General features: G+C 64.9%; 4 protein-coding genes across 4 annotated transcripts in view; 1 reads left to right on the top strand and 3 right to left on the bottom strand.

Moving 5' to 3' along the window:
- The first annotated feature begins 3,576 nt into the window (after positions 1-3,576).
- Positions 3,577-9,449, top strand: TEX261 (testis expressed 261). The gene is made up of 6 exons (XM_075148318.1): positions 3,577-3,727; positions 4,396-4,475; positions 4,958-5,111; positions 7,120-7,187; positions 8,354-8,456; positions 8,885-9,449. The coding sequence occupies exons 1-6, from the start codon at positions 3,658-3,660 to the stop codon at positions 8,998-9,000; spliced, it is 591 nt and encodes a 196-aa protein (XP_075004419.1). The 5' UTR covers positions 3,577-3,657; the 3' UTR covers positions 9,001-9,449.
- Positions 9,450-15,098: 5,649 nt separating this feature from the next.
- LOC142081594 (shootin-1-like) lies at positions 15,099-22,669 on the bottom strand. The gene is made up of 16 exons (XM_075148317.1): positions 22,559-22,669; positions 21,109-21,188; positions 20,617-20,677; positions 20,224-20,318; positions 19,942-20,068; positions 19,155-19,252; positions 18,807-18,888; positions 18,432-18,526; positions 17,942-18,088; positions 17,358-17,511; positions 17,119-17,236; positions 16,720-16,769; positions 16,204-16,313; positions 15,994-16,053; positions 15,632-15,812; positions 15,099-15,370 (listed from the first exon to the last, which is right to left on the bottom strand). Exons 1-16 carry the CDS (start codon positions 22,593-22,595, stop codon positions 15,228-15,230), a joined length of 1,638 nt encoding a protein of 545 aa, XP_075004418.1. The 5' UTR covers positions 22,596-22,669; the 3' UTR covers positions 15,099-15,227.
- A 406-nt stretch (positions 22,670-23,075) lies between these two features.
- Positions 23,076-34,975, bottom strand: ATP6V1B1 (ATPase H+ transporting V1 subunit B1). The gene is made up of 13 exons (XM_075150499.1): positions 34,926-34,975; positions 32,441-32,539; positions 30,889-30,982; positions 28,773-28,850; positions 28,262-28,401; positions 27,283-27,384; positions 26,994-27,091; positions 25,934-26,057; positions 24,903-25,053; positions 24,604-24,686; positions 24,265-24,369; positions 23,538-23,667; positions 23,076-23,440 (listed from the first exon to the last, which is right to left on the bottom strand). The coding sequence occupies exons 2-13, from the start codon at positions 32,507-32,509 to the stop codon at positions 23,274-23,276; spliced, it is 1,341 nt and encodes a 446-aa protein (XP_075006600.1). The 5' UTR covers positions 32,510-32,539; positions 34,926-34,975; the 3' UTR covers positions 23,076-23,273.
- A 15,588-nt stretch (positions 34,976-50,563) lies between these two features.
- VAX2 (ventral anterior homeobox 2) overlaps positions 50,564-60,948 on the bottom strand; it is a 22,723-nt gene continuing 12,338 nt past the window's right edge. The window contains exon 3 of the mRNA XM_075150501.1: positions 50,564-51,049. Within this exon, the coding sequence (XP_075006602.1) occupies positions 50,564-51,049 (486 nt within the window). The remainder of the gene's footprint in view (positions 51,050-60,948) is intronic.

Genomic DNA, 60,948 nt, shown 5'->3' with positions numbered 1-60,948 from the left:
AGGTCGGGTAGGCAGCACGCTGCTCCTGCGACCCTACAATAACAGCTCAGGTACACAACCTGGAGCTTGTGCAACCCTACAATAACAGCTCATGTACACAGCACGATGCTCGTGCAACCCTACAATAACAAACAGGCCTCGTACGCAGCTCGATGCTTTGCAACCCTACAATAACAGCTCAGGGTACACAACCTGGTACTCAAGCAATAACAGGTCAAGTACGCAGCACGGGGCAACCCTACAATAACAGCTCGTGTACACAGCACGGTGCTTGTGCGACCCTACAATAACAGCTCTGGGAGTCCAGCCCACACCTCTCACAACCTATAACAACACTGTGGGTAAATAATCCATTTCTCTTGCAACCCTACAATAACAAACAGGTTATGTACACAGCTCAATGCTCATGCAACCCTACAATAACAGCTCGGGGTACACAACCTGTTGCTCGTGCAACCCTACAATAACAGCTCAGGGTACACAGCACGATACTCATGCAACCCTACAATAACAGCTCAGGGTACACAGCACGATACTCATGCAACCCTACAATAATAGGTTGAGCATGCAGCACAGTGCAACCCTACAATAACAGTTCAGGTACGCAGCACGGTGCTCGTGCAACCCTACAATAACAGCTCGGGGGGTACAACCCACTTCTCTCTCAACCTTCTAACGCCGCTGTGGGTAAATAACCCATTTCTCTTGCAACCCTACAATAACAGGCTGGGTACAGAGCTCGCTGCCCGCGCAACCCTACAATAACAGTGTGCTGCGGGCAAAAGCGGGAGCGGTTCCCTCCATCGCCCCCCGCCCCGCCCGGCCCCTCGCCCCCTCGCCCCGGGGGGCTGAGCTGCACCCGCTGTCCTGAGGGTGCTCGGGCACCCAGCCAGCTGCGGGGCCAGGGGAGAGGGGAGATCGGGGGTGCGGGGGGGAGGGAGGCAGGGGGGATGTGGGGGGGAGGCAGGGGCGTGCAGGGGGGTGCAGGGGGGATGCAGGAGGGTGCAGGGGGGTGCAGGGGGGTGCAGGAGGGTGCAGGGAGGCGCAGGGGGATGAAGAGGGGTGCAGGAGGGATGCAGGGGGGTGCAGGAGGGATGCACGAGGATGCAGGGGGGTGCAGGGGGGTGCAGGAGGGTGCAGAGGGGTGCAGGGGGGATGTGGGGGGTGCAGGAGGGATGCAGGAGGGATGCAGGGGGATGCAGAGCAGTGCAGGAGGGATGCAGGGGGATGCAGGGGGGTGCAGGAGGGATGCAGGAGGGTGCAGGGGGGTGCAGGGGGGGTGCAAGGGGAAGGCAGGGGAATGCAGGGGGGTGCCAGGGGGGTGCTAAGCATGCCCCAGAGCTGCAGACCCAGGGAGGTGGGTGCGAACCGGGCCGTGCCAGGCACAGGGTGGCAAGGTGCGGGGGCAAGGTGCGGGGACACCAGCTCTGCCCCCCTCTGCCCCCAGGGCTCTGCTGGGTGGAGGAACGCACGCGTGGGTGCGTGTGCGTGGGTGGGTGCACGCGTGACAGGTCCTGCCCGTGAGCTTGTCCCCTCTCCCCTCGGGATGGGACACTGAGCCCCCCAGCCCACCTGCAGCGAGCACCCCAGCACCCCACGGCGAGCACCCCAGCACCCTGCAGCGAGCACCCCAGCACCTAGCAGTGAGGGCTTCCACACCAGCACCCCAAAATCCTCCCCACAGTGGTTGTCCCCCCCGGGATCCAGCCGGGCGGGGGGCTGCTGGGTGCCCTGGCAGGGCTGGGGGGGTCCCAGGCACCCCCCAGGTGCGGGGGAAGGAGGGGATGCCTCCAGCCAGAGCCTTGGCCTGGATACACAGCCCAGTACCAGCCCAGTACAGCCCAGCGTATCCCAATGCAGCCCAGTGCAGGTCAGTGCCAGACAGTACCAACCCAGTACCAGCCCAGTGCATCCCAGTGCAGCCCCACCGCAGCTGCAGGGGAGGGAAGAGGCTAAGGGTGGCCCCCTCCGGGGGGTCCCCAAGCTTTGGGGTGGGGAGGGGTCGGTCCCAGACACACAGTGGGTCACGATTCGGCCCGGCGTGAGGGTGCTGGGGTGGGGTCCCTGCGAGGTCCCTGTGTGGGTGCAGGGGGTCCCAGCCCAGGGTCCCAGTATGGGGCAGGGGATGCCCATATGGATGCGGGGGTCCCAGCCTGGGGTCCCCATGTGGGTGCAAGGATCCCTATATGGGTGCAGGGAGTCCCTATATGGATGCAGAGGGTCCCCACATAGGTGGGAGGGGCCCTATATAGGTGCTGGGGTCCCAGCACAGGTGTAGGGGTCCCTATATGGATGGAGAGAGTCCCTATACAGGTGCAGAGAGTCTCTATACAGATACAGAGGTACCTATATGGGTGCTGGGGTCCCTGGCATCCCCACGTGGCTTCTGGGTCCCCTGGGGTCTCTATATGGGTGCAAGGGTTCCTATACAGGTGAAGGGAGTCTCTATATGGGTGCTGGGGTCCCTACGTGAGTTGCAGGGGGGTCCCTATATGCGTGCAGAGGAATCCCTGAATGGGTGCAGGGGTCCCTATACAGCGTCCGGGGTCCCTGCACGGGTGCAGAGGGGGTCCCTATGGCTGTGGGTGGGGGGAGCCTGTATGACTGGACAGGGGGTCCCTATTTAGGTGCAGGGGGTCCCTATACAGCTGCAGGTGGTGTCCCTATACACATGGAGGGGGACGTCTATATCGGGGTCCCTATATGGGTGCAAGGGGAGGTCTCTATATGGTTTCAGGGGGTCCCTGCACAGGTTTGGGGGGTTCTCTGTACAATTTGGGGGAGCCCCATGAAGTTTGGGGTCCCTGTACGGTTTGGGGGGTCTTTGTGTGGTTTGGGGCCCCCTGTGCGGTTTCGGGGCATCCCTGTACTGTTCGGGGTCCCCGCATGGTTTGGGGGGGGCTGTCCCTGTGCGGTTTAGGGCATCCCTGTGTGGCTGGGGGTCCCTCTGCGGTTTTGGGGACCCTGTATGGTTTTGGGGTATCCCTGTGTAAGTGGGGGGAGTTCCTGTGTGGGTCGGGGTCCCTATACGGTTTTGGGGGTCCCTATACAGTTGAAGGGGATTCCTGTGTGGTTTGAGGGGGTCCCTATAGGGTTCGGGGTCCGTGTACAGTATGGGGGGGTCACTGTATACTTCGGGATTCCTGTACGGTTTGGGGGTCCCTGTATCGTTGGGGGGGTCCCTGTATGGTTTGGAGGATCCCTGTATGGTTCGGGGTCCTGTACAGTTTGGGGGGTTCCCATACGGTTTGTGGGGGTCCCTGCATGTTTCGGGGTCCCCCCGCAGTTCGGGGCCCCCTGTACAGTTTTGGGGGTCCCTGCATGTTTCGGGGTCCCCCCGCAGTTCGGGGCCCCCTGTACAGTTTTGCGGGTCCCTGTGCGTTTCGGGGTCCCCTCGCAGTTCGGGGCCCCCTGTACAGTTTTGGGGGTCCTGTACGTTTCGGGGTCGCCCCCGCTGTTCCGCCCCCTCCGGCAGCGGAGCGCGGCGCGGGAGTCCTCCGCTCCTGCAGGGGCCGCTGTAGCGCCGGGCGGCGGCGGCCTGGCCGGACCGGGGGGGGGTCTCGCTTGTTCCGGCGCCGCGTGGTCAGCGCCGCGCGCCGCCGCCACAGCGGGAGCAGGAACCGGGAGCGGCGGGGCCCGGCCCGGCCCGGCCCCGCCATGTGGTTCATCTACGCGCTGAGCTGGCTGTCCCTGCTCATCCAGGTGGCCTTCGTCACCCTAGCGATCGGTGAGCCCGCCGCCGGGGGTCTGCGGGGACCGGGACGCTCGGGGGTACCGCCACGCAGGAGCGGTTGCAGGCTCCTCCCGGGGGCTGTCGCCATATGTCGGGCGTTTCTCGGCAGGGGGTTGGCTCCGGGGAGGGAGCAGCCTGGGCTCCTGCTGGCACTCGGTTCGGGGCCGCGGGTCCAGCACCTCCCGGGGGCCCGGGCCCGGCCGGGGTGTCCCGGGGCCCCCTGGGTGCTCCGGAGACTGGGGCTCCCCTGGGTGCCCCCGAGGTTCCCCGGGTGCCCCGGAGATCGAGGGTCCCCTGGGTGCCCCGAGATTCCCTGGGTGCCCCGGAGATCGAGGGTCCCCTGGGTGCCCCGAGGTTCCCAGCGTGCTCCGGAGATCGAGGGTCCCCTGAGTGCCCCCGAGGTTCCCTGGGTGCTCCGGAGATTGGGGCTCCCCTGGGTGCCCCTGAAGTTCCCTGGGTGCTGCAGAGGTTGGGGCTCCCCTGGGTGCCTCCGAGGTTCCCTGGGTGCCCCAGAGAGTTGGGGGGGGGGGGGGCCACCCCTGCCCTTCAGTCTCTCCCGGACGGGGTGAGCATGGACCCCCACGGCTGAAGGTGCCGGTGTTTGCCCCGGTCCCTCCCGTGCCCCCCGGCCCGTGGGGCTGAGCCAGGCGTTTCCCCCGCAGCTGCTGGGCTGTACTACCTGGCGGAGCTGATCGAGGAGTACACGGTTGTCACCAGGAGGATAATCAAATACATGATCTGCGTAAGTCCCTGCGCTTGCAGAAACGGGCGCCTCCTTGCCAAAATCACGCCTGGGGCAGCAGCGGGGCTGGCAGAGCGGCTGTGGCGTGGGACGTCGGCTCTGCACGGAGGGGACAAGTGCTCGGGAAGGTCCCGCTTCCCCTGGCCCCAGGGTGGCTCCGGCTCCCGAGGAGGGAGGTCGGCAGAGGCTGCTTCAATTGGCACCTCGCTTAACCAGGGAGGTGGTGATCCTGCCTAACCCGTCCCGGGCGACAGCTCTCCCTCCCTGGCTGGGGAAACTGAGGCCCAGCCACAGCAGCAAGGTGGGATTCCCGTTTGGACCTTTCCCAAGGGGCCAGTGCCGAGTGGGAGGTGGGTGGGGAGATGCGGTGCCATCAGAGCACGCTAAAAAATCCTCTTGCTCATGGCAGGATTCCTGCCTGCGCAGCTGCCCGATCTCTGCACCCCGTCTGTGCCCCAGGCAACCCCCCTTTTCTCTTCCAGTTCTCCTCGGCCGTGCTGGTCGGCCTCTACCTCTTCGAACACTTCCCCGGTTTCATGGTGGGCGTGGGGCTCTTCACCAACTTGGTCTACTTCGGTTTGCTGCAGACCTTCCCCTTCATCGTCCTGACGTCCTCCAATTTCATACTGTCCTGCGGTGAGTGGGGCCGTCGCCTTCCCGTGGGAGTGGGCGCCAGGGTGGGAGTGGGCGCTGGGGCGGAGGAAGCCTCGTTGCCCCCATCACTGGGTGGGCTCTGGGTGGCAGCGAAGGTTTGGGTTTTGCTGTTGCAGCCATCGTGGCTTTCGGAAGGACTTTGAGCTTTGTGCAGTACTTTTTAATTGCGTTTTATGATGTGGCTGCGATAATCGTGGGCTGGGTCTGGTGGCATGGGAAGCGCCTTCGGCTCTGTGCCCCGGTGCAGAGCCGGGGACACCGGGCTTTGCCGGGCACCCTCTGCCTCACCCTCCGGCCGGTTCCGCTCCAAACGCAGGCGGCAGCGCTGGGGAAACGAGATCCCCGCTGTCCCACAGCTCGGCGTCCTGCAGACCCCCTGTTCTGGGCCTTCACTGGGTCTTGGTAAAGAGCAGGAGGGATTTGAAGCAAACTAAAAAACCCGGCGTGTGTAATTACAGCCTGACGTCACGAGACGGTGCGTGTGTGTCATCGTAAGGAGCTGATCTTTAGAGACAGAAAAGCTTTGGGACAGGTGTCCACAATTAATGTGGAAATTTGTCAGGGTTACTGGAGAAAGTCCTGTTAGAAAAGCGCGTTGCCGAGCTTAAATCGGGGATTTTTATTTTTCATGTTTGCACCTTTCCTGTGGTATTTGCCGAGCCCGTGTCTGCGGCCGCCGGGGCTCCATCCCGGCTGGGCCGCGGGCTGCCTGGCCCTGCCTGGGCACGCCCTGCTGCGAGACGGGCCCGAGGGTCTCTCCTCTCTTCCGAGCGGCTGGCGCGGGTGCGGGGTTGTGCTGCGGGGGCGGGCAGGGGCTTAAATTAGCACTACCGATATTTTTGCCGAAGCGGGCAGCTTAGTCGTTTGTCTGCCACGCTTGGCTGATGAACATCCAGAGCCGTGTCGTGGGCTGAACCTGGGAGTAGCTCTGCCGCTGGGTCTGGGGTGGTGGGCCAGTAGCTCTGCCAATTAAACTGGTTTTTGGCTGCTTGAGTAGGTCAAATGGTTTCCTCCCACTGCGAGTTGCTGAGTCTCCTGCATGTTTTAGTGTCCTGTGCACGGATTTGACTTCAAACCTCTGCTCTGAGTGATTTGTAGCGACGCCTTAAGTAGCGAACGGGCAAAATTTCTTCCAGCGTGACTTTCTGGAGTCCTGATGCTTGTTTCAGGGTGCTGTCTGTGTCTGACTAAAGTACCTTTGCTCCTCAAAGCGTTCACGTAGGCAGGGTTTTATCCGCTGCCTGAAAAATGAGCGTGGCTCTCCCGTGGCACGTAGATCAGGAGCTGCATTTTCTGGCGGACCTGGACTCTCATCCTGATCTTCGGTGACGTCCGTAGGCTGGAGAGGACGATAAAGCAGGGCGGGACGCGGCATTTCGTGTCGGGGCTGTCTCCTGCTGGGGCTCTGCTGACCCGGTGCTCCTGGGCTGGGGCTGCTGTCTTGGCGTCCGGAATGAAAGGCAAAAGCAAGCTCCCCTTCCTGCCTCTTCAGAGCGAAGAGGTGTTTTTCTCCGCTGAGGACAGTGCTAACCCTACTGTCCTGGCCGCCTTTCAGCTTGACTTGGTTTACAGATGGCAGAAGAGCTTCTCTCCGCAGCAGCTGTCGGGGACGTGGGGTTTTTCGCTGCTTCTCTCAGCGCTGCGCAGCATTAGCAAGTGTCAGGCCGGGCTCTCCAGGCTGCCCTCGGGGACACGGAGAATAACGCACCGGAGGGACGAGGGACTTGACGGGGGCTGCGCACGGTAGCAGAATGGAGCTGGGGGGGACTCTGCCTGCTCACACCATTTCTCACTAGATGCGTGAAAATATTTTAGCGACAGCAGGATTCCAGGTGTAGAGGGGCGGCGGGGAAGGGGACGCGCGGCAGGGAGGAACTGCTCCTCGTGGAATCTGTGGCAGCGGAGGTGGATGTCCCCTTTCGGGGGCCTTGGAATACGCCGATGGTATTTTTTCCAGGCTGGAGACTGACTTTGTGTTTTCTTTTGGCAGTGCTGGTTATATTCAATCACTACTTAGCGTTCCAGTACTTCGCCGAGGAGTATTACCTGTTTTCTGAGGTGAGAGACCTTTGGGAAGGAGTCGATCCGTGTTCTTCCAGCCAGAGACCTTTGGGAAGGAGTCGATCCGTGTTTTTCCAGCCAGCGTGGAGCTGCTGGTGGGAGGAGGGAGAGGAAAACGCCATTTTTTCGGTCAGCAGTAAGGCACACTGAGGATATTTTTCGCAGCCCTTCCCTGGGGGTTCCTGTGCTTGTTCCCTCAGAAGTACCAGGGAAGCTGCAGCTTCTTTTTTCGGGTGTGGACTCAGGGCTTTCTCAGCCAGCTGAAGGACAGAAGAAATATTGAATTTTAAGCACAGATTTTTCTTCTGAAATGCTAAAAACTAGGAAAAATAGAAAATAATACTATTTTTCATTTTTTTTACAAACTAACCACAAATCACTTCCCTTTTGGCATAATTGCTCCTCATTATTTTTATGTCTCTGACGTGCTGATTCTTCTGTCTCACCACCCTCACACCTGCCAAGACGAAGGTCCAAATTCACAGAAGGGCTTGTTTGGGCCCGACGGTAGCTGCCACTTGGTGCAAATTTTAAAAACAAACCGAAAAACTCCACCAAAATGAAAAAAAACAACCACCTTTTTATGAAGTTTAACACTTCTCCAGCATTTGCGCGCACAAGGAGGCCGGTGCGGCAGCTCGGCACCTCTCGGCTCTCCCCAAACCACAGCGGCTGCTCCCCCAAGCGCCGACTCCTCGTGCTACGCCAGCATCCCACCCCGGGGCAGGAGGAGCAAGCCCAGGTCTTGACTCTTCCTTTTGGTCCCTGGAAGGTGTCAAGAGGATTTAATTAGTCATAACAGCACAGCCAATTTCCTGCTTGTTTATTTGTGCTCTTTAAAATTCTGGGTTTTGGGAGCAGTAAAGATCTCAGGCGCCTAGGACAGGAGCAAGGGCTTTTCCTGCGCGCCCTGTCCTTACGAGGAAGTTGCTGGGTGAATTTTATCCCCTTACCAGCTTCACAGCACCCGAGAGACTCGGGGGAGGTTGAGTTGCGGTTCTCCCCCTCGGTGCCCTTTCTCTCGAGGGGTTCAGGTGGAAACTGGGGGTGTATCCTAGGGAGGTGCAGCTGGGGCTGAGGCAGCCCGGACAGAAGTCGGCGTGTGGAAGGCCACGGAGCGCGTTGCGGCTCGGCTCTCACTGCCTCTCTTGCTCTGCCCGCAGGTTCTCGCCTACTTCACGTTCTGCCTGTGGTTAATTCCTTTTGCTTTTTTCGTCTCCTTGTCGGCCGGAGAGAACGTCCTGCCCTCCACGGTGCAGCCTGGAGGTGAGCGCTCCCGAGGCCCGGGCAGACACCGGTTTCTGACAGGGGCTCTGCTCAACACGCCCCGTTCCCGTTGCACGGAGGAGGGAAGGGGGGCAGCTGGTCGGGTAAAGCCTTCCCAAAGCTGAGGCAGGACAGGGTGAGGGTGAGCAGAGCGGAGGGCTGTTCCAGCTTTACATCCTGCACCTCTCCAGTTCCTGGGGCCCTGTCGCTTTCCCTGGACTCTCCCTACAGCTCAAGAAAGGGAGCTCGGGATTTGGGCTCCCTGGCAGCGGCTTACTGGAACACCCGGGTAGGCCAGGTGTGAGCAAACCAGAAACTTCCGTGCTTTACAGGCACCTCACGCGTCACCCTGAAATCAGACGACCCACCCCAGGACTCCCCTGGCCGTCAGCGGGTTTGTGTTAATTGTTCTTCCCTTCTCTCCGCAGACGACGTGGTCTCCAATTACTTCACCAAGGGGAAGAGGGGCAAGCGCTCCGGTATCCTCCTCATCTTCTCCTTCATCAAGGAGGCCATCCTGCCCAGCCGACAGAAGATTTACTGAGCCCCGGATGCAGCCGGCGTCGGCTGCGGTGAAGGAGCAGGACAGACCCAAACCGTGCAGAGGGCTGCGAGGCAGCGCTGTCCCCAGCGCTCGCTCGAACCTCGATGTCTCTCGAAGGGATTTTGCTAGGGACACGTAAACTGGGCGATGGCCGGAGGTGCCAGCAGCGCGGGGAGGGCTCGCACCTTTTTGTACAGCTCTGCTGATCCCCCGGGACTGTGTGCAAGAAGGATGTTTGGCTCCAGCCGAGCGTGAGGAGGGTCTGGCCCCCCGGCGCTGCCCACCCTGCTCGGGGACCTGGGAGACGTTGGTGTCTGCTGGGGTTTAAAGCCAGCGTGGTGTAGTTTGGCTGGGGGGGAACCGTTCCCTCGGTGTGGCAGCAGAACGCGCTTGACGTTTAACTGAGGTTTACACAGAGCCATTAATTAAAAAAAAAAAAAAAAAATAAAGTAACCAAACTGTCAAACTCCCACGTGTTCCCGCTGGGAGCGCCGGAGGATGCTGGCGTCCCCCCGCGCAGCACGCGTCGGGAGGGGAGCGCGAGGGCGGGCGCCTCTCCCTGCGCTCCGCAGCTGCGGGGAGCTGACCGGGAAGGACTCGACGTTGCTTTTTGTTTGACTTTAATGTTGGATATACCCACTTTTCCCTTCTCTGGCTTTGCCAGAAGCCTGCCTGAGTGGCCGGGATGCTGCGGCAGCACTGGCCGGCTGAGTGAGGCCCCGGGAAGCCGTTTCACAGAGCGATTCTCTCGCTCCAGGAGCGAGTCTCCTCGGCTCCCCGTGGGCGTCGTCTGCTTGGCCTTCCCAGAGCTGCTAAACTTGCCAGGTCTCCCTCCTGTCCTAAAGGGAAAAAAAAAAAGAGATGATTGTACTGAGAAGGAGGTGAAGCCTTTGTTCTTGTTCCTTGTAATCGTAAAAAAAAAACCTTTTTTCCCCCCTTTTTTGCTTCGTTGTTGGTCACCTTCAGCCTGGGCCAGAACTAGATCTCCCGGTGCTAGCCGGGAGCCAGGGCTGTGTGCGGCTGGAGCGCAGGAATGCCCCGGCTCGGCAGTGCGGTTTCACGGTTCGAGAAGGCTTTTTGAGGAGTTTCTGAGGAAAATGGCTCATTTTGTGGCCAGTTCTGAAGGTGAAGGTGAGGCACGCGGTCCCACCGCACCCCTCCCCGCCCCTGGGTCTTCAGGGCCCGCTGACGCTGGCCTGTTTTGATGCTGATTTAGTAGAAGTGTGGTTTCTGTTTGAGAGCTGCTCGTCTAATAAAGGCTAGAGATGAAGTTCGCCTTATTAGAGAGGCTGGATGCGGTGTCGTCCCTCCGGCTCGCGAGCATTCGGCTCCCGTGTTGAGTCGGTGTCGCGTGGGGAAATCGCCCTCTCTGCATGCTGATTATTTTTTATTTTATTAGAGAAATAGCGGAGGACGAGAGAGCTATCGAGAGGACCGGGGGGCTGCCGAAGGCACGTCGCAGAGGCCTTGGGAGACGCTAATCGCTGAGAGGCGTTAGCGGGAGGTGTGTATTTTCAGTGCAGATCTCTGGTATCAGAGAAATGGAGGTAAAAGCACGGAAAGCAAAGCGCGGTGATTAGTAGCAGGCAAAGCACGCGAGAAGATGCAAGGGTGGGAGAAAACCGCCGGCCTTGCCCGTAGCGCTGGGAAGCTCCCGGAAAAGCTGCTCCCCAGCCCGGGTGATGTGCTGTAATTTGGCTTCAAGGCCACAGGGTGGGGGGCGCCGGGCCCCTGCTCTGTCCCCTGCCCCGGCTCACTGCGGGCCTGGGCGAGCAGCGGGACAAGGCGGGTGTTTTTGCTCCCTTCCCTGATGGACAGGTTTAAGCTTGATCAAATTTAGGCTGAAAAATAGGTTTCCGGGCATGGAGGAGGGAGGTGAACGCCGGCAGCGCTGGGGGTGGCACGGGGGGGGCGGCAGGCTGCCGGGAACCTCCGGGATGCGTTCACAGCTCTGCTCCCAACTGCGTTTAACAGTTTCCATCGCCTCGGGCGCAGCCAGATGGCCGGGGCAGGCGAGATCCGCTGGCCGGGGGCGGCAGGCGAGGCGAAACCCCCCCGGGCGGGGGCCGCGTGACGCGCGGGGCACGGCCGCGGGCGGCAGGGCAAGCGCTGTGCCTCTCGCCAGCCTGGGGTCGGGTTTTACATTTAGTTCTGTCTCTCTGAAGGGAGGGAAAACTCCCTGGGAGCTGTCGCTGCCGCGACGGGGAGAGCAGGGCACGATGGAGGCTGGCCCCGGGGGCTGGACCCCTCTCGCCGTGGGGTACAACCCGAGACTCCTCTGCCGCGGAACCGGTGGATAGGGTGTAAATGGGGAAGATCAGTAGCTTTCATGTCCCTTCTACCGAGTCTTTTTAATCCTCGTTCTCCCGCTCACTTAGCCAGAAAGCGAGGGTGGATTACTTTGTATTTTTCCAGACAACTCCATTTTTCCCTGAGTGCTGCTTGTGATCATCGGGTGTTTAAGATGTTAATGACACACATTTCTTTGAGCTGAACCAGATTCAGATAAGTCGCGTAACTGGATTATAGCGAGCAAAAACCCTATAAATATTTAAAAGCCGAGCATCAGAAAAAGCCCCCCCGAAGGCTACGGCTGCGCGGGGAGAAGGTGAGGCTGCGGGGAGCGGCTGGGCTCTCGTCTCCGGCCGTAAGCAGAGAGGTTTGGGGCTGGCTCCTGAAAATGCAGCCTCTCACGGGAGCCCGGCTGGGGTCGAAACAGCCCCTTCCCTGCCCTGAAACATGGGGACCCCGGGAAATCTGGTGAATAAGACATAAAATCTCTCGTTACTCACAGGGATGAGGCAAGGATGCTCCGGAGTCCACCCGCAGCGGGTTTGCAAGGAGCTCCAGCTTAAAAAGAAGTGTGAATTACCACTTGGATTAAGTATTGAAAAGTCATGTATATTAATACGCAGCTGCCCTCCGAAGCATCTCTGCTCAGCAGCTCTTCCCCGCGGAGCTTGGGGACGGTGCAGCCGGCGGGGCACGGCTTTCCCATCCCGCGGGAGCGGAGCCGGGATTGATTTTCATGGGTGTTTGGAGGGTGTAATCAGGGGAGAGGAATTCACTCGATAGGGAGCGGGCAGAGCGCAGGCGGCGCGGCGGGGGGAAAGGGCAGGCTGCCGATGAGTAACCGCGCTCGGGGGCCGCGGCATTTCCCCCCCGACGGCGCCGGGCGGGTGAGGCCGAATGCAGCGGGGATCGAAACGCGTGAGCCAGGTGGTGCTGGGAATCACCCAAAAAGCTGGATTTAGAGAAATTTGGCCGGGGGCGGGGGCAGCCTGGCTCCAGCCTCCCTGGGCTTTCTGAACTGGTCGAGCCGGTCCCAGCACTGTGGTCCCTGCGGCTCTCACCCTCTTTTCCAGTAAGAGGATCTGTTCAACAAGCTGACATTCATCCTTTGGTGAGCTCCTACGTCTCGCGAGCAGCTTTTCCTTGTCCGCTTTACACATGGCAGCCCTCAGGTGTCTGGAGAATCGAAAGGCCAGGAGAAACACTTGGTAATTGGAAAGATAAGTTCCTTGCCTTAAATATTTTAGTTCAAATTGTCTACGCCTTCGAGAAGGAGAAAGAAGATGTGTTAAAAAAAAAAAAAAAAAGCAGAGAGAGGGAGTGCTGTAATACAGCGACTTGTCCTGGCTGTCCCTGGGGAACAGGGGGACCACAGCCACCGCCGGTCCCCCGGGAAGGGACCTGTCCCCTCCTTGGGTGCATCGAAAACAGCTCGCCCTTTCTCCGATGCCACTGTGGCCAGCGGAGTGCGTTTCCTGGCACGTCCTTATTCCTTTGGGCCGTTCAGACTGATCCCAGACAGCTCTTTAATTATTGCAAAAAGGCATCATGAGATCGTTGGCTGGGAGCGGAAGGTACATAAATCCAGACTACAACTAACGCCTGCATTTTTAATGGGCAGAATAATTAACTCCTGGAAGGAGATGCAGCGCGGAAAGGGGACGCTCGGGAGCAGCCGCAGCCCTGGCTGCCCCCCCTGCTCTGTTTAGAAAAGAAAGAAGGGGTCCTGCCCGCAGCCTGCCTGACCCCAGGGTTGTGTAGCCCTGGCTTACCCCTCTATAGGGGCTGCCAGATGTATGTGCCCGCTTCTATAGTGGCCTGACCCCCCACTAGTGGCCGGCAGCGCAAACCTGACACCCTCCATGTCCCTGCGGCATCGTCCGAAGGAAGGGGTGGCCCCTCTGCCCGGGAAAGGGACGTCTGAGGACCCACCAGCCTCCCCCGGCACGTGGCTTCCCCCCCAAAACCGCGCGCGGGGGGATGCTGACAGCCGAGCCGCCGCCGGCAGCTCCGGTTTCCCGCAGGGTCTTGGTGCGGACCCAGCCCGTCCTCCCTGCCAATTTATCTGCGATAAAACCAGCCCTGAGAGGAGAAGGGGAATTGCCCCGGCTAATTAAGCATCTGGTGCAAGGGATGAGGATGCTCTCGCTTGCTTTGCCCCTGCCCGACGTCTCCTGCCCGCAACAAGGCAGCGGAGCTGGAGAAACCACAATTAAATTAATGCTTTTATTCTTCGGATTTAAAAGGAAGAGCTGTGGCTGAAGGCTCCTCGGGCGGGAGGGAGGGCTGGGTTCGGCAGGGGTTGGGAGCAGCACCGCTGCCGCTGAAACCAGCCCTCAAACCCCCCGTCCCGGCAGTGCTGACCCCCGTCTCCCAGTGCATCCCAGCACTGCCAGGGGTCCCGCTGGGTATTTTGGAAGTTGCAGCGGGCGAGTTCAAAGCTCGGCTGTACGAAGCCGTTCGCTCTGCTGCTGCTGCCTGTGATGGGCTGCCTTAAAGCACCCGAAACGCCCCTGCACCGGGCTGCGGCAGGGAGAGGGGATGGGGGGACACCGGCGGGGGCAGGGCGCACCCCTGGGTGCCCTGGCAGAGTGGGTGCCTTGGGACCACGCGTGCTTGGGAAAATGACCCCATGGAGCAGATCCATGCTCTTCACCTCCGATTACCTGAACACACCGACGCCTTTCCCTTCACTGGGAACAGCCCCTGCTGTCCCTTCCTCCGGAGCAGCAAAGCTTTGGGACCAGCTCGGTAGCCTTGGAGCCGGCAGCTGGAGGGAAACCCCATCTCCTGTGGACCCCGATGCTTAAAAACAAGCACAGAGCATCATCCCTTCGAGTTACAAGGGTCTGCCGGCTCCCTGGGGACCCCAGCCTCGGAGCTGCGTGCCCGGAGGGACCCTTCACCCCTGAGCCGCTGCTGGTGAAGCCCGGGTCGCAGGTGCTCCCCGATGTCGGGGTACCGGGGCACATGGCTTTGACCGGACCGTGCTCCCCCGGGAACCCAGGAACGGCCGGCCTGAACCTGAACCCCCCCGGCGAGGTGGGTGCAGAGTGTGGCCCCACCGGGGCCCCGCGAGCCCTCCCCGGGGCTGGACCTCTCCTGCAGAGCTGGGGCTGCCTGCGGGATCGGGGGGAGCGGGGGGGGCTGTAACAGCTCCACCGGCCTCCAAGGGAAAACCCGAGACCTCCAGGGGTCGGGGGGTTTTCCTTCACCAGAAGCAGGCGGTCAAGTCTCTCGCTTCACGCACGAGAGAAAAGCGACAGAGGGTCACCATGGGGGTCCCCATCTGCAGACGTATGGTCCCAGCCCCCCCATGCCGCCGGCCAGGGCTCAGAGCTTTCCCAGGGGCTCCACTGGCACCGAGAGGGGTCTGCACCCCCCGGCCAGCACCACCGGTGCCATGGCTGGGCATCTCCGGCAGAGCGGGGCCGGCACCGCGGCGCGGGGGGACACGGGTCACCGCAGCTTATTCTGCCCCGACACAAGTCAAAGTCCCTTTGTTTAGGGCTCTGGGCGCCATTTACTTCCTTAAAGATGGAGACTTCAGCCTGCAAAGGTGAAGGGGGACACAAATATCGCCTCGCACAGGTCAGTGCCAGGTTACGCGCGTCCCTGCCCAGCTGCCGGGCACCCTAGGGTGGCAGGAGGGTGGGTGCCCCGCTCCGGTCCCGTGAGGTCTCTCGCCAGGACCAGTTTGCAGCAGCTCCGCTGCCATCCACGCCGGCCACAGCCCCGTCCCGCTGCCACCCCCTCGCCCGGCAGACGTGCATCTCCGGTGACAACGCGGCGTGCGGGGACCCGGTCCCACCTCGCTTTAATTAAAGCAGAAGAGGATGCAAGCTGCTGGAAAACGAGGGTGAAAGCTTGCCGCAGCCGTCCCCGCCGCCGTGCCCCCTCCTCACCCCGCCGCGGCCGTGGGTGGGCAGCAGCCTCTACCCTGGCTCCCCCCTGCCTCCGGGCAGGCGGGCGAGGGGCCGGGTCCTGGGGAGGCCACCCGTCGCCCGGGGTCTGAACGGGGCCCCGTCCCCGCTCCCCGGTGAGCGCCCGGGTGGAGCCGTGCCGATGTCCTTGTCCCCTGGGGAGAGACAGAGAGAGGAGACACGGAGTGGGGTGAGAGCAAGAGCCGAGCCCGTGGGGACCCCGTGCCATCGCCCGGCAGCTTGTCACCAAGAACGGTGACGGGAGGGGACCGCCGAGCATCAGTCGGGCTGGCAGCGGGGCAGCCAGGGGACACGTCTGGGTGTCACCTCTGCGCCGGTCCCTGCGCGTTCTCGCTCCGGGGGGGTCATCCAGCGCCAGCCCCCGCATCCCCTCCCCACCAAGCCCTGCTCCGTACCAGGGTCCGGCCTCCCCGCAGCCCCGGCACCCTCACGGTCCTGCTGCGGGGGGCCGGGGGCGGGCAGGGAGGCGTCCACCGCCCGGCGCCGCCGCTGCAGGATGGACTCCAGCTGCCCGTCCCTGCCCTTCAGGCTGCTTTGCCGCCCGCTAGGCCTCCTGCTCGCCCTCTTCATGGCACCCTAGGGAACCCCCACACAGCGAGATGCTGAGGGGCCACATCCAGGCGCTGGGACTCCCGGGGCCACGCTCCCGGCCAGCCAGGACAGGCCCAACGCAGGGCAGCTGCAGGTGGGGACAATGGCATCCGAGTCCCCACGCGATGGCCCGGCGTCACCTCCTCCTTGGGACAGGGGTGCTCACCAGGACGCCCTGCAGCTCCAGCGCCGCGCTCCTCCGCTTGCTGGCCGCCACCGCCGGACCCTGCAGGAGGGGAGGGAGGAGATGCGGCCGCATCCTGCTCGCCCCGCAGCTGATGCTGCCCAAGCCTGCCCCGAGTCCCGGGGCTCCCCGGGGACATTCCCCCGTGGGATGGGGGTGCTGGGCAGTGGCCGAGCCCAGGTCCCTGCCTACCTGGCCCAGGGGTACCCGCTCCTTTGCGGGTCTCAGGACCACCCCGTTCTTTATCCGCTCCATCATCTCCTGCACGGCTCGAGCTTTAGCATCGTCAGCTTCTGCCTTGCCTGCGCAGGGAGCACCGTGCTGAGACCCCACGGGCTCGTGACAGGGCTCAGTCCCTGCTGGGGTGGGGAGCTGCCACCTCCCTGCAGCTCCCCCCGTGCCTGGGGACCCTCCACAACCAGGGGCTGGGTATGACCCTGTCAGGGCTCATCTCCCACCCGTGCTGGGCAGGATGGGGGTGCTGGGACCTGAGCACCCTCCTTTGGGGAGCCGGGGGGCTGGCAGGGTGCCCGTCACCCCACAACTTGGACCAACACTTTCGGAGGGATGGGAGATGCCTGAACCAGTGCGGCGTTGGCAAACCTCTGTCCCAGAGAAAGCCCGTCCTCCCCCCTGGGAGGGGGCTCTCCCGTCCCCATGATACTGCCAGGGGACCCCCCGTGGCACCGGGAGCCCCCCAGGACTTACTGCGCTGGGTGTTTGCCAGCCCCTTCCTCTGCCTGATCGCCGAGAGCGGGCTGGAAGGGAGAGGGGCGGTGAGAGCCCGGCTGAGCTGCTCCCCTCGCCCCCAAAAACCCAGACGAGGGGCTGCCCGGACCCCCCCCGGCTGGCAGCCAGGCCCACCTCACCCTCCCTGATGTCCCGACAGGGTCTGGCCCCCGCGGCCAGCTCTGCCCCCCCCCCGCACCTCCTGCCAGGGACGATGCCCGGGCCCGGCTCGGGGACAGCCTGGCACGGCGGGCGAGACGATGGGGTTGGGGGGGAGAGGGGTTTGCCCCCAGCCCCACAGAGAGAAGCTGGAAGCCCCTGGGCTGCCGGAGCTGCTTTCTGCAGGAGGTGACCGGGATGTCCAGCGCTGTCACTTACTCCACGGGGACAGTGGGCGCGGGCAGTGGCAGCGGCGGTGGCGGCGGCGGCGCGGGTGCGGCGGGCTCGGGGGTCTGCGGCGGTGGGTCCTGGGCCAGCTTCTGCCGCAGCGACCCCACTGCGGCGGGGAGCGGTTGGGGCTGCGCCGGGGGCTGGTGCCCCTCAGAGCCTCAGCCACCCCGGCCACTGGGCACCCCTCTGGGGTCCTGCCCGCGTCGGGCAGGGGTGAAACCACCCACCTTCCTCCTCCAGTCCCGCCAGCCGCCCCTCAGCCTCCCGCAGCCGCTTCTTCAGCTGCAGCTTCTCGTCCTCCGCCGCGGCCAGGGCAGCTCGGGCCAGATCCAGCTCCTCCGGCTCCGGCCGCCTCCCCAGCTGCTCCTCCAGCTCCTTCACCTGCGGCAGCGGGGGGCCGGGGGGAGGCGGGTGCAGCCCAGGAGCTGGGACCCCCCGGTGCCATCCCCGCCAGGGACGTGGATGCTCCACAGCCCCCCCCAAACTGGCCGCTTGCAAGGAACTTGAAGCTAATTTTAAAGCAATTCTTGGCTGGGTGAGGGCAGCCTGGCAGGCTGGGGGGTGCCAGCCCAGTGTGAGGTAGCCCGGCCGTGGGACCCTCTCCCTGGCACCCAAAAATGCGCTAGTGGAAATCCGTGGAAGGACAACCCCTCCAGGCTTGGCACGCAGCGTGGGATGGGCACGGAGGGGTCTGATCCCGATGGCAGCTGGTTCCCGCACCCAAGGGAAGCCACCACCAGCTCCGGAGCCGCGCTGTGCCCCAGCCCGGCTCCCCCCGCCATGTCACCCACCCTCGGGGACGGCTCCTCACCCGCTGCTGCTGCTCCTGCCTGGCCTCCTCCAGCGTCCGGGTCAGGCGTCCCACCTCCTGCATGGCCGCCAGCAGCTGGGCGCTGGGCCCCCCGCTCTGCAGCAGGATCGTGCTCTGCCTGTTCGCCTCCTTCTTTTGCACCAGCATCTGCCCACGGGGAGGGGGGGTCAGGGAGGGACCGAGCCCCCAGGCTCGCCCCAGTGAGAGAAAATCCCTTTCTGGGAAGGCGGGGAGCAAAACCCATCTGACCTCATCCCTGGGGTGCCGGGGGACCGTGATGGGTGCCCGGGAGCATCCCCATCCTCTCGGGATCCAGGGTGCAGCCAGCGGTGGGATGAGTATGGGGGTGTTTGCACTGAGGGGCACTGAGAGCAAGCAGCCCCCCCCCGCTCTCCCACCCCCCGTGGGTGCCTGTTGTCCCCCCCATGGGTGCCATGGGTCCCACCCCCATGGGTGCCATGGTCAGGGTGGCCCCGGGGCCCGGCCGCACCTCGTGGGCAAAGGCTTCGGCGTGCAGGCGCAGGTCCTGCTCCAGCTCCAGCTGCTGCACCGCCTCGCAGTAATCCTGGGTGACGATCTGGGACACTGCCGGGGAGAGCGGGGGCTCGGGGGGGCCGGCACCGGCACAGGGGGTGCGTGCCACCCCGGGGACCTCGGCTCAGCCACCTCCCGTGGACAGGGACACCCACGTCCCGGCAATCCGGCTGCAGCTCCCAGTGCTGCACCGTTGCCTTTGGCTTCACCGGTTCACCGGACTGGGTGGCACTGGTGGCACTGGGGAGCTGCCAGCTGTCCTTCGCCGGCTCGCTGGGGCGCAGCGAGACAGGGAGGGGACATGGCCATGGGGACCCAGCACCCAACTCACCTCTCTTGAAGGACTTCAGTGCCCGCTGGCTGGTGCCCAGTGCTGCCCGCAGGCGCTGCCGCTCCCCCTGCCCCGTCTCCAGCTGCAGCCAGACAACCCCCCGCTCAGTCCTGGGCTCGGCAGGGGGGCCCCCCCGTGCCCAGCCCACCCCTCCAGGGCATCAGGGTGATGGCGAGGGGCTGCAGAGGGAGACCATCCTCCCCAAAACCTGTCCTGAGCTTGGCAAGGAGCTCCAAGGATGAGCAGGAGCCAGCAAAGGAGGGGAATAAGGAGGATGATGAAGGAGGACCCTGCCCCGGGGGGGGTCCTGCTCGGCCGGGGCATCCCAGTGGGGGTCCCAGGAGGTACCTGGTCCTGCAGGTCCTGGTTCTGCCTCTGCAGCTCCTGGACCTGGATGGTGAGGTCCTTCCGCTGCACCAGCAGCCAGGAGATCTTCTCCTGCAGATCTGGGAGCAAAGGGGGGAGCGATGGTGGGAAAGGGGGGAGCGAGGGATGGGAAAGGGGGGAGCGAGGGATGGGAAAGGGGGGAGTGAGGGATGGGAAAGGGGGGAGCGAGGGGTGGGAAAGGGGAGCGCAGCCCTCCCGGCGCCAGTCCCTGAGACCAGGCTGGTGGTGCTACAGCAACCCCCTCCCCAGCTCACCCCCGTCCTGGTCGAGTCACCAGGGGCCGTGCTCAGCACCCTTCTCCCTGCCCAAAAGCCCCCCCGAGCAAAGTCACGACATCACCTGAACAGGGGGGTTCCCTGGAGTGGGGCATCCCCCGAGGGGGGCATCCCCTCGAGCAGTGCATCCCCCCGAGGGGTGCATCCCTGCAGGGGTGCATCCCCCAGACCCCCCCGGTGCTGACGGGCCGATGGAGCACCAGGCTGCAGACGCAGCCGAAATCACTGACATGGGAAAACGGGGTGGGGAAGGAGGACGCGCGACCAGCAGCACTTTCATTTCACCTTTTTCGTTTGGTTTCAGCATCGCTTTCTCACCCCGCACCCGGAACAAGGCCCAGGCACAACCGAAAACCGCGGGGCCGGGCTGAGCCGGGCTTAGGGGACACCGGGACGGGGCAGGGGCCGGTGCTTTGCCTCTGGCTTCACCCTTTCTGGCTGGGGCGTAGCCAGGAGCCCCCAGCCCGGCTCACCCCGGAGCTGCTGCCCGTAGCGCTGGGCAGGGTCGGGGTCCTCCTCGGGGGGCTCCTCCTGGGGCAGGGCCGGGGGGGCCGCGGGGGCCAGGCTGAGCCGCTTCAGCTCTTTGTTCTCCTGCTTCACCTGGGGCGGGATGGAGACCCCCAGCATCGGGGTGTCGACGGCACCACCGAGCCGGGGTGGGGGGGAGGCACCGGCACCCTTGCACCCTTGCAAGGTGGCTGCGGGCATCGGGGTGCTGGGGGGGACGGCGGCGGGGGCGCGCTGCCCGCCCCTACCTGGGCTGCGTAGGCTTCGGCTCGCTGCCGGCACGTCCTCTCGATCTCAAACTCCATCTCCAGCGCCGAGAGCTCGGCCAGCAGCGCCTGCGACGCTGGCAGCAGCGGAGGCCGGATTCAGGCACCCGCCCGGCCCTCGGTGCCCGGTGGGGGTCCCGGCTGGCACCCTGCCCTCCTCCCTGCCCACAGCCACCCCTGCCGAGCGGCCGGGAGAGCCCTGCCAGCCCACCCAGGACCAGGGATGGCACCCAGCTCTGTGCCACGACGGGCATTTTCCCACTTGACCATCCCACTGATCCATCACCGCCGGCTCCAGTGGGGGGGCTGAAGCCGCCCCCGAGTCCCCATACAGGACCGTGCCGGGATGTGACACCGGGGTGGGACGGGGCTCACCTTGCTCGAGCTCGGCCAGCCGCTCCTCCGCTTCACCCACCTCCTGGCCCAGGGGCAGATGCTGCTGGGAGAGAGACGCGCATGTGGCATTGCCTTGGCATGGCATTGCCTTGGCATGGCATTGTGTTGGCACGGCATTGTATTGGCATGGCATTGCCTTGGCATGGCATTGCCTTGGCATGGTGTTGTGTGGCATGGCATTGCATTGGGATGGCTTTGCCTTGGCATGGCATTGCCTTGGCATGGCATTGCCTTGGCACAGCATTGCCTTGGCACGGCATTGCCTTGGCACTGCCAGGGCGAGCCTGGAGCCCCCCGGACGCTGCCAGCCGTGTTGGGGACACTGTGACCATGACACCCCGGTGATCAGCACCCCGGCATCACGGCGCACAGCCCCCGCCGGAGGGGAGGGCACGGGGGACCAGCTCTTCATCACCTCGGGGTTACGTGGGCAGGATGAGATAAAGCGGAAAATGAGCCTGTGAGTGATACCTGCACCACGGCCGCCTCTTCAGCATCCTCTTCCTCTTCTTCCTCCTCCTCCTCCTCGCTGCTTTCTGACTCCAGGATGGCTGCAGGGGAACCGAAAGCACGACAGAAGTCACCAGTGCAGGGGGGGACCCGGGAGGTGTTTCAACCCCTTTGCTTTTCCCAGCCTGGCGCTGCTCCGCGAGGGGCAGGGGCTGCGCACCCCCGGGCCGGGCGCTGGCGATGCCTCTGCGGCCGCTGAGGAAAACGGGAAAGTGTCCTAAGGAAAATGGGAAAGTCCACAGGGCAGGACAGCCTGGAGCAGGAGGAATAGCCCGCAAAAATCCGACCCGATAGCAACCGGCCCTTCAAAGGCGGCAGCGAAGGAGCGGGGGGCTCAGAGGAAAGGGGCTGCTCGGAGAGGGGGAGCACAGCCGGGAAAAATCCCGGTGAGTGATTCCGGGCGAGGGAAAAGCCGTCCCAGAGCATCCTGCTCAGAGAGGTGCCACCGCAGAGCTGTGCCCGTGTCGGGCTCGACTGGTGCCTGCGGGTGGGGGGGGACACCGGGGTGACACCAGGGGACAGACAGTCCCCAGTTCCCCCCCCTCCCCAGCACAGGGGTCTGGGGAGGACCCATGTGCAAGACCGCATGGTGTCACCCAGGGACAGTCACTGGCAGGGGCTGGGGGTCCCCAGCGGGTGGGACCGGGGAGCTGCTTCGTCCCCAGGTGCTGCGGGGTCCTCCCGGCACTCCCGGTGGGGGGCTTGGGGGGGCGGCTGCTTACCCGCTGCCCCCAGGGCAGCTCCCGGAGGGGCTGCGGTGCCTCACGGCCCCGAGGGGCAGCGGGGCAGGAATCCGGCACCTGCCGCCGACCCTTCCCATCACAGACCTAATCTGGTGGGGAATGCGCTCTGGAATCTAAATCCGCCCCCGTTTGTAATCCAGCCTGCGCTACTGCGACCTTACAGAGCCTGCAAGGGCGGGGGTCCCACAGGACGGTGAGCTGCTGCCGAGCAAGGCCCCGGGTCCCAGGGACCCCCGTGCCCGGACCCCCCCTGTGCCAGCAGCGGGGCTCGGGCTGTGCAAACCCCTCTTGCAAGGTGAAGCTGTTCGAGCAGGCAAACGCCAGCAAAAGCCCTGAAGCGGCACCTCCCGCAGCCCGCAGCGGCAGAGGGACGGACGGACAGACAGGCGGGCAGACGCGCTTGGTGCCCGGGAGCTGGCAGTCCATGTAAATACAACCATGGGCCCCGCCGCGACACAGGGCTGAGCAGAGAAAATCCCTCTCCAGGCCCAGTTCTGGGCTGGTTTTGCCCCCTGCAAACCACATTGTTCAGCCCACAGGCCACGGTGATGGTCACAGGCACAGCCATAGCCACCCCCACCACCCTGCCATGAGGCTCGCGGGGATGCCCGGCCGCGTGTGAGCCCACCGAGCCCACCGCATCCACCAACGCACGGGGGGGACCTTACCTGCGAGCTGCCCGGCGCCTTCCCCAGCCCAGGCCATGGCGGCGGGGCCGGCGGCACCCAGCACCCCGAGCTCGGCGGGGTGCCTGCCCTCCACCCGGGCGCTCGCCTCGCCCTCCCCTGCAGGGAAGTGAAACCGCGCCGTCCCCATCACCGACGGAAGCTGAGCACCCCGACCCAGCGAGCAGGGGCTGGGGGGGGAACCGAAACTCGCTCCGCCCCGGCCGCGAGTCACTTTGACGCGGGGAGATGCGGCTCAGGTCCTTCCCCGTGCAGCTCTGCAGCAAACACCCCCCCCCCCCGGCCTTCACACCTCCCAGGGCATCTGAAAATTAAAAACCGCTGTGGTTTGAGGAGATGCCGGCCGTGCCAGGGGAGCTTGGGCAGGTTCCTGCACCTCTGCCCGGCGAGGAGCTCGGGAGGGAGTGCTGCTCCCGCAGGGTGCAGGCAGGATGGGACCGGAGCAGGGTGCCCGGGGGAGGGAAGGGAACAGCCACGGTGGGAAGCGCAAGAGCACGGCGGGGTTTTGGTGACCACGCTGGTTTTATTGAGCGAGAAGAGGTTTCTCACCGCTTCGGGACCCGCAGCCCTCTGCACCCTCCGGGCAGCTAAGCCCGGCCAGCCCCACCGGAGGGACCTCCGGAGGGCCCATAGAGGTTTTTGGGGGAGGCAAGGCTGCTCCCCAGAGCTGACCGTCTCAGCCCGGAGCTGGGGGGGGTCAGAGGGCCGTGCTGGCTGGCCCCTGGCCCGGCGCCTTGGCCTCGCGCGGGTAGTACTCGGCCAGGATGCTCTCGGGGATGCGCTTCAGCAGCTGCTTGGGGAAGATGCGCAGCAGCTGCCAGCCGATGTCCAGGGACTCGAAGATGCTCCGGTTCTCGTAGGGACCTGGGAAAAGATGCAGGAGTGGGGAGATGCTGGGGGTCCGGTCCAGTCCCGAAACCCCTTCCCGGCTGCGGGGCCGGGGTCCGGCCGCCCGCCTCACCCTGGGTGATGAACTGCTTCTCGAACTTCTGCAGGAACTCCAGGTAGAGCAGGTCGTCAGCCGAGAGTGCCTCTTCCCCCACCACCGCCTTCATCGCCTGCACGTCCTTCCCGATGGCGTAGCAGGCGTACTGCAGGCCGGGCGGGCGGCCGTCAGGACAGACGGACGCTCCGTGCGACCCGCCGGGCCGGCAGAGCAGGGGCAGCAGCGCAGGCTCCCCCCGCCCGGCTGCAGGAGCGGCTTCGGGAAACGCCAGCCTTCGCCCGGCCGTTCGCTGCCCGGTTGTGTCACCCTGCGCCTCGGGGACGCCCCGAGCAGGGTCTGCATGCCCGGGCTCAGCCTGGGTGACCAGGCACTTTTCAAAGCCCTCTGGTCTCTGCAGCACCCACAATTATATATAATTATATTATTTACAATAATCTATGCTGCACGGAAAAAATCCTGCTTGCTGTCAGCCTGGGACTCTTGCAGCAGGACAAGCTACAGCTCTGCCCCCCCAGTTTGGGGCTTTGCATCCCCTGGACTTCCCACTTCCCAGGGCAAAGCATCCCACCCCCTTACCCCAACACCCCTCACGTCGAGGAGGTGCCAAAAAAGAAGAAGTCAAGTCCATCATGACCAAGGGCAGCAAGATCTCAGCCCCGAGCAAGGGGAGGAAGGCTTTGAAGTGACAAACGATCCCGCTCCCCCCCTCCTCGTCATCGCCCCCCTCCCGCCCAGCCCTTACCAGCTGGTTGGAGACATCCCCGTGGTCCTTCCTCGTCATGCCCTCCCCGATGGCCGACTTCATCAGGCGGGAGAGGGAGGGCAGCACGTTGATGGGGGGGTAGATCTGCAGGGCGAGAGGGACCCCCCGCCATATTTGCCTGCTGCCAGCCCTGCCGGCCACCCCCGCGCAGGCAAGGGGACCGCTGTCCTCACTTGGGGCTCCCCCCTGCCCCCGGCACCCCCCGCCCCGGTGCTCGCGGTTGGTTTCCAGCCCCAGGCGATGCCAGCGGGCACGGCGGTGCTGGATCCATCCCCACTCCGTTGTGGCACGGGGCCGGGAAGAGACATGGGAACGAACCTGCCTGTTGTGGAGCTGCCGGTCGACGTAGATCTGCCCCTCGGTGATGAAGCCCGTCAGGTCGGGGATGGGGTGCGTGATGTCTGGGGGAAGGCAGGGCGGCGTGAGCCCCGAAAGAGTAAAGCCCCGAAAAATAACCCTAAAGCATCCCAGCAAGCTTCGCTACCCTCACAGATCCCACGAGCTCCCCCAAAACTTGATAAACCAAAACAATTCGGCATTTCCCAGCCTTGTGGTTTCCCGGTGCAGGCACAGCGGTGGCACCGCACACCCCTCGGGGACCCCCCGGGGCCGCTGACCGTCGTTGGGCATGGTCAGGATGGGGATCTGCGTGATGGAGCCGTTCCTGCCCTCCACGCGCCCGGCCCGCTCGTAGATGGTGGCCAGGTCGGTGTACATGTAGCCGGGGAAGCCGCGGCGCCCGGGCACCTCCTCCCTGGCTGCTGAGACCTGCGGGACGGGGGGGCTGCAGTTAGTGCTGGAGGGGGCTCAAGCACCCCAGGTACCCTCAGCACCCTGGGCACCCCCAGCACTCCAGGCATTCTGAGCACCCAGGCATCCCAAGTACCCCAAGTATCCTGGGCACCCCGAGCACCCTCAGCACCCTGGGCACCCCAGGCACCCCAAGTACCCCAAGCACCCCCAGCACCCTGGGCACCCTGAGCCCCCCAGGTACCCCAAGTACCCCAAGCACCCCCAGCACCCTGGGCACCCTGAGCCCCCCAGGTACCCCAAGTACCCCAAGCACCCTCAGCACTCTGGGCACCCCGAGCCCCCCAGGCATCCCAAGCACCCTGGGCACCCCGAGCACCCCCAGCACCCTGGGCATCCTGAGCAGCCTGGGCACCCAAGCACCCCAGGCTTCCCAAGTAACCTGGGCACCCCGAGCACCCCTAGCACCCCCAGCACCCTGAGCCCCCTATCCACCCCAAGTACCCCAGGCACCCCAGGCATCCTGGGCACCTTGAGCCCCCCGGGCACCCGAGCACCCCAGGCATCCCAGGTACCCCAAGTAACCTGGGCACCCCGAGCACCCCTAGCACCCCCAGCACCCTGAGTCCCCTATGCACCCCAAGTACCCCAGGCACCCCAGGCATCCTGGGCACCTTGAGCCCCCCGGGCACCCTGAGCACCCTGGGCACCCCGAGCACCCCCAGCACCTTGGGTACCCTGAGCATCCCGAGCACCCCAGGCACCCCGAGCAGCCCAGGCATCCCAAACACCCCAAGCACCCTGGGCACCCCAGGCACCCGAACAGGGCAGTCCTCATCCCCTGCCACACGGGGAGGACAGAGGGGACGGGGGCGGATCCGGGGGGACACGCGCTGACCTCCCGCAGGGCCTCGGCGTAGGAGCTCATGTCCGTCAGGATCACCAGCACGTGCTTCTCGCACTGGTAGGCGAGGAACTCGGCGGTGGTCAGGGCCAGGCGGGGGGTTATGATCCGCTCGATCCTGCCAGGGGGACAGGGTGGGCACCCCCAGATCCCAATTCCGCCCCCCCCAGAGCATCCCACAGGCTCCCTGCAGCATGCCAGGCTGTCGGCAGGGGTGACCGGGCACCCCTGGGGACCTCAGCTCTCGGGGTCCCTGAGCTGGGACCAGGCGATGGCCGGGGAGGAGGGGGGAGGCACCCGCTGCCCACCCAGGGCATCGGCTGCCAGCCGCTGCGGGAAGGGATGGGGACCCAAAAGCTGGCTGGGGTCGGTGCCACCTCCCCTGCCTGTTTGCTGCCTGCTGGCCAGAGCCCAGCCCTGCCAAGGGGGGTCCCCCAGTTTTGCAAAGGGGTCCCCCAGCCCTGCCCAGGGGTCCTCCAGTCTCACCAAGGGGTCCCCCAGCCCTGCCCAGGGGCCCCCGCAGCCCAGCAGCATGCGGGACAGGGCACACGTGGGCGCAGTTCAGAGGGTGCCCGGCAGAGCTCAGCCCGTGCGCGCACCCCTGCACCCCCAAAGTGCCCCTCACTGAGCAATGCTGGAGGCTGCTCCCCGTCCCAGCATGGGGGCAGGTTTGGGGGTGCTAGGAGGGAACATGGAGAAGCCTGAGGGACTCAGCACCGTGCAGGATGGGAGGGACCCCCCATGCTTCTGCAGGCCCCTCCTCTGCTGCTCAGGGCAGGGCTCGCAGTGCCCAGGAGCGGGGCTGGCCCCGGGGAGCAGAGGGACCCGCAGCTTTTGGGGTTCCCGTGGATGGCAAGACCCTAATGACCCCCAGCTGCACCCAGCACCAGCCCCTGCGCCTCGATCCACCCGAGATGGATCAGGTCCTCAGCGGGGGGAGAGGAGAAAGGAGAAGAAGAAGGAGAAAGAAGGAGAAAGAGGAGGAGAAGGAGGAGAAGGAGGAGGAGGAGGAGGAGAGGGAGAGCCGTGTGCCGGAGCCATGGGGCTGACTCACGTGGGGTCATTGGCCAGGTTGAGGAAGAGGCACACGTTCTCCATGGAGCCGTTCTCCTCGAAGTCCGACTTGAAGAAGCGAGCTGTCTCCATGTTCACCTGCCCGCGTGGGCGAGAGGCCGGTCAGCAGGAGCAAGGCGGCCTCATGCATGGGGAAACTGAGGCAGGCGAGGGACGAGGCAGTGCAGGGCGGAGGCAGCGAGGCTGCCTACACGTCCTGTGCAATTTGGGCTCCCCGTCAGCAGGCTCTGCCGAGGCCGCTGGGCTGTCCCGTCCCGGCACCGACTCACCCCCATGGCAGCGAAGACGATGGCGAAGTTGTCCTCGTGGTAGTCCACCACGTCCTTGGACTTCTTCACCAGGCCGGCCTGCCGGCAGATCTGCGCGGCGATCTGCAGGGGACAGGGACAGGCGGGCAGCACGGGGCCAGCGCCCGCAGCCAAATCCCCCCCGGAGGGGCCAAAACCCCCCTGGGACCAGGATACAGCCCCCGCGGCAGCGAGGGGCAGGGGGGGCAGGGGATGGAGGTAGGACAGACACCAGCAGAGGAGAGAGCACCCCAGCACAGGCACCGGCACCCCCAGCTGCCCACCCAGCCCGCCGTGGGGGTCTGCCCCCTGACCCAGCCAGCCGTGCCCCCTCGCCGTGGCACGGCGCCCGTCGTGCCGGGTCCTGACTTGACCGTGGTCACCCTCCTCTGTCGCTCCCAATCTGTCAGGGCCGGTTTTCCGTCCCACCGCATCACCATCTGTGCCGGGGGGGCCGGGGCGGCGCAGCCCATCCACCGCGCCGGCGCGCCCGTGGATCAGGCTGGTATTTCCAGCACACGGCGTGGCCGCGCTCGCAGGGCCACGGGGTGGCCTGCGGCCCCCCAGCCCCACGGGCTTGGGGACCCCACGTTGGGCAAGCCCAGACCACCTCTCCCCTCCCAGCGCAGCTCTTGGCGTACCAGGGTTTGCTTTACCCCTCGCTGTGCAGATGGGGAAACTGAGGCACGAGCTTCCCTTCTCCTGTGTGCACCAGCCCATCACCCTGCGAGGCTGGGGGGGGTCAGGGAACACAACACCCTCCCCAAAAGGTGGGTCTGGCCCGTCACAGCGAGCAGAGCTGAGCAGGGAGCCAGAGCACAGCAGGGAGAGGAGGAGAGACGCAGGAGACAGGCTCCAGCCCTCCCAAATCCCCCCAGGCTGCCTCCTCCACCCTCCTCCTCCTCCTCCTCCACCTGCTGCTGGGGCTGCGCCGGGGGCTCGGTGCCCCGTGGGGACCCACCTCATTGTGGGGGAGACCGGCAGCGGAGAAGATGGGGATCTTCTGGCCCCGGGCGATGCTGTTCATCACGTCGATGGGCGAGATCCCAGTCTGGATCATCTCCTCGGGGTAGATGCGGCCGTGGGGGTTGATGGGCTGGCCTGGAGCAGGAAAGGGAATGAGGCACCCGCGGGGCACCCCGAAATGGAGGAATCGCCCCCGTTGGTGCTAAAAACAAGGCATGAGCTTCTGGAGGTAAGGAAGAAGCACGCTCTTGGACCAGTGCAGCCACCCCGCACCAGCCCTGGGGTGGGATGGGCTCACCAGGCACCACCCCTGCACCCGTACCCCCACCCAGGGCACCCCACTGGGGACGGATGGGGAGTGGGGAGTGGGGGCAACATCACGGGGCCGCTCTGGCCATCAGGGCAGGGTGTTACCCCCGGATGCCGGGCTGCCCCCAAGACCCTCCGGCATCGCCCGCGGCTGGTAAAAGGAGCCAGCAAAGCAACGCCGTGCGCAGAGCCATCACCGTTAATGTCCAAGAAGTCCTCGGCCATCACCGGGGGACCGCTGTCGATGGGTTTGGCAGAGCCGTTGAAGACCCGACCTGCAAGGAGAGAGCAGCTGAAGGCACCAGCGGGGTGCAGAGCCCCGTGCAGGCAGCTGCCTGTCCCGCAGCCGTGGGGCAGGGTTTCCGTCCTGCTCCCGGTCCCCTCTGCGGGCGCAGGCAGCCCAGGGGCAGGCAGCAGGGCTTCCGAGACCGAAGGTCTGCGTTGCTGCTGGGGTTTCCCTGCGAGCCCCCCCACAGCACGCGGGGGCACCTGGGGGCTCTCCTGCCCCTTGGGCAACGGCCGTGGGGAAACCTGGGAAATGGAGAGCACCCATGGGTGGCACAGGACACCCCAGCTGCCCGGGGTGTCCCACAGGGGATGGGTGTCTGCGGGTGAGGAGCAGAGGACTTTGCACCCAGGGTGGCTGTGGGCACCCCCAGCCTCAGGGCTGCGTCCCACAGGCCCCCATGCCGGGGGACGAGGCGTCCCCGTGTCACTGCATGGGGTGGGCAGGGAGATGGCACCCAAGGGCTGGGTGACACCACAGCCCCCAGGGTAGGAAGCACACGGGGCCAGGTCTCCAGAGACCCCCCCCATGCCACCCGAGCCACCCACCATCACCTCCTCCTCGGGACCCCCAGCTCCCATGTAGGTGGGGTGCCACCCAGACCCCCCCATACCAGCCCCGGGGGGGTACAAGGCTCCCAGAGAGCCGCCACATCGCTGTTCACGCTCAGCCTCATCGAGCGGCTCCGAACCGCGGGATCGATAGCGGCGAAGCCGGTGTGCCGGCCACGCCACCCCCCCCGGCACCCCCGCCTGCCGCTGCTGCCCCTGTGGGACTTTCTTCGGGTCCCCGACGGGGGCGGGGAAGCATCGCCGCTGTCAGAGCGGATCAAGCTGACGGCGGGGCCGGGGCGCGGGAGCACGGAGCATGAAAGGTCAGTAACCTTGGCGCTCGCTGGGCACCCACGTCTCGCCGGCACGCAGCGGCTTAATGCAGCGCCGCAGCACAAAGAGCGGCAGAGGGGAGGGACGGGGCGATGCAGCCGAGCACCTGGGGGACCCCGGCCCAGTTTTGGGGGGGAGGAAGGAGAAACCTCCCCCGAGCCGGGGCAGGGAGGCTTGGGGGGTCAGCGGGGGCAGCCCGCCATGGACCCTGCGCACCCCTGCCCGGCCGCTGTCCCCTCCCGGGGCACTCATGCCTGGACCCCACATGGGGACAAGGGGACCCTGCCTGGGAAAGGAGCTGCCGGGGAGCGGGGACCTGTCCGGCCGTCACCGCACGCTGCCGAACCGCGCTCGACACCCGCCCCCCCGCAGCCCGGCTGCCCTTTACGGCTGCCCTTTGCAGGCAGGGCTCTGGCCGGGCTTCACGCCGCCGGCACAGACGGGAAGGAGATTGCAGGAGACACTCGGCCCCCGACCGGGGAGCGATACCGGGCGTCAGCCGAGGTCCCTCTGCCAGGACCCCAAGCGACCGCCGTCACCGGCTGCGACCCCTGCGAGCCCCCGGGGCTGTAGGACCCTCGGGAGCCTCTAACGTGGCTTGGAGGGGGGGGCAAGGGCCCGGGGCTGAGCTTGAACTTGGGGGTCTGCCAGCACCCAGCTCTGCCCCGGTGGGTGTCCCCGTGGGGACAGGGCTGGCCGGTCCCCCCGCGTGTCCTCACGCCTGGCCACGTCTCAGGGCTCAGCAGGGACGGGGAAGATGCTGGGCAGCCCCCAGCTCTCCTAAGGTCGAGGTAATGAGGGTGCTAACGGCACGACCACAGGCTGAAGTTCGCCTGTCCTCACCCGGGAAACCTCCCAGTCCAGCCCAAGCTGCTTCTCCTGGGATAACTGGACAGAGTGGGCCCAGAGGGATGTTTTAGCCCTGTACAAGGGTGACCATCACCATCTCTCCACACGGGATGCGACTCTCCCGGGACCAGGCAGCGTGTCCAGGGATGGGCTCAGCCCCTGGGCAGCAGCAGAGCTAAACCCCCAGACCCCAACACCCCCAAACTGCCTGTCCACCCCCGGCTGCCTGCGCCCGCGTTACCCCATCATCCGTGCACTGAGATGTGTCGGGGCTCAGCGGTGGGCTGGGCTTACCCAGCATGTCCTCAGAAACCGGGGTCCGGAGGATGTCCCCGGTAAACTCGCAGGAGGTCTTCTTGGCGTCGATCCCAGATGTTCCTTCAAACACCTGCGGAGACCCCGGGGCAAGAGGCGGTGGGTGGCAATTAGCGGGGATTAGCGGGCGCAGAGGGCCGGGGGGCTCGGGGGTGGCCGGGCTCTCCGCGGGGAGGTGACGTGATCTGCACTCACCCAAAAAACCCTTCAGGGAGAGGTGATAAAAGAGGGGGAGAAACCCCAGGGTTAGGAAAACTCCCTTCTGAGGGGCTGTGGCTGGGGAGGAGCAGGGGAGGGGGGACCACGCTCTCGTTAATTCAACGAGCGCAGCAGAAGGGCCTCGGGCAGGGCAGGGAAACCAAAGGCGTTTTGATCGGTATAATATTTGACATCATTTGTATTAATTAACCTCCAGATCGCTGCTTTAATTAGAGCCGTGTGGCCCATGGGAGAAGGGCCGGCTTGGGAAAGCCGGGGGCGCCCGGCTGGCGGGGATGCGGGGATGCACGAGGGCAGGCGACGGCGGCAGCACCGGGGTGCGTGCAGGTGCGTGCAGGTCAGCCCCCCACAAAGCTTGCTTCTGCAAAAGGCTCCTTTTTTCCCTTTTTTCCCCCCCTTTGTTTTTTTTCCCCCCCCCTCCCGAGGCTGACTCCCTAATAGGATTAAAAGGGCGCTGCAGAGGTCCGGGCGGCATTAGAGGAGCGAGGTTTGGCGGCTCGCCAGCCAGAACCCGGCCAGATCGGCTGTGCAGCCACCCCGAGCCCTGGGCTGGCAAGTTACGGGGGGACCCGGGCGGGGGGGACCCGGGCTAATAGGACAGGACAGCCCCAAGCGGCCCCAGCGCTTGCGGTGAAACCCCACTGCTTGGCTGCCCCGGTTTGGGGGGCAGCCTGCCCGCGCCGGGCACCCCGGGAACCCCGGGAACCTGCTGCCCACCCCAGTCCCGGCCCCACGGAGGGCTGGTGGCTGTGGGGTGATGGCAGGGGGGTCCTCGGTTTTCCTTCTGAGGCAGCCCAGGGAGGCCAACGGGGAGGACGTGGGGACGAGGGATGGGGGGTCCCGAGCAGGCTGCGGCATCGCCCAGCCGGGCTCTCCCCGGCGGGGACACGGGGGGGGACCTGGGTGGGCAGCGAGGGGCGAGGGGAGGACGGAGACCCAGCACGGGGTCGTGCCCACGTCTGGCCCCTGCATTCTGCTGAAGGTGGGCAGATGTCCTCATTCTGAATTTGGCACCCAGACGCTCCCGCCCCGCGCTGCTGGCAGGAGGGCTGGCACAGGCACCAGCTCCATCCCCGCCGGTGCCGCGCCATCAGCCGTGGGCCAGCGAGGAGCCGTCCCGCAGGACGCTGCCTGGCCCAGGACACCGGTCCTGCAGCCTGCCAAGCTGGGAGAGCTGGGACAAGAGCCCGGCAGGACCCTGCGGGCTGCGGCAGCCACCGCTGGAGGGGGACAGAGCCCCGGGACAGAGCCCCAGGCCACACAGCGCCCGTGTGTCCCCCGTCCCACCACGTCCCCGCCACGCTGGGCTCACCTGGACGATGGCTTTGGAGCCCATCACCTCCAGGACCTGCCCGCTGCGGCTGGTGCCGTTGGGCAGCATGAAGTTCACGATCTCGGCGTACTGGGCAAACTGTAGGGACAGGGTCAGGGTGAGACGGGTGGGGGGGCTCCTCTCCCCCCACCCCCAGACCGCCCCTTGCAGCCCCTGCCCGCCAGCCCTGTCTGCACGGGCCTGTCTGCCAGTGCTGCCTCAGTTTCCCCTCCCGTGGTCGGGGGGTTCGTGCTCCCTGCAGCCACCGAACACCATCCAGCGGCTGATGCCGACAGGCAGCACCCACCACGCCGGGCAGGCGCAGGCAGAACCACCAGTCCAGGCAGGAGGAGACGTCAGGGGGGAAGGTGCTCCAGGCTGCAGCACTGCTCCGTGCCTCAGTTTCCCCAACGTTGTAGGGTGCTCCCCTTCCCCTGAGGGTGCTCTCAGACACACCGGGCTCCCCAGAGGAGCAAACCCCTTTTCCTACCAGAAGCAGACAGACCCATCACCTGCATAAAGCAGCATCTCTGAGAACCTGCCAAAGTGCACCCGCAGCCCCGATAAACCCCCCGGAGCTGGTGGCATCCCTCGGGGACCCCTCGGGGACCCCCCCATTGCCAGACCCCATGGGACAGAGCAGCCCAGGCTGCCCGCGCTGCTCAAGAGCCCAGGGAGCTGCCAGATCCCCCGTAATCCCCCCTGAGCTGTGAAAGGTTAAGTCGGGGGTCACGCTGCCACCACCTCGCATCGGCCGGGGGGGCGAGAGGGACCCCGCACCCGGCGGGAGAAAGGGCCGCAGCCCCCCAGGGACACCGACCGACCTCCCCGGCCCCCACCCAGCCGGGACCCCCGGGGCAGATGGAGGGGACTTTTCTGCAGCCCCTTGGCTGAGGGACACGTCCTGCTCTGGGGACAACGTCCAAGGGGGTTCGCTCCGCGAGCACGCCTGCCCAGCACACTGTGCTCCTTCCATCTCCCTCCTCCTCCTCCTCCTCCTCGCTCCCGCCACCGGGGCTGGCTCCAGCACCGTGAACTTTGGACTTTAATTCTTCTGTAAAGACCTTTGCATAAAGGACCACAAAGCGAAGGAAACGCCCGCCACAGCCTGGCTCTTTAATTGAGCTTATTAATTTCCATCCTGCCGGGCTCGGCGTGAAAGGGGCCATAGAAACAAGCCACCGGGCAACAAAACACCTCAGAGGGTCCCGGCTGGCCGGGCCATGCGGAGATGCCGAGACACCCAGCGCCCACCCAAGTGAAGCAGGGACAGGGAGCAGGGACAGGCAGGGTGCCACCAAGGTGCCACCCGGTGCTGGGGGGACGGGCTGAGCTGGGGATCCTGGCGTGGCCTCGGTCAGACCAGGCTCCCGGATGGGGCCGAGTGTGGGCAGGGGCACAGGGGACAGGGGACAGGAGCCAGAGCTTGGGCAGGGGACAGGAGCCAGAGCTCGAGCAGGGGCACAGGGGACAGGAGCTGGACCCGGGCAGGGGCACAGGGGACAGGAGCCAGAGCTCGGGCAGGGGCACAGGGGACAGGGGACAGGAGCCGGACCCGGGCAGGGGCCCAGGGAACAGGAGCCAGAGCTCGGGCAGGGGCACAGGGGACAGGAGCCGGACCCGGGCAGGGGCCCAGGGAACAGGAGCCAGAGCTCGGGCAGGGGCACAGGGCACAGGGGGCAGGAGTCGGACCCGGGCAGGGGCACAGGGGACAGGAGCTAGAGCTCGGGCAGGGGCACAGGGGACAGGGGACAGGAGTCGGACCCGGGCAGGGGCACAGGGGACAGGGGACAGGAGCCAGAACTCAGGCAGGGGCACAGGGGACAGGAGCCGGACCCGGGCAGGGGCCCAGGGAACAGGAGCCAGAGCTCGGGCAGGGGCACAGGGGACAGGAGCCGGACCCGGGCAGGGGCCCAGGGAACAGGAGCCAGAGCTCGGGCAGGGGCACAGGGCACAGGGGGCAGGAGTCGGACCCGGGCAGGGGCACAGGGGACAGGGGACAGGAGCCAGAGCCCGGGCAGGGGCACAGGGGACAGGAGCCAGAGCTCAGGAAGGGACACAGGGGACAGGAGCCGGAGCTTGGGCAGGGGTGCAGGGGACAGCAGGCGCAGGGGGGCACCGGGCGAGCGCAGGGTGCCCAGGCAGAGCGCACACACGGCCACCCGTACGCTCACACGCGTCCCCACGCCTGCGCACAGGCAGACACGCACACTTGCAGGCCCACACGCGTGTGCAGGCTGTCACACGGGCTCTGCTGCCGGCCGTGTCCAGAGGAGGGAGCTCGGAGCCGGCTGACGGACCCCGGCGAGGCAGGGACAGCCCCGGGGACAGGGGCCGGGGGCCGGGGGCCACGCTCCCCCATTGCACCCTCCCCGCCTGGGAGGGGGGTGGCAGCCAGGCCAGGCAGGGACAGCACGGCGGTCCCCGCACAGCCCCGAGTGACACCGTCGAGGTGTCCCCTCGTCACCCGCTGACGGGCTCCTACCTTCACGTTGTCCAGCACCACCAAGGGCCCGTTGACACCGCACACCGTCTGGTAGGCTGGAGGGGGAGAGGACATGCCGTCAGCCCCCCGGAGCCGGGGGGGCTCCCACCCCGCTCCCGGCATCGCCACCCCCAAACCGCGGGCGCCGGGGGGCCACAGCCCCGGCAGGGCAGGACCCGTCCCAGCCCAGCGCCATCCATTCCCGCTCTCCCATTCCTTAGTCCAGCCACGGGCCGAGCGGCTGGCGGCTGCTAACCTGGAGACCCAGAACCGCCATCCTGCAGGAAACGTCGCTTTTACTGAATTACTTGCATTGCAGTTCATATAAAACATTCAAATAGAGATAAAGGTGCAGAAAGGAAGGACGTTTAAAGCCAGGAGAGCGGCAGCAGCGGCAGCCTGCCCCGGCCAGCAAACCGAAAGACTTTCGGCAAGTCACCGTTTTCCCTTTCCAAGCACAGTTTTTCATTACACCAAGATTTTGCTTTAAAAAAAAAAAAAACAAAAAAAACCCACCTTTTTGTGGAAAAAAATATATTAACAAGTCACAAGAGCCAGATCCTGCCCAGGCAGAGACGGGCTTGGGGCAGCGCAGATGGGGGGGCAGTTTCCACCCGAGAACGGGCCATCACCCCCTGCCTTCTCCCACCACGGGACCCCCCCTCGCCCAGGGAGACCCTGGTGCCTCCCTCAACCCCATCCAGACCGCGACGGACACCGGTTCCCACCCCCCGCCACCGTCCCCCCCAAATGCCGCCTGCAGCGCAATCAAGGCAGGATTAGGTCCATGTCCCTCCCCCGCCGTGGCACGGCTCTGCCATCGTGCCCGGTGACAGCGCAGCAGCACCCGAGGTGCCCCCAGGGATGCCACGACCAGCGACACCACAACTGGCAGGTTTTGGACCCAGGATGAGCAATGTCCCCCCCATCCCCAGCTTCCCCGGCTCCCCCCGCCAGCAGCACCAGGAGAGCTGCCCAGCCTCGGGCAACCCCCCCGCGGTGGCACGGCTGCTCCAGCAGCTCCTGCAGGTCCCAGCTCCCTTCCCAGTCGGGCATCCCCATCTCATAGAATCATGGAATCATGGAACCCTTAAGGTTGGAAAAGACCTCCAAGATCATGGAGTCCAACCGTCAACCCACCGTCAACCACCATGCCCACTACACCATGTCCCTAAGGGCCTCATCTGCACGTCTTTTAAATACTTCCAGGGATGGTGACTCCACCACTTCCCTGGGCAGCCTGTTCCAAGGCCTGACCACTCTTTCAGTAAAGAAATTTCTCCTAATGTCCAACCTAAACCTCCCCTGGCACAACTTGAGGCCATTCCCTCTCGTCCTGTCGCTTGTTCCTTGGGAGAAGAGACCAACCCCCACCTCACTACAACCTCCTTTCAGGGAGTTGTAGAGCGCGATGAGGTCTCCCCTCAGCCTCCTCTTCTCCAGGCTGAACACCCCCAGTTCCCTCAGCCGCTCCCCATCAGACTTGTGCTCCAGGCCCTTCACCAGCTTCGTTGCCCTCCTCTGGACACGCTCCAGCACCTCCATGTCCTTCTTGGAGTGAGGGGCCCAGAACTGAACACAGGATTCGAGGTGTGGCCCCACCAGTGCCCAGTACAGGGGCACGATCACCTCCCTGCTCCTGCTGGCCACACCAGTTCTGATACAGGCCAGGATGCCGCTGGCCTCCTTGGCCACCTGGGCACACTGCCGGCTCATGTTCAGCCGCTGCCGACCAGCACCCCCAGGTCCTTTTCCCCCGGGCACTTCCCAGCCACACGGGATGAACCCGTGCAGGAGCCCAGCGAGGGGAGGCAGGTCCCCGAGGCCGGGGAGAGCGCGGCTTGGGAACGGCCTCCCCGGCGAGTGCAGGTGCTGGGGAACTGATCCGGCCCTAAGCCGCTCCTTGATCATTTTAGCGATGTGTCAAACGCCGTAACGCCTGCCATGGCAGGGCCTGGCTTTGCTGACCCCGCCGGGCCCTTTCATCCCTCTGCCCCCTCCTCTCACACCGGGTTCTCTGATTTACTCATGATCCTAATAGGATTGGAGAGCCCGGGCCAGCTGGCGAGCTCGCCGGCCTCCCTCCCGCCGGCCGCGGGGATGGGTGGTCCACGCCGCGGCAGCGGGATGCGGGTCCCCGCGCCGCAGCATCCCTGCTGCCCTTCTGGTGACGCCGGCACCGGCGCAGCTCCCTGGGTGCAGGGGCCGACCCCGCAGGCGGACCGGCCCCGGGAACTTCATTTCTGGGGGACGGGTCCCGTTTGCCCCTCGCTGGCCACATCCCATGTCGGGGAGCACCCACCCCCGGCCACGCCACAGCCCAGCGCGGGGTCACCCGCCACGGCACGGCCGGGCCCCCAGCATCCCCCCTCCCTCACCCGGCCCGTGCCCCGGCGCGGATGCTGGCGGTGCCGGTAATCCCTGCCATTTTTGCAATTAGCCTTCTCCCCGTTACCCAATTACGCCCAGTTCCTGCTGGTCGCCCATTCAGCAGCCTGGGGGGCTGGCACGCCGGGAGCCGGCTCTCCGCCGCCCACCTCCCCGCCTTTTGTCTCCTTTATTCCCAAAGTGACCATTCTGCCTTTTATTTCCCCTTCCAACTCCTTCACAAATATCCGCCGCCGCCTCGCCTGCTTCCCTTCCCCCGGGAGGCTTTGTTGGGCTCTTTTCTTCTCTCCCCGCGTCTCCTCCGCAGCCCCAGCTGCTGGGGAGCCACCCACGTGGGACAGGGCCACGGGGCTCGTCCCTCTCCCCCGAGCACGGTGGTCTGCAGCCCAGCCCCGATGGCTGCCAGCCCCTCGGCACCCTCCTGGCTTCCCTCCCAGCCCACGGGGCCGTCTTCTCCCACCGAGGGCATCGGACCCCCTGGTAGCGCTGCTTGTGCCCTATGGCTGTCACACTGGATCACCGGCCAAGCTCTCTGCCAGTCCACCCACCCACCCACCCATCCATCCTCCCATCCTTCCATGCATCCATTCATCCAGCTCTGCATGCATGCATGCATCCATCCTCTCATTCATCCAGCTCTGCATCCATCCATCCACCCATCCTCTCATTCATCCAGCTCTGCATCCATCCATCCATCCTCTCATTCATCCAGCTCTGCATCCATCCATCCATCCGTCCGTCCTCTCATTCATCCAGCTCTGCATCCATCCATCCATCCTCTCATTCATCCAGCTCTGCATCCATCCATCCATCCTCTCATTCATCCAGCTCTGCATCCATCCATCCATCCATCCTCTCATTCATCCAGCTCTGCATCCATCCATCCATCCGTCCTCTCATTCATCCAGCTCTGCATCCATCCATCCATCCGTCCTCTCATTCATCCAGCTCTGCATCCATCCATCCATCCGTCCTCTCATTCATCCAGCTCTGCATCCATCCATCCATCCGTCCGTCCTCTCATTCATCCAGCTCTGCATCCATCCATCCATCCTCTCATTCATCCAGCTCTGCATCCATCCATCCATCCATCTATCCTCTCATTCATCCAGCTCTGCATCCATCCATCCATCCATCTATCCTCTCATTCATCCAGCTCTGCATCCATCCATCCATCCATCCACCCCATCCATCCACCCACCCACCCACCCATCCATCCATCTGCTTATCTTTAAATAACATATATTAGTCCTCCAACCACCACTCAGGGAGGGCAACACTCTTCCTCTCATTTCCTCAGGTGGAAACTGAGGCAGGGAATGCCCCCCCAAGCCCAGACTCGTGGGGGTCCCTGGCAGCGCAGGGTCTCAGCGCTGACTTTCCCACATGCTCCTCTCCGACCGCACTGGTCTGTTTGCAGAGGAGCTGCCCTCTGCTGTCACCGGATCCCCTTCCTCCCCACCGTGACTGTTTTGGGGACAACTTGTAGGGTGGTGGCAACACCACCAGCATCTCCAGGACACAAGGAAACATGTAACCCAAGGGTCTGGGCTTGGCCACGCAGCCCTGCAATGTCACCTCCAACTCCGGTGATGATGATCCGGGAGCTCATGGCATGGGGGAGGTGGGCAGAGATCTTCTGGAGATCTTCTGGTCCAAGCAGGGTCACCGGGAGCCACCCCCAGGCTCCTGTCCGGCGGGGTTTGAAGATCTCCAGGGATGGAGAGTCCACAGCCCCGGCAGCCCGGCGCTCGGCCACCTTCCCAGTGAGAAAAGGCTTTTTGGAGATTGGGCCTCCCGAGGACGGACAGACGGACATCCAGGCTTGGTCATGGAGAAATGACCAGGCAGGTGATACAAAATGTTGCTCCACAACCCTCTGTTCTTCACCATTTCCCTTACAAAACTCCCAGAGGAGCTTCACCTCGCCGGCCACCCCGGGGGTCTCCCTTCGGGCTTGGCTTGCCTTTCCGTAGAACAACGCACCGCCGCGCCCCAGCCGGTACTATGGAAACGTTAACCTCGCGCAAGGGAATTTTCTGCAAAACTTTCTCATTTTCTACACGGGGACCCGCAGCTCCCAGCTTCGCAAGCGGGGAGCCCCATGGCTGCGCCCCCCGCCCCCGCCTGCCCCGCACCCGGCCGGCCCCGGCCGCCCTGCCCAGCGCTTGTTGCATCGCTCCAGCCCCCCAGCCCACCTCTGCGGTGCAAAGGGCTCTATCGCGATAGAGAAGGAAATCACGACAGTAACGCCAAGTGACAGCCCACCAAAGGGGTGCGAGGCTGGGGGGACCGAGGAGGAGGAGGAGGAAAGGGGTGGGGAGGGACGGGGAGGAGGAGGGGGAGCCCCTGCTACCGGAAAGCACTAATTCAGATAATTAAGACGTTGAGCTGTTATGAACAAGCGGGGGGAGCGGCGGGGTGGGTGGGCTGCGGCGGCCGGCCGGGCCGGGAGGCTGCCGGGGGTGCACGGCCAGGGAGCGGGGGGGTGCGGGAGGCAGGGGGAGAGGGGCCAAGAGAAAAGAAAAGTCTTTCAACCTGGCCCTTCCACACCCCCAGCCCCAAATTCACAGCTCCTGTCAGATGCAATCTCCGTTAGCCCTGACACTCACGCACTACTAACCATCGCGGCGGCCGGAGCGGGGGGAAAGGGCCCCCGGTGACAAAGGGGACCCGACCCAACTACACCCGCCGCTAATTGCTCCCGCTCACCCGCCCTGCCCTCCCCAGCCCCCTGCCCCTGCCCGGGCATCCCCGCCGGCTCCCCCGGCCAGACACACGCCTTAGGGCTCTGCTCCAAAGTGCGCCGGGGGCTCGCTCCCGACCTCCGGAAGGGTCGGTGGTCCCGGGACCTGCCGTCTGTCACGGCGAGGGGATGGGTGCGGCCCCGGCCCCGGCCTCCTCCAGCCCCGGCCGCGGCGCGGAGGCTGGCAAAAAGCTGCCGAGGGTATTGCCTTCTCCGCAGAGGGGATCGAGGCTGGTTTGGGACAAATTTGTCGCCTGCCCGGTGACGGTCACCTTGGCCTCTGGGACGGGGCGTGCGGCGAGTGATGCTCATTCCCCGCTCACCACTCGAGGGGCTTTGCACACCCCCTACCCCAAATGACAGACCCGGGGCTTGCACGCAGCCGTCGGAGCCTCCGACACCTCTCCCACCTCCAGCCCCACGCGGGCTGAAGCACGGGATGGAGCGGGCTGAAGGGGAACCAAGCTGGAGCGAAGATAGGAAAGGGGACTCGGAAACAACCCCAAAATCCCCAACACCTCTCCCCTCCAGCCCAGGGGGTCCGGAGCCGGTCCTGAGCCACACTGTGGCACCGGGACGGGTCCCCTGCGTCCCCCAGCTCACAGCTGGCGGGCGCGGGGTGGGGGTCCCACTGCGCCGCCCCACGCCTGGCACCCCCCAGCGATGTCTGGGTCTGGGTGTGCTGAGCACAAGGCACATGGGCTGCTCTGGACCGGGCTGGATGCAGCCCGCATTCCCCCCGGGCACCGCTCACCACTTCATCGCCCGCAAGCCGAGTTTTTAACCAAAATGCCGGGCCAGGCTGAGGTGCCGCAGCCCAGCTCCCGGGACGGGGCACGAATCTGGCAACTTTGAGCTCAAAATCCCACTCAGCCCTGCCCACCCCTGGCACCGGAGCCGCGGTGGTGACCCATCCTCCGGGCACGGCACGATCCGCCCGGACGCGGAGCCAAGAGCCAGCATCGCCCGACTGCCTCATCCTGCGCCGGGTGTTGAGCGCGGCATCCCGGGGCCGTCCTGGGACTTTTCCGACAGTCCCTAAGTGACCGCTTTCCCCCTCCGCAACCTGCCCATTGTGCCATGTGTCACTTTGTGCCGCGCTGTCAAACCCACCGGCCTGTCCCAGCCCGGCGGAGCCGGTGAAAAGCCCGGCGGGGGGTCACACTCTATGCCACTAATTAGGGCCCGGCGGCCGAGGGTTCCCATACACACCTGCACGTCATGTGAGGAAAGGCAAAGAATGGCAGGACCAGCCGAGCGTGAACCAAACAAGCCAACCCAAGGAAAAAAAAAAAAAAAAAAAAAGAAAAAAAAAAAATTGCTGGGCTTGCTGTCGCATTTTCTATCAGACAAAACAGGGCCGGGGGGGGGCGGGCGGCGAGGAGCGGGGCTGCCGGACCCCGGCCCCGGGCGGGCGATGCAGGCACCAGCTGGGCTGAGGGCTTTTGAGAGGCCGGGGGGAGGAGATGGCCCCACGAGGAATGGAGAGGAGATGGAGAGCGGGGCTGGGGGATCCCACCGCGCCGTGGGCAGAGGATCCCACCCCGGCGGGACGGACCGTGGGGTGCTGGGGATGCCGCTGCTGGGGCGGGAGGACGGACGGCTCCTGCAGCGGGGGCTGGAGCACGGGAACAGACACAACCGGCCTGGCCGGGCTCGGCCAGCAGCGGGACGGGGGCATGCAATGGCTGCAGCCCCCGGGAACCCGCCAGCCCCTTCGCCAGCCCCACGGCGGCCGCCACCTCCTCCCGTCACACCAAGGACCTCAGCCCAGCTCTGCTTCATCTGGCAGCTCCACCGCAGAGGGCAAGGGGCTCCCGGCGCCTTCCCCGGGCCATCCACGACCCTCCCGTCTGCAGCACCGGGATGCCGCCGCGGCAGCGCCGGGGAGGGGGCGAGGTGCCGGCGGAGCCGGTTGGTTATGAGATGGGAAAAGGGCCTGGGAGCAGCAACTCTCCATCACCAGCCCCCCCCCTCCGCCGAGGGACAGGCGGCCCGTGTGTGTATACACATAAAAAAAACCCAATTTCATTTAGGAAACGGGCATAAGGGGCTCGCGCCTTCCGCGGGCTCCTCCACCTGCGGGGTCAGGCTACGTCCCCTGCGCGGTGCCCCTCCGCGGTGCCACCGTCCCCTCCCTCCCCGCTCCCCGCCGTGCAGCCCCCGGCTCTGCCGCAGCCGACGGCGCTTCCGGGAACCCTTCACAAGGCTCTCGGGGAGCTAAATTTGGGCTCCTCCGCCGTCTGAAACTGAATTCAAGTTGCTGGGCAAGGCAGAGAACGTTAAGGGCAGATAAACCAAAGAGACCAGACAACTTAACGCTCCTCCGTCCTGCGACTCGGTGCTGAGCCCCGCGAGCCCCTCGCTCCTCCCCGCAGGCTGGGGGGACCCGGGCTGGGGGCACAGCCCGACACGGCCCCGCGAGGCTCAGCACCCAGCTCCTTGCCCTGCAGCAGCCCCCAAGGAGAGACACGTCAGGGTGCCCAGGGCCGGGGGATCTCCCCGGTCCCTGGTGGGCAATGCCCCGTCCCAAACCCCACGCAGCTCCCAAAGGCACCGTCAGCACCCAGCACAGAGTCCCGGCAGGAGATGAGCATCCCGGCTAACGGGGCTGGTCGGGACGCGGCGGCGAAGCCGAGTCGTGTCCCACCAAACCCCGCTGCCCCGGCTGCGATCGCACGGCACAACCGTTGTGTCACCGGGCTTGCTGACAGTGATCTCCTGTTTTCTCCATCCATCCCCCCATCCATCCATCCCCCCATCCATCCATCCCCCCATCCATCCATCCATCGCCCCATCCATCCCCCCATCCCCCCATCCATCCCCCCCATCCATCCCCCCCATCCATCCCCCCCATCCATCCCCCCCATCCATCCATCCCCCCATCCATCCATCCCCCCATCCATCCATCCCCCCATCCATCCATCCCCCCATCCATCCCCCCGCAGCCCAGCCCTCGAGCCGCTCCCAGGCTGCGCTTGCTGAGTTTAAAGCACGCCGTGGGGCCGTGCCGGGCTGTGGGGCAGGGCGTGGGGCACCCCACTCTGCGCGAGCAGCCGCCGAGCCCACGTGCGGGCAGCGGCCCCGAGCCCACGTGCGGGCAGCGGCCCCGAGCCCACGTGCGGGCAGCGGCATTGTTCGCTGGGTTGTTTTTCGTAAAGATGGGTCAAGCCAAAGGCCAGGAGGTGATAAGTGCTTCTTCCGCTCGCTTGTGCTAATGGATTTGCAGCACTGGGAAGCAGCTGCTAATACCTCTCCCCCTCTCAGGAGAGCCGGCCCCAGCAGAGCAGTGCAGGCAGCGCTCTGCCTGCTCCTGCCAGCCAGCCCTGCCTGCCCGCCGCCCTGCTCGGCCCCCCGCTTCCCCCCAGCCCGCAGGGTTGGGGTGCTGGGGATCACGTAGCTGCTCCTGCACCCAGAGCCACGCTGGGACCCCACGCTGCTGGGACGCCGGGCACCCCGTGCAGCTGGACACCCAGCCGAGGGGCTAGGGAGAGGCTGTGGCATCGCCGTGGGGCACGCGGGGAGGGAAGCCGGCGCGGTGGCACACACCAGAGACCTCCCTGGCATCCCGGGCAATACCCACGGCTTGCAGACACCCATCCCACCCAGACCTGCCAGGCTGCACCCATGTGGTGCGGCACCGTGCAGAAGCTCAGCCCCCCTCAGCCCCACACTGCCTCTTGCCCCGTGCTGGGGGGGGTCTCCAGATACCTTGCCCCAGCCCCCTCCAAATGTCACCCACATTGCAGGGTCCCTCCTCCTGGCTCCCACCCTCGCCTTCACCACGCAGCACATTTTTGGGGCAGTCCCAAAGGCTCCCTCCTGCTCCAGGACCCACCTCTCCCACCCCTCGGCTCCCCCCGGCGCACGGGGCTGCAGAGCATCGGCTTGTTACGGTCCCGTGCTCCTCACCCACCTCTCCCGCCTCTCTCCCACATACGGTGGTGACAGGACACCCGGAGCAGGATTTTGTCCCTGCCTGGATGTGGCTGCTGGGGGTTCGGCTTTGCAGAGCCAGCCTGGCAAAGCTGGCACTGCCCCTACAGCTCCTGGGGGGGGAAGACACGGCTTCCTCTAAAATAAACGAACTCGGCTATGGTCACGGCAGGCAGGAAGAAACTTGAAAACGGGCATTTTTGCCTTAAAAAGCCAGGAAGAGCGCAGAAGCCACATGCCAGGATGGCTGGGTCGAGACGGGTCCAGCTAAGAGCTCCAGGGAGCCCACGGGAGCTCGGCCACACGCTGCGCCCGGGGGAGGACAACTCAGCACCCTGCGGGTGCCAGCCCGTGGTCCCTGCCCCGTCCCCTCCCGGTTGGGGCAGAGGCTGCGCGGGGGCTCGTTGGGGGACACCCCTCGAGGCCGGGATCCTCTGGGCAGGCAACGGGGGCGGCTGCTCTCCCAGCCCAGCAAACCCGTCTCCCATGGGTGCACGAAGGCGAGAGCCTGTGTCTGCGGGACCCGGCCAGGGAGCCCAGGACCTGCCTCTAACGCGAGGAGAAACAGCCTCGGCGCCCTGCGGCCCCCCCCGCCACCCAGTGCCCCTCCTCATGCCAAGGGCTGGCTCTCACCCAGCGTGAACTGGGGAGAAGTCACCCATGGGTGGCTGCTCCCTGCTCCGTGTTGACAGCAAACACGGCGGGTGGCTGGGCAGCGCCGGCTGCGCTCAGCCGTGCCGGGAGGGTGCAGCCGGGACCGTGCCAGCCCGGAGCCACCCGGCTCGGGGTGAGGGAGGTGACAGCAAAGCTCCCCCCAGCCGTCCTGACCCGGCAGCGATGGCACAAAGGTCACAGCAAACGTCCTTGATGCCTCCGAGCCCGCTGGGCTCGGGGTGCTGGGGGTGTGGGGCTGGCGTGATGCCAGGCTCCCCGAGGTCGGGCTGGGATGGGGGTGCAGCCCAGGGTGGGGGGGGCTGGAGGGTGCCAGTGTCGAGCCGGCAGCCCGATGCTCCCCATAGGTCCCATGGGCTGCTGCGAGCAGGGTGCATGGGGGCGGACAGAGCTGCCGGCACCCATGGGTGCAGCTCAGGGGAGACCCACACGGCGCAGCACACTGTCCTGGCGGTACGGACACACAGACGTCCCCGTGACAGACGCGGCCGTCCTCACAGGCTCCAGCACACGAGTGTGCCAGGAGAGGCCACGGGAACTACCGCATTCGGCAAACACCTCCCCGGCAAGCCCCTCGTCCCCGTCCCCGACCCCCCGGGACGCAGCGCAGGCTGCGCACCCAGGCTGCGCCCCCAGCTCCCTGCCTGCACGGGTGACCCCGGGGACACCTCGGCAGGGCCTGCGCCTGCGCACGCGAGCACCGCACCGTTCCGGGGCCGGGGAGAGGGTCACGCTGGGGAGGCGAACACCCGGAGAGGACTCGGAGCAGCAGCGCGGGCGGGTGGTCCCTCCTTAGCACGTCTCAAGGGAGGACGGGGCTGTCAGCCCCGTTTGGCCCCCCTGCGGTGGGTCAGTATGGGCTCCATCGCCTGGGGGGCACCCGGGGCACCCCAGCACCGCTGCGGAATCGGCTGCAGCCCAGCGCGAACCCAACAGCCCTTGGGGGGTCCGTGACACCTTCCCCAGCCCCTCTAGCTGCAGCCCCCAGGAGGGGGGTGACGGACCCCCAGCCCCGCGACAGTCCCCGTGCCCTCCCCAGAGACCCAGACAGCCCCCGCGCTCCCTCCGAGGGTCTCAGCAGCGAAGGCAGAACCCCTGCGGGCAAGCAGGGGGCACAGAGGGCTGCATGGAGGGGCACCAGAGCCCGGACCGTGCCTGCCCCAGTGCCACCCACCCGTCCCTGCCTGCCCCAGCGTCACCCACCCGTTCCTGCCACCCCTGCCTGCCCCACGGCCACCCACCCGTCCCTGTCTGCCCCACTGTCACCCACCCATCCCTGCCTGCCCCAACGTCACCACCTGATCCTGCCACCCCTGCCTGCCCCAGTGCCACCCACCCACCCCTGGCACCCCTGCCTGCCCCACTGCCACCCACCGTCCCTGCCACCCCTGCCTGTCCCAGTGCCACCCACCCGTCCCTGCCACCCCTGCCTGCCCCGGGGCCACCCACCCGTCCCTGCCACCCCTGCCTGCCCCGGGGCCACCCACCGTCCCTGCCAGCCCGGGGTGCCCATCCCGACCCCCGGCTCGGAGGCAGAGGGGTGCCCCCCGCGCCCCCCGCGCCCCGCACTCACTCAGCCGGGCGCTGCTGCCGCAGCGGCGGGTGACGGCCAGGGCCTGCTCCCGGGCGGCGGGCAGGGCTGCTGCCGCCGCCGCCTGCAGCTTGGTGGCGGCCATGGCCGGGGCTGGAGCGGGGCTGGAGCCGGGCAGGGCGCGGGGGCGGGCGGCGGCGCCCCGGGTTTTGTACCCCCCGCACCGGCCCCAGCCGGCCCCGGCCCGTCGGGGCCGCCCCGCCCGCAGCCCCGGCGGCCCCGTGTCGGCTGTAAACAGGGCGAGGGAGCGGCCGGAGCGGCCCCCCAGCCCCGCACCCGGGCGGCGGGGCCGGGCGGGGAACGGCGGCGGGAGGGGGGAGCGAGGGAGGGGTAAGGCTGAAGGTAGTGGTGGGGAGGGAGAGGGGCAGGGAGGGGGAGAGGGGCAGGGGCAGGGAGGGGGAGAGGGAGAGGGGCAAGGAGAGGGGCAGGGAGAGGGGCAGGAGTAGGGAGAGGGAGAGGGAGAAGGGCAGGGAGAGGGGCAGGGGCAGGGAGGGGGAGAGGGAGAGGGGCAGGGAGAGGGAGAGGGGCAGGGGCAGGGGCAGGGAGGGGGAGAGGGGCAGGGAGGGGGAGGGGGAGAGGGAGAGGGAGAGGGTGGGGGAGAGGGGCAGGGGTAGGGAGAGGGAGGGGGAGAGGGGCAGGGGCAGGGGCAGGGGCAGGGAGGGGGAGAGGGAGGGGGAGGGGGCAGGGAGGGGGAGAGGGAGGGGGACAGGGGCAGGAGCAGGGAGGGGGAGAGGGGCAGGGGCAGGGAGAGGGGCAGGGATAGGAGTAGGGATGGGATGGGGATGGGGAGAGGTGGGGTGGGGTTAGGGTGGGGACAAGGTTGGGGCAGATCTGGGGACAGGGTTGGGGTAAAGGTGGAGTTTGGGGCAGCATTAGGGGCAGGGGGAAGGGTGGGGATATGGGTACGGGTAGGGGTGAGGGGTCTGCACCCCCCCACCCGCTGCAGGCTCTGGGTGCCGGTGCAGAGGCAGAGCAGGGCTGGGATCAGGCAGGGGAGCTCCTGTCCAGGTGTGATGGGTGGTTGTACGGCACCCGGTATGGGCGCCTGTGCCCAGGGCAGCCCTGTGCCTGCTGGGGATGGGGGGGGGGCGTGGGGGTGCTGCTGGGGGCGTGGGGTGTGTAGTGGAGGCATCTCTGGGCGTGCGTGCACGGAGGGGGCTCTGCCGGCGCACAGCGGTCAGGAAGAGCAGGCAACGGTGGGCTTCAAAACAGCTCCCTGCAAAGCCACCCACTAAAGGTTGCTGGTACCGGGAGAGCCGTGGTGGAGAGCAGCTCAGCCGCGGCTCCCGAAGGCGATGGAGGAGGAGGAGGCAGGCAGGAGGCAGGACATAACTTTTATTAACTATTAGAAACCATAAGAAACCACATTATTCGTTAAAGTTTTACATCCAGTACTTTTTTTTTTTTCTCCCCCCAATTGTACAAGTCAGGAGGAGCTGCTGGAGGCGAGCAGAGCGGGGGGGCTGGGGGCCAGCCAGCATCCCCACGGGACCTTCCTAACCCCCCCGGGACCGCTTCGCTGGGGATGTTTGCTCTGGGAGAAGAAACTTTGGAGAAGCAGCAGCTTTGGGTCAGATTTGGGACCTTTGTGAAAGCAGCATTTGAGCTTAAATTTGCGGAAAGGGCTTGCCATGGCCTCCCTGCCTCGCTTTCCCGCTCTCCCTCTGGCCGCTGAGCCGCGGGAGGAGGATGCAGGAGACCCACGAGGATGCCCCGAGCTGGGCAAACACACCGGGGACCCCCCGAAACTCCCAGGCTTTGGGGGCTCTTTTGAAAATACAATTGGACCTTGCTTTCTCTGAAATGCCCCAAAACCTCCTCCACCTGTGAAGGTGCAAGGGGGGCACTTCTCCATCAAACCGGACCAAGGTTCCTCCCAGTGAGCCCAGGGTGGGAGGAACCGGGGTCCGATAACCTCGGGAAATTCCCGTGGTTCAGCCATTCCCGGGGAGAAGAGGGAAAACCAAAGCAAACCGAGTCCGGGGGGAGGTTTGCAGGCAGTTCTACCTGCCGGCACGATCCCTCCGTATCGGCACAGCCGGGGGGCACGGCTCCCCCGCTGCCCGCTCTGCCCGCCTCGCCTCGCTGTCTTTAAATACCACGTTTGCAGACCGGGGAAGGATGAAGAACGGCAATATAAGAACGGCAATATAAATATAAATTAAGTGACGAGGGGAAGGGAGAAGGTCGTTGTCCTGTCAAAAATCCAAAACCTCAGTCAAACACGTCATCGGGGTGTCGGGGTTTGAGCACCCCGGGGCACCAGGAGGATCCGGCAAATACCACACTGAGGAGAGGTACGGAGGTGTTGGCAGCGAGCTGTGGGCTGAGCCGGGCCGGGAGAGGGGAGCTCGTCACCGTGAACCAAACTCTGTCCCTGCTTTCTGCATCCCCGGGCAAACCCTGCCTCAGTTTCCCCACCTGCGGCCGGGGGGGGTGCCAACCCCTCCTGAGCTCCGCAGAGCAGCGCGAGACCTAAGGGCTCGCTCCCATAAAGTGCTCCAGATGTGAGGTGAACAATAAATACTATTTCATAGAAATGCTTGATTTAAAGGAAAAATAAAAATCACCGAAACCTTTTCATAAAATCATTTATTTTAAATATTTCCCTGCAAAATCCTGGGAACATGCGGGCTAGCGGCTGTGTCCCCCGTAGGGACCGGTCCCTACGGAGCAGCAGCCTGGGCGGGGGGGCTGCAGTCCACGCAGCGATGCTCAGCCCGGGCCAGGCTGGGGGGCTTGCTCGGTGGTAATTATCGTTATTACACATTAAACCGCAGCGGGGGGAGGCAGGAGCCTTGGGGGTGCGCGGGGGGGACGAGCCCCATGGCAGCTCCTGGGTGCTGGGAGGGGGGGCTCAGGGCATCACCCGCCCCGGCCACAGCGATGTCCCTGCAGGGTGTCCTGCCAAGGCGATGCCACCGCAGGGCACCCTGCCAAGGCGATGCCACCGCAGCGCACCCTGCCAAGGCGATGCTCCCACCACAGAAGGGCCAGACTCTGCCCAGCGCAGACCCCCCCTCAGCAGAGGCCAGGGGGGCCATGCTGCCCCCTTCCCCAAGGGACACCTCATGCAATGCCCCTCTGGTTTTTGCCACCGGCGAGGCTCCAAGCCCACCATGAGCCCTATGGAGCTCCCTTCGCAGGCAGTGGGTGCTCAGCTGCTCAGCACCTCTCAGGGCTAGACCCTGGTTCTGCCAGGCGATGGGAGCAAGGTGGGGGGGTGCTGCGAGGCCAGTGCTCAGGATGGGGCTCACTGCAGTGCCAGCGCTGAGCACCCAGCACCCCAGGACGGGGCTGGGGGTGCTTCGGGCTCCCGCTGATGGCAAAGAGCCCCCGTGGCCCAGAGGGGCAGATCCCAGCACCGCAACTGCCCACGCGTCCGCATCCCCCTCGGTGGGGTTTCCTTGGTGGGGGGCAGGACGGTGGCCTGGCCCCAGCTCGCCACAGCCCCCCCGGGAGGTCGGAGGCTCCTCCAGCATCCCCGGGGGTTTGCCGGGGCGGGACAGCACCAAAACAGGGTCCGGGATGGGGGGTTGGCTCTGCACGAGCAGGCGCGGAGGAGCCTGGGGGTCTCATGAGGCAGGGCGGCCGCTTGCTCCTGAGCGCAGGGACCACCGGTGCGGGGGGCTGCAGACGTCACCAGCACCATCGGTCCCCCCCAGACCTCCCCACCTCCCCTGGCCCCGGGCCAGGGGTCCGGGAGGACGAGCATCGCATGGGAGCCGTGCTCCCCATCAGCAGAGGGGACCTGGACCCCACAGCCACCGGCACGCTCTGAGACCACCTCAGCCAGCCCTTTGCGGATGGGGAAACTGAGGCCCGACGCTTGCCCAAGGACACCGTGGCTGGGCAGGGACAGAGCCCAGCGCTGCCCTGCGCTCTCCCTTTCGGGGTGCCCTCCCGCTCCCCAGGGTGACAGCCCAGCAACCCCCCAACATCCCCCGGAGCTGCTCCCCTCCCAGCCCGCACAGCACGACCACAGCATCGTCTTCCAACCCTGAACGGGCGATACCTGGCGGGGGGACGTGGCCCTGGCAGGTCCAGAGGCATCGGCAAGGACAGGACAGCGCCGGTGACACAGGGGCACCCAGGGACCCCCCCAAGGCGTGACGGGGTTCAGCGTCAGCCCTGGGGCGAGGAGTTGCAGGGTGTCATCCACGGGCGTATCGGTGTGCCCGGACGGGCGGTAAACGCTCTTCCACATCCCACGTGCCAAATCAAACCCCGGTGCGGGGTGCGGGGTGCGTGGGGGCTGTGGGGATGGGGGCGGGGGGGGGGAGACCTTTTGACACTCATTTTGATTTAAGGGCTTGGCTTCTTGCTGGGTATAGAATTGTCTTTCCTTTCCAGCCGCGTGTAAGGCTCAAAAGCAGAAGTGCCCAGTCCGTAAGCGCCCGGGAGGTCGTGCAGGCTGCCCAGGAGCGGCCCCCCAAAGCACAGCGGGGCGGCCGGCAGCCTGGGCGAGGAGGAGGAGGAGGAGGAGGCGAGAGAAGGGACCTGCAGGCTGAAGGCTCCCGGCCCCGGGGGGCTGCTCCCGCCGCCGAGCCCGGGGGAGGTGGTTCCCGGGGTGGCCAAGCTGGATCCGTTGCCCGTAGGACTGCCGATGGGGTTGGAGGTGGGAGAGAGGAGGCTGGGGGGGGCCGGGACGGAGAGGAGCCGGCCTTGCTCCAGCAGCCGGAGGATGTTGCAGGTGGCGAAGGACTCGGAGGTGGCGGCGGAGCGTTTCTCTGAGTCCCTGCTCTGGTCCTTCTTCTGCTTGGTGCGTCGGTTCTGGAACCAGACCTTGACCTGGGGGGGAGCGGGGGGACGGGGCAGGGGGACAGAGAGGCACGGACAGAAAGAGAGCGCGGGGGGGCCGGGGAGAGAGAGGCGAGAACCAGGAGAGAGTGAGAGATAGGAGAGAGAGACGTATTAAAATAAACGCCCAAGCCAGATCCATCCCCCGCCACAGGGACTGCGGAGAAGTCGCTCCCTCCTGCCGCTTCCAGGGAAATGGCAAATTCCTGCAGGTGCCAGGAGGGAGCGGGACAGGAGCCCGGGGATGGGAGCCCGGGGTAGGACCCCAGGGCAGGACCCGGAGCCAGGAGCCTGGGGCTGAGCCACCCCGCCGCTGCCCGGCTCTGCCCTGTGCTGGCTCTCCCGGGGGAGCTGAGCTACGGGACGTGCTGGGTTCTCCTCTGGGATGGTCATCAAACCCGTGTTTGTGTCCCCACCTGCAAACCCTTCCCTCGCCGGACCAAGACGCGAGGCAGGGCGGAGGGTCCCTGCCCTTCCTACGGTGCAGGGGAACACGTTAGGGGACAGGGTGGCTTCTGGTGGCCCTGGACCTCCGGGCACAGAGCCGCTTCTGTGCCCGAACCCAGCTGGGGACAGCCCACCCCAGCCTGCCTCTGGCCAAAGTAAGGGGCGAGTCCGGGCTGAGCCCCCGTGGGAACCCCCTGCCCCAAAACTGCACCTGACTCACCCGGGTGGGACGTGGACCCGGTCCCCAGCCCGCGGCTCCCGTCCCCCTGCGGCTGCCCCCGCACCCCCTAACCTCTCCCCTGGGAGGGCAGCCCCCCGCTTCTGTCCCTCCCTGGCAGAGCAGAGGGGTAGGAGAGGCAGAGAGAGAGACAGAGAGAGGCGTGAGGGACAGACAGATGGACGGAGATGGAGGTGAGGGAAGGAGACGGATGGGAAGACACTCGGATTAGAGCGTGGCAGACAGAGTGGACGAGTCGGGCGCTGGCCGGGAGCCCGGGAGTAAACCCCAGCACGTCGGGCACAGCCTTCGTCCCCGTCTGCTCCGGGGCCAGCGGGTCTCGAACTCATCCGAGTCATCGGAAACTCACTGGTGCAGGACGGTCGCTCGCCGACACAGCCCTCGCGCGTCCTCCGGCACAATAGACCCACAGTACAGAGCTAATGGAGCGTGGGGGTGGAGGAGGTCTCAGCCCCCCCGGCCCCTTTCCGGGGACATAATAGCGGAGCCGACGGCTGGGCAAAGCCGGCCGGAGGCTGGGGATGCTCGGGGAGGAGCGGCGGGAGATGCTCCCGCGTGATGGGGGGACACCAGGACCGCGGGGCTGAGCTAACACCCCACAGCCGAAACCTCCTGGGAGCACGGGCCACTGCCAGCCAACGTCCTACCCCCCCTTACCCGCAGGGTCCCACGTGGAAGCTCTTGAGGACATTCCCTGCCCACGCAGGGACCCTGGATCCCTCATGGCACCGGGACTGCTGGGCCCACGTCCCAGCCCAGCTGGGTCCCCAGGGCTGACGTCCCCTCCCCACCGTCCCCCTCGGTCCCTCCGTGCCGGCGAGGGGGACGGGTTAGGGCAGGGCTGAGTGCTCCCACGGTCCCGCTTCCCGGGGCACGGCGCCCTGACGCAGAATTAGCAGCCCACCAGCTTTTCTGGTGGGGACCTGCCGAATTCTGGGGAGCACAGAGCCCCCCCAGCACAGGCGGCGGGGCCGAATGGGACTCCCACAGCCCCGCAATCCCGCATCGTTATTGACGTCTTAACGCAGGTCTGCTGTAAGTCCATACTGGACGCACATCCCCAGTGCTCTCCGCTCAAACCATCCCTCAAGCAGCCAGCTCTGGAAGAGCAAGACCTCAACAAAACCCCGTCAGCAGGATTATCTCCTCCAGGATGGGCGCAAAGTGCCCAGGAGCTGCCCGCAAATGGCATTTTCCAAGCCCAGCCGGGTGCCGCAAGCCCAGCCCAAACCCTGCTTCCTTCAGCCTGGTGTCTGTCCGAGCCCACTCCAGGGCTGGGAACCCACCAGCAGCTTTCCCCCCCACTCTCCCCGGTGTCTGCACCCTCCCGTTGGAGTGCATCGCCTCCAGGTACCCTGAGATGCCCATGGGTCTCAGAGACCCTCCCCAGCTGCACACGGATTTCAGTGCAAAGGGAAACTGAGGCACAGACAGCCCTGCAACGCTCTGCGTTGCAAAGCACTCTGAATCGCACGGCAGGAGGAGGCCACAGGACATGGAATCACAGAATCACAGAATAGTTCGGGTTGGGAGGGACCTTTAAAGGCCATCCAGTCCAACCCCCCTGCCGTGGGCAGGGACATCTCCCAACCAGATCAGGTTGCTCAGAGCCCCGTCCAACCTGACCTTGAATGTTCCCAGGGATGGGGCATCCACCACCTCTCTGGGCAACCTGTGCCAGGGCTTCACCACCCTCAGCATAAAAAATGTCTTCCTTATATCCAGTCTGACATGGTGCTGAGCAGCGCTAGCCAGGGCAGGGCGTCAGGCCATCGGTTACTGACTGCGGAGCAAGCTACCCGAGCAGAGGCACAGCCCCGTCACCGCGCATCAGAGAAGGGCAGGCAGAGACACCAGGGCGTCCTGCAGGAGGGAGGACCGAGCCCCAGGGGAAGAGGCAGGCGCAGCACGCTCCCACTCTGCAGCACCCCGGCGGGTGCAGCCACGGGGAACGGCCACGGGGAGTCGGGGGTTTTCCTAACACAGGGACTAGGAGGCATCAGGTGTGGTCACCAGGTAGCGGCTGGAAACCGAGCGAGGCAGGAGGCAGAGCCTCTTTGGGCAGCACGGACGGCGTTAGTCCCTGCCACAGGGCACCCTGGAAGGGACTCAAAAAAATGCAGGAGAACAAAGTCAGCAAGATTTAAGGTGGCGATCTGGGTACCTCCTCGTGGTGAGCGCTCCCTAATATGCAGAAACGACAGGGCGAGGATGGGACCACTTGACACCCCACACACTGCTTTCTCTACTCCTCCACCACTGGCCACCAGTAGAGATGGGTTCTTCAGCCCTGGTGTCCCCTAAGGTCACCTCTTACGTTCTGGTTGTCTTCCACAGGTTGTGAAAAACAAACAGAGCTCAATAAAAGCAAAGGGCCCTTGTCAGGGTCTCCAGAGCTCTGTTCGATTCCCCCCTCCACCTCTGGCTTCCCCTGGGACCTCATTTTTCCTGGGTGTTTTGGCTTTTGTTCTGTGCCGGCTCTGTGCTGCTGCCTCTCCCGGGAGCTGCGGGTCAGGACTTCCCGGGGCAGCAGTGCTCTGGGTGTGACGCCGAACACCAGCGACGAACAGCGGTACAGGTGGGCAAGGCCAACAAACAGACGGACATAAACTGAAGTGGACATTAATGTGCATTAACTTCTGGTGCTGAAACCCAGTTCCACCCCACTGGGGACATGAGGGGAAACGCTAAAGGACAGGAGGGAGAAAGGGTTGAGGTGACACCGGTCTCAAACGTCCCGACATGGGTTTCAGCTGGGGAAGGGGACCATTGGGTTCCTCCTCCCCAGTGCTGCTGCTGGGAGACCGTCCCAGCACCTTGCCACTCCCAGCCTGGACACCCTCTGCTCTCACTCGGTCACTGGGGCTGGCTGATGCCCTGTGATGATTGCACCTCCTCATCGGTATAGGTAGAAGCTTTCTGTAGCCCTCCCTGCCTTCATTCTGTCTGATCCTCTTGCAGAAGGTCCTCCCGTCCTTGACCCACCTCTGCACTTCCTCTCCGCGCCCACCACCCCTGAACACCATGACCCAGACTGAACGCGCTAAATAAGGTTTCCTCGTGCCTTGTAGACTGACATGAGCCCTTCCCCATCTGCACTGGTGACATATCAGATGAGCAGGATCACATGTGCCTTCATGGCTAAAGTTCATATACAGCTTGTTATTAATTAGTAGATCCATGTCCTTTTCATCTTCCATTATGATCAAGCCCTGAGTTCCTATCACTGGACATGTAAACAAGCTCAGCCAGACGCAGTCCTTGACAAGGCCATGAGTAATTTCCCTCCAGCCTTGATCCTTCGTCTTTCAGCCATATCCTCCACCATCTCCCCTCCATTACAGTTTCTCCTCCACACTGCAAGTTCTCCACTCATCTTTTGCTCCGGTTTCATTCACAGCTCCCCATCAGCCACCATAGCGCGCGCGCTTTGCCAAAGTCTGCTTTGATGAGATTGGCTTCATTTCCTTCTCTAAAAAACGCGGCTTTCTTCCTCATCCAAATTACTGGGTGAACTGGTGCGTGCCTGTGACGTGGCGATGACACCCTCCCCAGTCTGGCCTGAGGAAAGGCAGGGAAGACCGCGCTGGCACATCCCTGGTGGGCACCACATCTCCAGCATCTCTGGAGGAGGTCACGTAGCCCCGTGTGCGATGTTTCGTTTCTCAGTTACCGACCCCGTGAGCTACGGTAGTAACTGAAGGGCTGTGGGAGGAAACCAGCCCCCTCCAGCTCTCCTGCCAGACTGGGGGGGAGAAGAAAGTGAGACCAAGGACACCCTTTCCCTAGGAATGGAGAGAAAGGCCAATTCCCAGATGTGTCACCCTGGGGGACAGCCAGGACAGCTGGCTGGGGAGGGCAAGGGTGGGGGGGAGAAGCCTCCCCCTGCTCCGGAGGAGTCCCAGCAAGAGCCCATGGCTCACGGTGGCTGTGGGATCCAGGACCACCCATGACAGGCCGGTCAGGGCAAGCTTGGGTGCAGGCAAATAGAGGCAAGCCATATAGAGATGTCTCTGAAAGCCCTAGGAGACACGGCGTGCAAGCAACAGCGTGATGCTGAAGGTAGGAGGATCTGCAGATTTATAAATCCATACGAGCGTTCGGAGGAGTCCTGGCGCTGGATATTCAATCGATTACTGTGACCAGGTCTAGTGTCCACCTTGCCATGAGGTAAGCGACTGGCTGGGGGGATCTCGGGATAAAGCCCCTCGTGTTTCTGGATCTGGGAATTCTGCTTTGCTCGGTCTCTGCAGCAGGAGAGAGACTGGTTAGAGCAGGGGACTTCTTGCCAGAGTGGGCAGAGGTAGGACGTGATCCCTGGGCTGAAGCAAGGCTGACCCCAACGGCAGAGACAGTGCAGGTGGACCACATGGAGAACTGCCCGGGGAGCACCGTTCCTGGGGCAGGAGCATGCTCGCCATCACACTGAGCTGCCTGGTTAGCGCGGGAGGTGTTCCTAAGAGAGACGCCCTGGATCAACTAGAGTGAGGAGGGAAGTCCTACGAGCCCATCAGAAAGGTCCATCTGCCTTTTGAGTCCATTTGAGCTTGGAAGCATATGACTTCTCTAGGTCCTGGGTCCTTTCTCTAGCATGAAAATCGAGCAGGAAAATCTGCTCTGTCCTGGGCTGGATGCTTCCATAAAAAATTGAGGGCAGACATCTCAGTCTGTCCACCAGAATGGCCACCAGCTGCGTGTGCGCTCACCAAGACGGGCCAAGGGAGCCGTAGCTCTCTCACCACAACCGTCCACCTTGACTTGCAGGTTTTGGGTCACGCGTGACAGATCATCACGCGTTCCCCCCTCTGATAACACTCTGAGTGGATCGAGCCCTGGGAGCGGTGGTGCTTGGCCAGCACGAGAAGCCTCGATGCTAAACACAGCGACGTGGTTGTTCTGGAGGAGAGGCGGCTTCCGCACCAGAGACTCTAACCAGAGGGTAAAAAAGCACGTTCCTTCCTAGAAGACTTACCCAGGTCTAAGCCTGCCACGTTGTAGACACAAGACAAGGTCCGAAGGCACCCAGCTGGGACACAGGCATGCAGTTCCCACCTCTGACACCCACCAGATGGGACGCCGGCAGCTCCCACCCCTGTTTTCTGCATGGAACTGGGCTGCTTAGGGACAGCAGCGTTTCTGCTTCGGAGTCTGGGTATTGAGCGTGGTGGGTCCCCACCTGCCCTAGGACCTGCAGGTGCTACCAGAGCGTGAACTGCAATAACAACCAGCAGAAAGGGAAGGAGATAACCCCAGATCTGTCCAGTCTGTCCCAGACTGGCAAAGTCACCCAAAGCCTTCAGGACTCACTCCAACAGTCCTCAGCATACAATAAACCACCACCACCACCTCATCGACCCACCCACAGCTGCAGGTCCCAGATACCCTTTTCCTGTCCCCCACGCAAGATCTTCTTTCCGCCCACTCTTTTCACCACATCAGAAGCTGAAGATACCTATGGCTTGGAGGTATCTTTGCTGGTGGAGAGGTTGGACATGGTGTCCAACTAGCGATGACCAAGAGTATGAGACCTCAACTGTATATTGGGTGGAAAAGCAGCTTGGAAGGTTGAAACCTGCTGCCCGATCGTTTCAGGAGGTGCTTCCCAATGCGTGGTGTGAAAACCAGCCGGTATCCACCCCCCATCACCTTCCCCATGGCACTACGGAGCCTCTCACCCCGTCCCCCTCTCCGCTTCTCCTTGCGAGTCCTGCTGTCACCCAGCAGCACAGGAGAGGGCTCGACCCCCAAGGACCTCGGCTTGTAACTTCATCCGTCACAGGCTACGCGACTCCCATCACGTTCCCATTTACAGGGAGTAAGGGAAAGAGAAACCACAAAAACAAATCCCAAACTGCCGGGAGCAGGGTCTCAGGGGAGCCGGCAGCTCCGGAGCATGGATGTAAAGGTCAAATACATTTTTATATATATTTTTATATATATATAATATATATATTATATTTATATATTATTATATAAATATTTACATTTTTCCTTCTTCCCCAAAAAAGCTCTCCCCTGGCCCGCTCCCCCCCGCTCACACGAGAGCAGCACCAAAGCTAACGCTGCCCAAACATTTAACGAGCCGCCAAGGAGAAGGGCAAGGAAAGTGCAGAAACGGCGCTGATCCCGCCAGGAAAGCAATACTGCAATTCCCTCCGCTCCCAAGCAGCTTTTACTGCAGTGAGGTGTCCAGAGGCCGCCGGCCAGCTTGGAAACCGCACGCCTGGGAGCGGGAAGCGGAGCCCTCGGAGAGCCCGGCGGGAGGTCCCTGCATCCCCCCCGCCCGTGCCGCCTCCGGGTCCTGCATCTGTCTGACTCGGGCAGCTATTATTTTATTTTATTTATTTTATTTATTTTATTTATTTTATTTTATTTTATTCTATTCTATTCTATTCTATTCCTTCTCTTTTTTAATTTTATTTATTTTATCTTTTTAAATTTTATTTATTTTATTTTATATTGTTTTATTTATTTTAAATGCACACCCCCCTAGTGCCTGCTATGCAACTGAATGAGCTGCTGAGGGTCACGGAGACGTACCCACGGACTTCTCCATCCGCTGGGGTTTTCTCTGCCTGTGTTTTCCCTCCCCTGAGGAGGGATTCATCCTCCGGGATCTGGCTCCAGGAGCCCCCTGGCACCTTCGCCCTGCAGCCCAGCCTCTCCCCGTCCCTCCCCACGTGTCAGGGAGCACCCTCGCTGCTCCCCGCCTGGGAGGAAAGCAGGAGAGCTTCGGTGTCACCTACTCCCCTCGCAAAGGGAAACCAATTCAAAATGTCACCGAGCATCTGAACTTCTCCAGGCGCCGCTGCGGGGGTGTTCTGCAAAGGCCCCGTCCGTCTGTCTGCCTGCCAAGCAGCAGGACGGACACGCAGACGCCGAGCCACCCTCTCCCTCCGCTCGAGACCTCCGCCAGCGCGCCCTGTCCTGCGCCGAGTGGTCCAAACCATTTCCCGGATTGCAAACGCTGCACGCTCTGCACACCCCGCTCCACGCACGTTCCTGCACACACGCGTGCGCTCGCACGTGCCCCACCACGTGTGCGCGCCCAGGAAAGCCCGTACGTGCACACAGACCCCCCAGATGGGAGGAGGCTCAGCGAGGCGGCGGGGCGAGGGCGGCAGGGCAGGCAGAGCTCCGGGGAAGGAATAATCCCAGGCAGCGGGGACACGGCACCTCCCCAGCCGCCGGAGCAGCGGCCGCAGCCCGTGGCATCAGCTCTGGGCAGGCTCCCAGCTCCAGGCACGGTGCGGCCGGTGGCTGGTAGCCCGTGGGGCAGCGAGTGCTGTGAGCAAGGCTTTGCCACGGCTATCGGCAGCGCGGTGGCACCGGGATTGAGCACACGAGGGGTTTGGTCCCCGGTGCCCTGTGCCGCGAACTTGAGGAGCCCGGGCTTCGCCTCCGACAGCCCCTTCCCCGGCGGCTGAGCCTGCCCCGCAGATGCTGGGAGCTGGGATGCTGCTCCGACCCCTGCCCTCCATCTAACACCTCCGAGCTACAAAACAAATTATTTCCAAGCGGTTAACCCCGACGGAGACCCCCCGCCAGCAGACCGAGCCCCCCGCGCCCTCCGGGGAGGGAAAGGTGCAGGGCGGGAGCCCATCGGGCGCTCGGTGATCCGGGGATCTGCTGAGGGTTTCAGTCCAGTAAGCGCCTCGCACCGCCCCTGCTCCGCTCATCCATCCCAGCACCCTGCCAAAGCGCTCCCCACCCTGCTCCGGTCCCTGCAGAGCAGGATGCGGCCACGCTGGCCAGCCGGGGACCGGGCAGTGCCCTCCCCTCTCTTCGGCGAATTTTTTTGTACCATCTGGCGCCTAACCGATGCGTTTTGCCGGCTTGCGGCTGAGCAGCGGTGGGACGTCGCTCCTGAGCGACCACGGTTCGCCGGTGGGAGCCTGAAGCCCCCGTCCCTGCCCACCCCAGTCCCAGGGCACGTCACGCCTGCTCGTTAAACCCCGCTCGCACACCAGCATCCCCCAGCGCCCCCCAAAACGCCCGAGCCCCTCGGCCTCCCCGTGCTCGGTGGCCAAACACCGTGGTCCTCGTCCTCCACCCCCGAGCATCGCCCCGGACCCCGGCACCCACGCAGGCGGGGCTGGGGGATATGTTATTGTTTTTTTAATGGTGGTTATGATTTGGCAGCCCTGCCCCGGGGCTGACCCCAGCGCCGTCACGTGTGCCGCGCCGTGCGCACCTCCGGCACGCCGGCCATCCCGGACTATTCATAGCTGCCGGCCGAGGCCATTTTCCTCACCGGGATTAGCTCCCCGCCGCCATCAGCTGACGCCCGCCGCGGCACGGGGGAAGGTGGGATCCAGCCTGCCGCGCCGCCATCTTCCCACGGCACCCCGGCCACCCTTCCTCCTCCTCCTCCTCCTCCTCCCTCTGTCCCGAGCAGGGCCGTGGGCTCACGGAGCCGTCGAGGCCGGTGCGGGCTCGGGCCCCCGGCGTTGCGTAAGCCCAAAGCCGCCTCGGCCAGAGGTTTCGCAATGGCATGGCGGCGGCGCGACCCGTCTGCCTCTCCCGGCCACAGACTCATCCCTCGGCTTCTCCTCCAGCCCCTCTGCACCCCTGGGGCCACCCCGGCTGGGCCACCCACCCCAAACCCTCTGCCACAGCCCAGGACAGACGCTGGGGGCCGTGCTTCCAGCACCGAGCTCCAGCCCGCGGCCGGGCAGCCTGCTGGGGACAGCGGAGGTGGGAACCGTCCCTGACCCGCTGGGACCTGGCTGTGCCCTCGGCCGGGACCCCGTCCCCAAAGCAGCCCCTTGCCCCAGCGCTGATCCAAAACTCCAGCCAGAAGCACGCCCTCGGCCTGCTTTTGCTCTGAAATTCGGGATGTTTTCTGCTTCACAGCAGGGGAAGCTCCCGGGTGCTCCCGTGCCCTTTGCAAATGGAAATGAGACGAAGGGGCAGGGAGAGACGGTGCTGGGCTCCGCGGGCAGGTCTGGCGGGGGCAAAGTGTCCTCCCCCACCCAGCCTGGTGGCCCCGGCGCGAGGTGTCCCGGAGGGAGCATCCTCCCACACCCCGAAATCGGATAGAGACGACTCCCCCGACTCCTCGGAGGTGCCAGCGAAGGCTGACGGGAGATTTCCCCCATTTATTGGGGTTCCAGAAAGTGCTGCCTGGGACAGATGGGGGACACCGCCCGGCACCGGCCATCCCTCCCCGGCAGGGACATTCTCCACACAGCCCCGGCCCCGG

This window comes from Calonectris borealis, chromosome 4, assembly GCF_964195595.1.
Source record: "Calonectris borealis chromosome 4, bCalBor7.hap1.2, whole genome shotgun sequence".
NCBI classification, from domain to species: domain Eukaryota; kingdom Metazoa; phylum Chordata; class Aves; order Procellariiformes; family Procellariidae; genus Calonectris; species Calonectris borealis.
Note: the sequence above shows the minus strand (reverse complement) of the source record. Positions and strands in the feature narration are given on the sequence as shown.

Coding starts and splice junctions, on each gene's coding strand:
- TEX261 (XM_075148318.1), top strand. CDS start 3,658: ATGTGGTTCATCTACGCGCTGAGCTGGCTGTCCCTGCTCATCCAGGTG. Junction 3,728..4,395: donor CTTCGTCACCCTAGCGATCG/GTGAGCCCGCCG, acceptor TTTCCCCCGCAG/CTGCTGGGCTGTACTACCTG. Junction 5,112..7,119: donor CAATTTCATACTGTCCTGCG/GTGAGTGGGGCC, acceptor TTCTTTTGGCAG/TGCTGGTTATATTCAATCAC.
- LOC142081594 (XM_075148317.1), bottom strand. CDS start 22,595: ATGGCCTGGGCTGGGGAAGGCGCCGGGCAGCTCGCAG. Junction 18,089..18,431: donor CCGAAGCCTTTGCCCACGAG/GTGCGGCCGGGC, acceptor CCCCGTGGGCAG/ATGCTGGTGCAAAAGAAGGA. Junction 16,054..16,203: donor AGCGGGTACCCCTGGGCCAG/GTAGGCAGGGAC, acceptor CCCCTCCTGCAG/GGTCCGGCGGTGGCGGCCAG.
- ATP6V1B1 (XM_075150499.1), bottom strand. CDS start 32,509: ATGCTGCCCAACGGCACCAGCCGCAGCGGGCAGGTCCTGGAGGTGATG. Junction 26,058..26,993: donor AACCTGGCCAATGACCCCAC/GTGAGTCAGCCC, acceptor TCCCCCTGGCAG/GATCGAGCGGATCATAACCC. Junction 24,370..24,603: donor GGCAGCTCCACAACAGGCAG/GTTCGTTCCCAT, acceptor CTCGCCCTGCAG/ATCTACCCCCCCATCAACGT.